The 67,912-nt window shown below is 32.6% G+C and overlaps 3 protein-coding genes, 1 non-coding gene and 2 pseudogenes across 5 annotated transcripts; 3 read left to right on the top strand and 3 right to left on the bottom strand.

The window, feature by feature from the left end:
* The first annotated feature begins 9,819 nt into the window (after positions 1–9,819).
* On the top strand, positions 9,820–16,300 carry LOC120255911 (annotated as a pseudogene).
* A 5,678-nt stretch (positions 16,301–21,978) lies between these two features.
* On the top strand, positions 21,979–25,786 carry LOC120255908 (annotated as a pseudogene).
* On the bottom strand, positions 22,252–33,058 carry LOC120255907 (origin of replication complex subunit 1-like). Its single transcript, XM_039263679.1, has 17 exons — positions 32,426–33,058; positions 32,007–32,142; positions 31,525–31,677; positions 31,280–31,420; positions 31,053–31,204; positions 30,872–30,971; positions 30,570–30,692; positions 30,338–30,499; positions 30,170–30,227; positions 29,900–30,078; positions 29,264–29,390; positions 28,915–28,985; positions 28,559–28,654; positions 28,322–28,398; positions 27,321–27,404; positions 26,994–27,110; positions 22,252–22,379 (listed from the first exon to the last, which is right to left on the bottom strand). Exons 1-16 carry the CDS (start codon positions 33,055–33,057, stop codon positions 27,047–27,049), a joined length of 2,355 nt encoding a protein of 784 aa, XP_039119613.1. The 5' UTR covers position 33,058; the 3' UTR covers positions 22,252–22,379; positions 26,994–27,046.
* LOC120255912 lies at positions 31,540–31,617 on the bottom strand. The gene has a single exon (XR_005535138.1). It is a non-coding gene; the product is annotated as a small nucleolar RNA snoR28 (small nucleolar RNA).
* Positions 33,059–42,981: 9,923 nt separating the features above from the next.
* On the top strand, positions 42,982–46,652 carry LOC120255910. Its single transcript, XM_039263683.1, has 8 exons — positions 42,982–43,214; positions 43,306–43,696; positions 44,383–44,757; positions 44,842–44,898; positions 44,997–45,035; positions 45,177–45,251; positions 45,328–45,384; positions 46,458–46,652. Exons 1-8 carry the CDS (start codon positions 42,982–42,984, stop codon positions 46,650–46,652), a joined length of 1,422 nt encoding a protein of 473 aa, XP_039119617.1.
* Positions 46,653–54,163: 7,511 nt separating this feature from the next.
* On the bottom strand, positions 54,164–59,459 carry LOC120255909 (protein FRA10AC1). Of its 2 annotated transcripts, XM_039263680.1 has the most exons (11): positions 59,331–59,457; positions 59,155–59,222; positions 57,516–57,597; positions 57,085–57,168; positions 56,645–56,684; positions 56,336–56,381; positions 55,687–55,745; positions 55,508–55,575; positions 55,223–55,306; positions 55,038–55,105; positions 54,164–54,355 (listed from the first exon to the last, which is right to left on the bottom strand). In XM_039263680.1, the coding sequence occupies exons 1-11, from the start codon at positions 59,384–59,386 to the stop codon at positions 54,270–54,272; spliced, it is 741 nt and encodes a 246-aa protein (XP_039119614.1). In that variant the 5' UTR covers positions 59,387–59,457; the 3' UTR covers positions 54,164–54,269. The 2 variants fall into 2 exon arrangements, with proteins under 2 accessions (XP_039119614.1, XP_039119615.1); XM_039263681.1 differs by lacking the exons at positions 54,164–54,355; positions 55,038–55,105 and having other exon boundaries at positions 55,238–55,298; positions 59,331–59,459.
* Between the last annotated feature and the right edge of the window lie 8,453 nt (positions 59,460–67,912).

Raw genomic sequence — 67,912 nt, 5'->3', positions numbered from 1 at the left:
ATTTGATAGGAATAAAATAGAAATGAGAATAAGGAGAAATTGATTAGAAATGGAAGAAAAACTGTGTTTGGTTGGAAGGTATGGGAAAGGAATTGATTGGGAATGAAAAAAAAGTAATAAATATATATATATATATATATATGGGAAATATCTTTTATACCCTTATTAAAAAATATTAAATAAATAAATATATTAGTTAATAATATTATTTTATTTTCAATATGTTACCTGCTATATTTTAAATCTTTTTTATTTTGTATAATTAATTTTAACCATTAATCTTCATTATTATTATAATCTTTTTAACAATTATATTATTTGTATTTTTATTATTTTATAATTAATTTGATTTTTTTATTATTATTGATTTTTTGACAATATTATTTTATTTGTATTATATTATTATTATTATTATTATTATTATTATTATTGTAATATTGTTTTATATGTAATATATTATCATTATTGTTTTTATAATGGTATCAACATTTTTTTAAAATATAAATATACATAAATATGCATTTTGTTGGTCACTTATTTTCATGCAAATCTAACAATAAAAACTTAAAATAAAAAAAGGAAAATCCAATAACAAACATGCTCTGAACTTTAAGACCTGGAGCCATAATTTACAAGCTGACAAACCACATAATTTATAAGGCTAATGTGTGAATATAAAGGCCATTGAAAAGGATTTTTTCTAAAGAAAATGCAAACACCACTTGAAGTTTACAACAATCAAATAGAAAATAAACAATCAAAGAGAACCCAAACAAACAAAAAATACAATGCATCATTCACACAAGTTTAGATGATTTCACACAAATCATTCACACAAGTTTAGATGATTTCAAACAAGAACCTGAACAAACAAAAAATACAACAAGATAGAAACAAGTTCAAAGCAAGAATGAAAGTGAGTTCCATCTATTAACTTGGTGAAACAACATTCCAAACTGGTGTAGTGAGTTCCATTTAATAACCTGGCCAAACAACATTCAATTAATCAGTCATGATCAATTTATGAAATAGGCATTGTGAGAAAAAACTTAATATGAATAATGATACCAGGTGGGGAAAACGATGATCTTGCTAGAAATACTCGACAAAAGCGCAGTTTCCTGTTGTCCGGTAAGTTGAAAAAGATTTTCATTTGTGTCTCATTATTAGGCAATTCTTGCAAGATGAACATTGCCTCATCGTTCGTCAACCCATCAATTTCAAATATAATTTCACCTAGCAATCTTATCTTTTCTTCAAGCTTTGCACGAGCAACTTTCTGGGCCTCATCGCGGGCTGCTTCACGAGCTTCTTCGCGATTTGCAGAATCAGCTATAGCTTGAAATCCTGGACCAACCATTTCTGCAAAGTTATTCAAATTGTCATTTAGTTTATCAAATGATTGATCCGTTGTTGGCACTTTCCGCTTACGACGTGTTTTTGAGGTACCAACATCAGATACCATGGGTGACTGAGTAGGAATAGGTTCTTCTGTTGACATAAAAAAAATCATTGGTGGCCATTTCAAAGAAAGCCCTGTCATCATTCAAATTAATGTTCTCATGTTGATAATGCTCTGCATCATCACCAATATCTCCTCCTGCAGTGCCATGTGCTCTATCTTTTGCAAATACTTGGACAAGGTCATTGAAAAATGGAAAAGATTTTCCATAAAGACCTGCAGCTTCTTTATGAGCCTACGTTGCAATGAAAAGTACAATTAGTAATACAAAAAATATATAAAAATAAAAATATAAATTTACCGAATAAAAATTTTCATATACCTTGACATACTCATCATACGCACTTTTATCACATTCGATAGTGCACCGTTTGTGATTCCAAACAAACCCACTTATTCCTAGTATGTCGGCAATTGCAGTGATTTTGTTCCTAAATAATTTCACTCGAGACTCGATATTGGGGACGACCTTTAGTGTTGTTTGGGGAATTTTCTCCTTCATCATCCTTTCTAATTGAATTTGGTACCGGTTCCTGAACCCATTTTCTGCCTTCCAATAAGGATTTGTAGATAACTCAACTATTGAGTCAATAAGCGCTCTATCCTCATCTACAGTCCAGAAATGCTTGTTTTGTCCCTTGCCCCTTGATTGTGATTGTGATTGTGAATCCATACTAAACCTACCACAAAAAAAAAAATCTCATATACAAGAAGACATATTGAGCAAGTAAATCATATTCAAGTGTCACAGAAAACACAAATGACATAATTATGAAGTACCGACCAAATATGTTTCATGACACATGTTGCCAAAATCCACAATGAGTACAATCTCACAAAAAATAATAACTAGAGAGAAATAAAATACATAGAAGCACACATGCACATTATGTCAATATGAAATAGTAACCGTCAACCTAAACGCCAACTGTTATACATATCGATAGCCATGTCAAGTCTAAATTGTGTCCATTCATCAGTTGGTTCAACAACTGTGATATTTTCCATATCATCTTCTTCTTGTTCCTCCAAGTTCAAATTATCAATTTCATCTTCGGCGGGGTCTTCTGCCATCTCCTTCCTAATAAAATTATGTAGTAGGCAACACGCATTGATGATACGTCGTTGAGTGATTATACTATAGAAACTTGGACTGGATAAAATTTTTCACCGATTTTTTAGAAGACCAAATGCCCTCTCGATCACATTTCTCGCACTTGCATGTTTTATATTGAAAAATTCTTAAGGTGTGCGTGGTTGATGTCCATTAGCCCAGGCACTTAAGTGATAACGTTGCCCATGAAATGGAGCAAGAAAACCAGGACAATTTGCATATCTAGCGTCCACTAAATAGTAGAAACCTAACAAATGTAAAAAAAAAAAAGCACAATTCATTTTATGGACTGTTATGTTAGTAATATTAGATAGACAAAAAAAAAAAATTTAGATGCACATCTTATTTACCATTAGGAGCTCTCAACCCATTAGGCTTCGTTATGGCATTCCTAAGAACTCGATCATCATGAGCTGAACCTTCCCAACCAGATAAGACATATGTGAATTGCATATCTTGATCACAAACATCGAGTACGTTAGTTGTTATTTCAGACTTTCTTGATCTATATCTTGGACGATCAGCTTTAGGCACATTTACATGGATGTGTGTGCCATCCAATGCTCCTAGACAACACTATGATCGAAAAAAATGTCACTTACAAAATATAAATAAAACTAAAAAGGAAAAAGTTAAGTTATTTACCTTAAACCACTTCCACCTAAAGTTAGTTGAGTTTTCGAGTACAGGATATGGTTTTTTCAATAGAACACCATGGCAAAGAATGACTGACTTCAACACAACATGGAAATGTCGGCTAACTGTTTCTCCGGATCAGACGAAATCAAATTTAATCATCCTATTCTTAACATGATGTGCTATAATGTTAAGAAACATTGCCGTCATTTCTTGGACCCCGACATTTACAGTGCCTCGCAGCCCACCAGTAGTAGTTAGTAATTGACACAAATTATGGAAACATCGTCGGTCCATACGCAACTTATCGACGCATTTTATATCGCTTTCATAAACCACGCAGTAAAGGTATTCTTGTTTTTTACGGCGCCGTGTAGATGTTGATTCAATTTTCCAGCCGAATCATTTTATTTCTATGGTTTCGTTGCTTGATTGCACATGTGGCTATCATGAGGCTTAGTACGTAGATGTAACACATAATCATTGCAGCATATCGTTGAAGTTGTTTAATATTCTTCATATCTAAATAACAATCACATGCATAAAAGTTTATTTAGTCATTGCCATTGTATTTGTGTGCATTTGTGTGGCAAGACTTCATTAAATACTAATTAAAATATTTTTCATATCTAGAATTTCATCTCTAGAACAAAGCTATTAAAAAAAAAATTATCTTTGCCAATCCTTTACTCCTTCATTTAAAGATAAAGGACAAGCCATACCTATTCCTTCATTTAAATACCATTATAACAAAGAAATGAAATTTGGTGAAGACTCTTGTTAATCAGAATCCATCCAAAGGCAGAATAAATAAATTGATTATAATTAATTATATTCACATTAAATTGGTCTTATATAGATCCACGTGCAATGCTATTGATCCCGATTTAATTCACGAGTAAGTGGAATCAAGGAAAACAAAGAAATGAACATGTAATGTCTTTTTGCTTGTTTTAGAAAGCATAAGATTTTGATGTCAGTATACCATTCTTCACCAGGTGTGAGATAACAAGATAAATCAAGATAAGTCTTACATAAAAATAATCAATTATCAATATACTAAATACATGACACCAATATACTAAATACATGACACCATAAACCATAACAAATAGGTGAAAGCCACAAAGAAATTAATAAAACTAAGATGTAGGAAGTTGGCATGCACAAGTAGCCATGGCACTAATTGAAACTGAAGTTTGACATCAAGTTAAACCTTGGATCATGCAGCAGTATTTTTATTGCTTTTTGGTAATTGAAACTTTGCCTATTGTTTACCATCAATATTTTTCATTTATTTGTCTTCTAGTGTCAGTTTGTCATGAGAGGACTAGGAAATGACACAAAAAAGTCCCACCTATCCTCAAAGAGAACTAGACAACCAAGATTTCCTTCTCACTTCATGGCTGGATTTGCCTACCACACATTATAAACAAGTTGTACAAAAAATGAAATCTTCTTCCATCCCCAAACTCTAGATAAGACAAATATATATGCATAAAGCCTAGATAAGACAAATATATAGCCAAAATATCAAACAAACTGGATCAGTTCATACGTAATCACCTATAACTAGGATAAGGCCAACTAAACCGAGATAAACACAGCAAAAACATGTGAAATAAATGTAACATAAACAACTTGAGTTCTCAAATTAACTTAGCTGATAGCTAAAATGCCACTAAGGCATTCTAAACAAAAAAAAAAGTGCAATGTTTGGAAGCAAGCTAGTCATCACAAATGCTGGATATAGAAACATAGGAACAAGAACATTAGAAGAAATGGGGAAAGCAAACAAGTAAATTCAAAGCATTAATTCTATAGTTGCAAAATAAGTCAGGATGTAGTACTGGCTATTCTAAAATAATTCTATAGTTGCAAAATAAGTCAGGATTAATTTTCTTAAAAGAATCACAAGACACAAAAAGAGGGATTTAAGAAAGGATACCAAGAGAGAGAGAGAGCAGGAGAAGAAGTGGATGGATTAGCAGCGGAGGAGAAGCTATGCACGCCTTAGCCGAGAGAGCACCGTTCAAAGTGGTGGCTTTGAAGGAGGATGACGAGTGAGGAGATCGGTGAGAGAGGAAAAGTAGGGCTAGATGGAGGCTGGTTATCTCTGATTTTGTCTCACAGACCAAAGAAAACTATTGAATTGGTTGAAAATACAATTAAAGTGAGGGGATAAGATGGTCATTTTGTGTTCCGGATTGGCCATTCCTGATGAAAATTGGATGAATCCCAATCAAGCATCTATCCTCATCTCATTCCTCACACAATCCTCCCTCAAACCTATGCCTGCCAACCAAACAAAGGATTAAAGCCCATTCCCAATCCACTCCCACTCCATTCCTTTGAACCAAACAACACCTTATAATTTAATCTTTATATAAGGTAAGGCAGCTGGTGGCACCAGAGCAAAAGAAAACTTGTTTTTCAAAGACTACATTACACTCCAAATTGCAAAAAAATAAATAAATTCTTTATATGTTTAATAATTAAATGAATATAAACTAAACTAGATAGAAGATTAAGCTTTAACAAGTATCACATTTAAATTTTAATTAAAATAAAATCAAAGAAAATTTCACCTCCAGAACAATGTACCAGACACAGAAACAGAAAAAAAATAATTGCAGTTGCACATAATACTAATAATAATTATAGTAAACTCCCAACTATGTACTATTAAAAAGTGAAATAGGTCGTTTACATGTCCACAATAATATCATTTGGATGGAATGATAGTAGAAAAGAAACAAGAAAAAAAATAAAGGGGTTTTTGGGAAATATCTGCCCGAGGAACCTAGTATTTAATAAACAAAAAGATATGTAGATCAAGAGCACACTCTAGACTCTCACCAAGAGTCTTTCGTGACAACAAGATGGCAAAGAAACCTAGGAGGATTGTACTCATCTTTTACAGCATCAAGCTGTGTCATTTGGATGGAACTTTGACCTGACCCTGGCAGAGTTAGTTGATGGCTATTCTGTCCCCTGGAGTGCCCAAGCCCCCTTGCATGTTCATTCCGTATGTTGCCACCACCTACACTTACAATCAAGAAGTTCAAAAAACAAAGATAAAACTTAGTAGAATCAAAGGCATTAGCAAATGGTCGACATGCGTTAAATGGAGTACATAGCAGAATCCTTGGTGTAGGAAGCAGTATATAGTAGGATCCTTGGACATGGTATGCGGTATGAGTGGATTATATGTAATTATGTTATACATAAACCATCATCCTAAATGTTTGAATAACCAAAAAGCATTATGACAATACTCATGGTCATGTTTGAAAGGCAGGTATAATGAATTCTAACCTGAACTAAGAGCAAGATTTACTGGGCATGATTCATCGATTGTAGCAGAAGACACAAGCTCTACAATATTGCAAGTTGAATGTGAAACATTTGCAAACATAAAAATGAGAAAATTTGGAGGAAGACAAAGTGGAAGATATTCATGGTTACAAGGCGGCAAGAAATGAAGCATCTATAATGATAGCTTCAGTAAACAACATCATTGGAACTACAACATGTAGCAGAAAGTAACATTATGTTTCTCTATGTAAAGTAAAAATGCAACTTAGACTTACCAATATCACCGTTGTGAATCATATCAAAACCCTGGTTCCAACCAGGCAGATGCTCTCTAGCACTCCCCTTCCATGCTTCATTAAAACTAGGTAGTTCGTCTGAAGATAAAAATGCATACATAATAAGTCAACATAGAATGGATTAAAAAAAGGGAAAAATAAAAGAAACCATGGCAATCTCTATCTCAACAAACCTTAATTCAAGTTATGCAAAATTTGCATTATCTCCACCCTCCCATTAGAATTAAGTTTCCTTATAACAACGTGACCCTGTAGAACCAATTAAATGAGAAGAAAAATTGATTAAATCAGCCATTTCCATAATACTCAAACATATGATTCACAAAATCTGTGGTATGCCAACACCTACATAAACTACTATTATGTATGCTTTGAATTTAAACCCAATTGACACATAATCTAGTCAAAAGGAAAGGTGAAGGAAAACTTGAGTGAAGAACAACTAGATGCCTATGGCAAGCGAGGAAGGCTTGGGCGGTTGACAGTATTAGGATTTGGGTTAATGTAAAACTATATATAGTTCATCACACCACAACCTCCCCCCCCCCTTTCCCTCCCTTAATTGATCTCAAGTGTTAATTGTTTTGATATTTTGGTGGCTAAGGTTTTGAAGGAAAGGCATTAGAGAAAAGCTGTGAACAATAACTTATCACGAAGTCCCCCTTTTCCTTCCCTTAATTGATCTCAAGTGTTAATTGTTTTGACATTTTGGTGGCTAAGGTTTTGAAGGAAAGGCATCAGAGAAAAGCTATGAACAATAACTTATCACGAAGTCCTCTAGCGAGCCTGTGACTAGCCTTACCTATGGTATCATCAGCTTCTTTGCTCTCATAAACAGTTACCTACCCAAAGCCAACCAAGAAGAAGATTAATGTCACATTCACAAAGTGAAAAGCAGAAGAACATTTTCCAAACATGCAGCTGCTTACTCCATCAGCACTAGTCCTCCTGGTTGTAGATGCAGTATAGTATCTTGAGGATTCATCACTATTTCATATTTTTTTGTGTCAGCAAAATTATCACAAATACCAATGTTTTTAGTGACAATAATTTAGCCACAAAATTTTGAGTATTTGTGGCCATATAGTTTTATCACAAATATTGAAGTTTTTAGTGACAACATAAAGAATTGGTCACTATTTCTAATAGTGACAAAAATTAATGCTTTTAGTAACGATTTTTGTTATCACTAAAAATATATTTTCTTGTAGTGGTATAAATGATTCCTATGAATAATTTCATAAATTTCATACCAAGCATGGGAATAACACAATCCCTCAATTATATTCTAGAGAATCTTAGATTAATCCTTGTACCAAACAACCCCTAAGGAGCCGTTTGGTTCTAGTATTGATATATACCATGATAATAAGGTCAAGAATATTATATGCCTAGGAATATTGTAGTAATTTGGATAACCATGTTTGGTTAACAAATTATATTACTAGTAATCTTTTATTACCATGTTTGGTTGGCTATAGGAATCAACTTGATAATGTTTCAATTCTCCCAAAATACCCTTGTATTTTAAATTGTGAGTAAATTTAAATTTAAAGTAAAATAAAATTTTAGGTGTAAATATCAAAATGTTCCCTCTATTTTCATTTTCCGCCCTTTTAGTCCCTCTAATATAAAATCCACCATTTTGATCCTTGTATTTTCACATTTTTGTCTTTTAGTTGTAAAATCTGCCCTTTTGGTCCTTGTATTTACACATTTTTATCCTTTTTGGTCTCTCTAATTCATCAACTGGAAGGACCAAAAGGGCAGATTTGTTAATTAGAGGGACCAAAAAGACAAAAATGTGAAAATATGAGGATCAAGAAGACGGATTTTATATTAGAGGGACTAAAAGGGCGGAAAACGCAAAATATATGGACCATTTTGATATTTTGACCAAAATTTTAACTACCTTTAATCAATTTGTCACATTTTCCCGAAATACCTTTGTATCTAAAATTTTCGGCAAATTTAAATTTAAAATAAGATAAAATTTTTACATGAATATTAATTAATTATAATCCACAAAAAAATTTTGAAGATATTCTCAAGATAACGCCATCCAAAAATTTAAGGTAGATTACCACCACTACAGTAATATGAATAGACACCTATTTTGGCAGTAATGTGATTATCAATTATTTGGTAATATTTTACTGTTTGTAATCTCATATTACTATTAGCATTTCCAATGCTATAGTACCAAAAGCGGTAATGTTTTTTGGATTAGCGCCTGATTCCGATAATGTTTTCATGTTACCGTGAACTAAATAGCCTCTAAATCTATAATTGCATTTATTTATTGCCAAAAAAGACCGGCCTAGTAGTGAAGGATGCCCACCACTTATATGCACACAAGGACTAAAGAGGTTCATGTTCATTACAATACCCACCGATCAAGACTGACGCCCTCACCAGTCCGGATAATTTGGGCGCCTGACCAACAGTACTTCACTCAGGCCTCATTGCATAGCCATGCCGCCTGGTCAGCACACCCATCCGAGTTGACGTGGACTAGTCCTAACCGTACCCCACACCGACTCTCAATGAAAGCACCAAGTTTATGCACACAAGTGGTGAGGAGAGCGTGTCACCAAAAGACCGGCCTAATAATGAAGGATGCCCACCATTTATATGCACACAAGGACTCCATCTCATAGCCGATGTGGGACTAAAGAGGTTCATGCTCATTACACATACCTTTATATTTCCATCACCCTCAAAATTAAGAAGAAGCTTCATCATCTCACACCTTCACTTTCTCTTTCTCTTTTGCTTTCTTTCTTAACTATCAAAACAAAATCAAATGGCTCGCTCTTTTCTCCTCAAGAACCTCTTCACCAGATATTCCATATATTTCTATATATATATATATTTTATATTATTGATGTGATTAAGTTATTAATAAATATATGTTTGATGGGGGAATATTAATTAATTTGTAGGAGAGGATACTCTGGGATAGCAAGTGAGATAGAGAGGAAAGGAAGGTGATGGGGGAGAAGGTGGTGATGATGAATAGAGAAGGAAGTATTGGAGTTGGAGCTGGATGGGGTGGTAGAGAAGAGTTGGGTGCCGGATCTAGTGACTGGGTTTTACCGGCCAACAAATAGGTTGATAGAGATGAACACCGCTGAGCTCTGTCAAATGTTTCTTATGTTGGTGTAGAGATGAAGAAATCAAGTGAAGAGTTGCAAGAGATAAAGCTTAGTTTCACAACAATGGAGTTTTTTTATCAGTGGACTGGAACCAGACAAAGCATAAGCTATTGTACTTGATATATCTAAACACATAGAATAACGTGCCTTTTTTTATAGAAGGCTCATAGTGAAAATCATGCTACTACTACTACTACGTGTAGCTCTTTTCCCCACCAACCATATTTGACCACAAAGCTAGGAAACAATAAAACTAACTTTTAACTAAGTCATATGACTTAGTTTTATTCACGTGCTTCATCAACTGGGTCTTTCATTAAAGGAGCTTCTAAACATCTTCAACATTCCCCCATGTTTTGAAGCTGTATACACCAAGTAAAGACCTGAAATAAAACGGTTTCTGTGCTGGTAGAGCTTTTGTCATCACATCTGCAATCTGAACATCAGTAGTGCAATGTATTAGTTCAATCGAACCAATAGATATCAAATTTCGTATAAAATGGAACCTAATATCTATATGCTTTGTTCTCCTATGATGGGTTGGATTTCATGTAATGGAGATGGTCAATTTATTGTCACAATATATTTAAGTTGCTCTTTTCTGTTCTTGATCAAAATCAGCTAACAATCTTTTAAGCCAAATTGCTTGATAGGCCGAGGAGGTAGCAACCACATACTCGGTTTCAGTAGTCGATAATGCAGTAATTTCTTGCTTTTTAGAACTCACCCATAAAAGTTTCCATTTTAAATACAAGTGTTTTCATTTTTAGCCATCATAAACTCTTGCTTTAAATAAAAAAAAATATTGAGATCACATAAATTAAATTTTTTAAACTTAAAAAAATTGCAATATAAATGAATAAGTTTTTCTATCAATGGCCTCACCACTGTACCAAGTAATCCAACCATACGAAATAAATTCGAATATAAATAGCTCTTCTTACGCAAACGACTTGATTAGATTTATATCATCATCAATAAGTATTACCATTGATTATTAATTAACATCTACCATAACTCAGAGTGATCTAACTCAAATTGCAAAATTTTATTCTAATTTATCCAAACTTATTCTTATTGGTATCAAATACCAAATGCCACAAACTTTTAATTTGGAAAAAGTTTTTTCTTTTTTAATAAAATGGACAAATCATGTTAGAAGCATACACAAGTGTGGAGTAATGCCTCAATGCACTTATGTCCTTATCCTTTATGAACTGAAATTTGAACTTGCCTAGTTCTTCAACAAGAATATGAACACCATACATAGAAAATCCTATACTAATAGACCAAGAGGTCATTGGTTAAATTGAAAAAAATATTTTTAAAAAATAAGAATATTTTTCCATTATATACAATTTAAATAATTTAAATTAATTAAATTAACATAATTTATTAGTCCCAAAAAGTATTAACTATTAATTAATAATAAAATTCTTAATACAATGAGGATTGAAAAGTATATATACTCAATTAAATAAATTTTTTTGGTGCGGACTTGAACCAATGTGTTAAATTAGTAAATAATTTTTTTTTAACTCTATAAAGCCCAACGAAAATATAAATTAATAATTCATTGAATATATAGAAAAACATATCATACAAAATTCAAAATGTTGGATTTTTTTAGACTACTATTTTAAAGTTTTACTCTTGTATAAAATACGCATCTAAAGTTATTTGTTTCTTCTTTGTCTATGAACTATATTAAATCTCATCCTTATTTTTTTTACAAAGTAGATACACCATACTTGGTATATTTTTCCCGTATTATATGCAACATGTAAATTTTTAAGGTTACTTTTGTTAGAAAAGCCTCTTTCAGAGAAGCATCCGGTAAACATAGCTATCATTTAGATTTTTGATTATCATCAACTAGCTTGTCCATTATCCCTTGAATAATATTTTCATCTGTAAGTGATTTCATCCCAATATCATTTTCATTATAATGGTTCAAAAGCTTGTCAATATGCATTGCATGTAATTTTAGTCTCTATATTTTCTTTTATCTTTGTTTTTCTAATTTTATAAAATATAAAAACTTTCTCTAAAGTAATAAATATTTTATTTATTAATAAATAAATAACCTCAATAAAATAATAATTCTTTTTAGTCCCAAAAATATTATTTTGTAAAGAATTTACTGTACATATTATCTGTAAGGATAGATAATAGTTTTTCATGTACATAAACACAAACTATAAATCATTTATTGCAATTTACTTCAACTTATTTTAATCACAACTAAATATTTTTATAAATATTCTTTCACTAACATAAATTTAACCCTTAAATTTTATTTATTTATTTATCTCATTTTATTTCAGCCCTAACTAAATCCTGTCTTTACATTTATTTCTTCTTAAAATCAAGCATATACGTTATCAATATGATAGTAATCCATTTACTTATAAATAAAATCACCTTTATACAAATCTATTAAACAAAATATAATTACGCATAATAAATAAAATTTTGTACACACAATATAAATACAAATTTTTAAACACTTCAATTTGTCTCAACTTACCACTATGGTGGAGTGATTAAAGTATTTGACTATATATGATACCAAAATTTGAGAGTTCAACTCTCTTTCAATGCATGATAAAAGCGTAAATAAAATATGTGTAGTGATTTGTCCACATTAATAATAACTAAAATTGACCATTACCTATACTGTAACTCTCTTTAGAATCAAATGTACAAATTATACGTTAGATAGAAATATAATACATTAGATAGAAATATAATATATAATGGTCCATTTACTTGTAAACAAAAGCCAATTTCCATCACGCAAAATATTATTGTACGTTAGAAATAAAATCTTAAATTAAATTTACAATGTGGGCAGTTATGTATTAAATAATGGTGCATTTGCTTATAAATAGAAAGCACCTCCATTGAAATCTATCACACAAAAAGTAATAGAGATCTCAATCATATACATGGGCATATCAATGATTAGTGTATCTTCACTCTCATACATAGTGTTGCTACTAATATTATGGAATGGTGTACACTATGGGAGAAGCCAGACCAATGATCAACAAGGTCAAGTGACCGTTAGGGACCTGATTCAACTTGCACTCAACTTAGAGTTTTTAGAGGCTGAGTTCTTCCTTTACGGAGCTCTAGGCCTGAGGCCTCGATGCCTTCGAGCCGGAGTTCGCGATGGGCGGTCCTCCGCCGATCGTTGCAAAAAAAGCTAAACTTGATCATCATCTTCGGGATATTATCACTCAATTTGGTTATCAAGAAATTGGTCATTTAAGGTAATTTTTATTTTTTATTCTTGCAATAAAATATTTTAATACATTATTTTCCTTCTTGGCTATTCAAAACCTCACTCTCTAGGTTGAATAGAACATTTTTTGCAACTCCTTGGTTCACTGAACTTGTGAAACTCATGGCTGTTGAGTGTAGAATTTGGGCATGACATATGGCTGCTCACTGGCTTTTGTTTTTTTGTTTTTAATTGAAACAAATCTTTTTTATTATTGTTCATTGAGATTTTTAATTTTACAAAAAGATGTTACATATAGTTTTTATTATGACAATCACTAAATAGCATAGTGGTAAGTTACTTAAAAATGAGAGTTTGACTCTAGTCCAATATATTTCCCCATCCATTACTTTTCAATGCATATTTAAATGTTTTGTAAGTGTTATTTAGGTTTCCTTTGGCCAGGACCTACATTTGGTTTATATATATATATATATATATATATATATATATATATATATATATATATATATATATATATATATATATATATATATATATTCTTTTACACCATTATCAATATAATTTTTAAAAAAATTCTTTATTTTTTTAATTAGATCAATCAAATTTCAATATTTTCAACTACCTCTTTTTGTTTTTGTTTTGATTATTTGAAAAGAAATAAATCATATATATATATATATATATATATATATATATATATATATATATATAAAGGGATTATATAAATTTTGATAAAGAAGATAAAGTTTGTTGCAATTGTTGGATTATGAAAAAAATAATAAAATTTTTTAAATGCAAAATCGGTTTGCAAAAAATAATAAAATTTATTTTTTAAAATCTTAAAAAAATAAAGAAAAGATAAAAAATATAAAAGAAAATATAATTTTTTTACGGAAAAGAGTTGGTTCAAAATTTAGTTTAGATTTTCACATATAAAAAAGGATATTAACAAATTTAGTTCTTGGCCATTGAAAACATAAATAATTGTATTGGACTAGAGCCAAACCCCTTACGATTGCAAATACCGTAAAAAAAACACTAGTAGTAATGTTCACCTCATTTAAGTCTGGTGCACCACCAAGATAATGATCCTTAATATTTCATTTTGGGCACATATGGTAGCCCATTATTGCCCCTTGTATCAAGTTATTAAACCACCATAACTGGTGCACCACCTAGTCTACCTATCCTTTTGACAATCCATGTGTGAGACAACACATTTTTATAAAAAAAAATAATTTTTTTTATTGTAAACTCTAAATTATATACGACTATTTTTTAATATCGTGGTATGCTTTAAAATATTCCTTTAAAAACTGATACACAACGTCAAACAAACTCATACCTATCTAAAAGGACTAAAATAATATTTGCATATTTGTTTTAAATATTTATATTTCATATATCCCATCCCATAAAATACTAGTATATGTATATATATATATATATATGAAGAATAGAATTTAGAACATAAGTTAAGAGGTTTGATATTTTTATGTGATGATGGTTTGATACCAGGGCTATAATATCAACAGTGAGTGGGATCCCAAGGCCATTGATAGATGTGAGTGCAAGAACATTGTGTTGGATGTGGGTCTTGCAGTTCCCAGCTGATCTCACATGTTGGTACACTCAAACCAAATTCTTCTCATTCTTTTAGTCCCACATTGTGTATTTGAGAGAGTTGTTAGGAAACTTTTGGCTATAAATATATGTCCAACTTTGAACCCAAAAACACACACTTGCTCACTTCCTTCTCTCATATTCTTCTTCTCCCGAGTGTGCTCTTTGCGTGCTTGGAAAACCCAAATATTTTAGTTCTTATTCCGTGGTTCTTTACCTGAACCTTGCGGGTGTGCTTGGGATATCTTGACGCCGAACGTGCTAGGCTACGAGAGTTCTTCTTTCCCGGGTTAGTGTATCTTGCATTTGGAGTGTGGCCGAGAAATCCTGCACGAGGGAGCCCAATTCAGCGTTAGGGCAGTGCTTACGCACACCCACCCCAGGCTAGAAATTTCTAACCATTATTTTGAATTATTGTTGTAGTTTCTGTTTGATTGCATCCTATATTTCTACAGTCTTAGTTTGTAGTATTTGCATGCTATACAGATAATATATTTCCTACACATTGGGATAATGGTGGATGATGCACTTGGTTACAAGCTCAACCCACCTTCTCACTTGCTATTTCTTGCCTACGTTGGCCTTGGGGGTTATATTGGTGTCAATCCTAACATCAATAACACTACTACCAAGAGCGTAAGCTTTTCATCTTCAATTCCTCTTCGTTTTCATCATCATTAATAATAGATAATATAACCCAAAAATAGTAGTTGTAATGCAAAATCGATCAAGGCCAACGATGTTATGGTTTATAAGTAGTTAATCTTTTACATAAAGTGTTCATGTTATTAAATAAAAAAATAAATTTGAACCTCAACTCACACAGAGTGAGAATACATATATATTGAAGTATTAACTTTATGCCTATACAAATCCGTGATGATTTGCCCATTTTATTTAAAAAAATTACAAAATTAAGGTGTTTGGCAACAGACTAGTGTCTTTACTCCACTGTTAAAATACCAATTTACCCCTTTTAGGTTGTATATGCAAAATTACCAAAATGCCACTATCAATCTAAGACACGCATATGTTGCATGCATGCATGTAGCTTTTGGCAGAGTTGATATCGGTAGAAGCAGGGCAACATGGAGTGATAAGAACTCTGCTCTATGAACAAGCAAATGAGATTGTTCATCCCTACAAATTCACCGTCTCTGAGTTCACAAGCAGGATATCGGACTTGCGAAAACCGGCTCGGAGGAGCTGGCATCAAAGATGAAGGCCTCGAAGTACCATTGAACCTTGGAGCTGAGAATAAGACCAACCACAAACAACATTATCTCTGCAAACTCTAACTCTTTAGGGTATGCAAGAAATGCAATTGATATCCTTAGGATTGTGTATGCAAGTGGAAATGAGAGCAAACCTAGCGGGTTTTTCCCTCAAGGTGCAAATGGTGCCATTGCTAAGGGTTTCCTTAATGTCTCAACAACCTGAGAGTTGACCATTTCAAGGTTTCCGGGTGTTTGGCCTACGTGTATGTTGACTCACAGGAACGGGTGAAGTTTGACTCCAAGTCAAGAGCTGGGATTTTCATTGGCTATAGCGATCAATCAAGGGCCTATAATTAAGGTCATCAATCCAGATTCTCTCCACGTACACATCAGCAGGAATGTCAGATTCTTTGAAGAAAAGGCTTAGGATTGGTCAGGAGAGGCTAACTCAGACACATCAAACTGTGAGCCAACACGTGAGCTAGGCATGACTCATACTAATGATTGTCCTGCTTGATCCACACCATTTGATCACACTGATGAACGCCCAGATGAACATCCTTTGAACAATTCATCTTCTTCAAATAAAATAAGCCTCACCGGAGAAGACGGTGGCGTGCCGACGAGGTACAGAAAACTCGCTGATATTTATAACTCATGCTCTCTCGCATTCACTGCAAGAGATCTCGTAGTTTACAAGATGCAGCAACAAATCAGGAGTGGATTGCAGTCATGAAAGAAGAGATTAATGCTATAAAAAAAAATCAAACATGGAAACTGGCCGTCTTACCGGAGGAAAAGAAATCAAATGGCCTGAAATGGGTTTTCAAGTCAAAGCTCAATCCTGACGGAACCTTGCTGAGAAGAAAAAGCTCGCATTATTTCCAAAGGATACTCACAACGAGAAGGGATAGACTTTGAAGAAATATTCGCACTAGTTGCACGAATGGAAACTGTGAGAATTTTCCTGTCCATTGCTGCTCAAAAGGAATGGATTGTGTATCAGCTTGATGTTAAATCCACTTTTCTTAATGGAGAGCTCAAGGAGGAAGTATTTGTCTCACAACCAGAGGGGTTTGTTGTCAAAGGAAAGGAGAATTTTGTGTATCGGCTTCATAAAGCACTGTATGGACTTCGCCAAGCTCCCAGAACATGGTATAGTCACATTGACACTCACTTCATTCAATTGGGATTTATTCACAGTCAAAATGAACCCACAGTTTATAGCAAGAATGAAGGTGATAACTCTTTTTTCTTATGCTATCTATACGTTGATGATATCTTCCTGTGAGAGAAAACTGAAAGAATTCAGGAATTCTATAATGAATACATTTGAGATGTCCGATCTTGGACCTATGAGATACTTTCTTGGCCTGGAAGCAGTTTAGAAGAAAGGATCAATCTTTGTATCACGACATAAATACGTAGTTGATCTTCTTCACAAAATAGGGATGTCGAATTGCAAAGAGATTGATACTCCTATGAATTCAAATGAGAAGCTTCACCTACATGACAATTCAGGGGAAACAGATCTAGTGAGGTATTGGAAGATAGTAGGTTGCCTGATCTATTTAACACACACTCGACCCGATATAACTCATGCAGTATCAATGGCATCTTGATTCATGCAGTCACCAAGTGTACATTACTTCGGTAGTGTGAAGAGAATCTTATGTTATATCAGTGGAACGATCAACTATGCGATTCATTATAATGGAAATGAAGAATTTAAATTATTCGGCTACTCTGACAGCGATTGGAGTGGTTCACAAGATGATCGGAGAAGCACCACCGGATGGGTGTTCTCACTTGGGTCAGGGCCATTGCGTAGTGTTCCAAGAAGCAAGCTATTACTGCCCTGTCTAGTACTGAAGCAAAGTACATATCTCTAACTACAGCCGCTTGCGAAGCTGTGTGGTTGAGGCGTTTACTAGAGGATCTCAGTGAAAAACAGGGTGTTTCGAGTGTCATCTTTTGTGTTTGTCGCTCATGCACTTTCCATTACGAAGAATCGGATTCTTCATGGCCGGACAAAGCATATTGACACTCGGTTCCATTTCATTCGTGACCTTATAAAGGATGAAATCATTGAGGTAAGACACTGCAAAGACAGAAGAACATATTGCAGACATATTCACCAAAGCTCTGCCCAAGTACAAGTTTGAAACACTGAGAACAAAGCTGGGTGTTTGTGATCTCTTTGATCAAAAGGGAAGGTGTTGAGGTTTAAGTGTGATCATAGGGAGTGTGCTGCTGACTCAAGGATGATGTGCAAAGCTGTGCAAACTACGACTCTGGAGGTTGTTATGCAAGATGTGAGTTTGGTTAATAAAAAGCAGTAACAAGCTCAGGAACAACACTCATTTGGATTGACAGCCTCTTGACTTGTTCCTGATGTTTTGTATTACTTTTATTATGCTTTTACTATATTTTCGGAGCATGTTTGTATTAAGTGTTTAGAAGTTATGGTTGTATGAATTGTGATGCCTTACTGGCATGTGCATCAGGTGTTTGTTTAAATTCCCAGTTTATCAATGAATGAAGTATATTGTGTTTCTAGTTGATTACATTTTTTGTTCTTCTTTCATCTTGTTAGTGTTAGCAATTCAGTGAGTCTGAGTGATTGAATTTATACCTCTTTCGATCCTATCAAACTCATCCATCCTCTCTCCTTTTGTTGACTCTCTCCTTTTACTGAAATCTCAGGCGTGACTGTCTACAAATGACTTATTCTTTATATATATTAGAATTATGGAAAAGCCATTTAAGAGAGGAGACTTGAAATCTCCACCTCATATATATTAATTTGTGGAGTGAAGCACATATAATCCTTATTAATTTTTGAAATCACTAAATTATATATATATATATATATCAATAATTAACTATAAAAAAATAATATTAATTATATACTTTAAACTTAATGGAGTTGTATTCGGATGAGGGCAAAATTTGAGCTAATTTAGGCTAAAAGAGCTAACTAGAAAACCTAAACACCAAAACAATAGGAAAAAGGATTTTTGTTTTTTTTTACTATATTTGAATAAATAAATAAAATGTTTAATAATTATTAAAATATAATTTTCTTTTATATATTATTAATCAAAATATAGTATATTTTTTAAAAAATATATGAGAAATTCATTAAATGAGTGAAACAGAATTAAGAATTATAATTTTTCAAAATTAAATATAAAATTTGATCAACTTCTTCACAGACAAATGTTGAAGACTGGAAATAAAGAGCGTGAGCTCTTTCTTAAAATATCAAATAAATGAAATGATTAATAATTACTAATATATTGTTATATATTACTAATTAAAATAATATATTTTTAAAAAAAGTTATATGAGGACGTAGTCCAACCGGAATCGTTTGTCATTGTTGTCAATTCATATTTTTTGTTTTTAATTTCATGTTTTTGAAACAAAACTGAGAAAACATGTTTGGCACTTTATTTTTATGTTTTAAAAAACTTTGGCAACAATTTTCATGTTTCTAAAAACAGAAAACAACAATTTTTAATTCCTTTTAATTTTTAATTTTTATTTTTTAAAAAAATATCAATTTTATTACAAATTGATATTAATAATTTTAAAATATATATTTTTAAGAAAAATATTTATATTTATAAAAATTTGTTATTTTGGCTTGATATTTTATATAGTATAAAAAATTATATTTTTAGAAATTATTTAAAAAAATTATTGTTTGACCCTTGATTTTTATAAACTATGATATATATAACATAATATATATATATATATATATATATTGAAAATATATTTATAAAAACCTATTGTTTGACTATGTCTCTATATTGTCCCTCCCCTCCCTTTTTTTTAAAAAAAATTGGATGGATCTAATTTTAAGATATATATTAAATTTTTTAAAGCAAACACCAAAATAATTGTTAGTTTCAAATGGTGCAATTTTTATGAGATATTTTTAACCCATACAATACCAGCCTATGTTATTAATTTTATTTAATAATACAATCAAGTAAACTAATATGAAAAATAAAGTTTTATAAAAAACTTTAAAAAATATGAATTTGAAAAAAAATGATAAAAAAAGCGTTATAATAATTTTGTGCTAACAAAACATATTTTTGTTTACATCTTTTCAAAATACGCAATAGTCAGTGTATCCAACATGTTTTTTCGTTTTCAAAAAATTAAAAATAAAACAAAAACAAAGCAAAAACAAAAGCAAAAAGAAAAAAAGAAACGATGCCAAACAACCCTTAAATGATTGATTATAGCACATAGGTATTGACTTTACTACAAAAAGATATTGATATAAGACATTTAAAAAGTTTCAAGTTCAAATCCTACTATATACAATAGTAATAGATCTTTAGGTGGGTTACGGCTTGTGGACCCAACTTTATGTTGTCAGATGATGGTGCACAAACTAGATATTCAATTCTCGACCGGTGTTCACGTCCCTAACAATGTTTGTTCTTTAAATGAAAAGGGACGCAGTTCAATATGAGTGTAAAATGAAAGAATTATACAATTTTAAAATTAAATAAAAAAAAAATTGATCCACTTCCTCACAGACAAATGTTGAACACTTGAAATAAAAATGCTGACTTACTCCTTAACTCCCCTTTTTTACCCATGAAACAAATACATGCTAATTTCAAAACTACTTGTATATAGTATGAAAGCCTCTCTCTCTCTCTCTCTCTCTCTCTCTCTCTCTCTATCTATATATATATATATATATATTGAAGAGTGTCATTTGCAATATATCTATATATATAAACTACAGGAACAAGAACAAAGAATATTAAAAGATGACAAAGAATTAAAGTAGAAGAAAAAAAACCTCCTTGACTCACAAAATCAGCATGTCAAAACTCTCACTGAATCGGGAGTTTTAAGAGATCCATTTCAAGTTGCATGCGGCTCCATAAAGTTAAGATTTTAATAGTAATAAAAACACATCACCACATCAAATAACAAAAACCATACTCTCAAAACTTAGGTTCTCTGATCTGCACTGTACATATACATAATCCTATTATATACAATGGAACAATTTGCGGGTTGGCATAATTTTTTCTACGAACTTTATTTTTGTATATAATTCTCAATTAATATTTAAAAATGATTAACTATTGATAAACTTTGATAATTATTTATAAAAATTAGTTTTAACACTAAAATATTTATTTTTTAATTAGTATTCATTAATTCAAAGTTCCATCAAACATGAACTTATAATAGGGTTGGCAATTTGTCTTGACTTTGATAGAGAACCCAATTCCCGATCAATAGTATTAGAATCAAAAAACTGGGACAGGGACAAAAGAATACTCTCATCCCTCACCCCCGAAATTATATAAGTTAATTATTTAATTAAAGTATATTAATAATATATGCATATATTGCATATCATAAATATCCAAATTAATAATTAAATAAACATTAAAAAATAAAATAAATAATAAAACCCTAGAGATGTGCTTGCAATATATAATTTTCAATTTTTTTTTGAATGGTTTATTTTAAATTATTAGTAGAGAGATTTATTGATCAAAATAAAACTGGGAACAAATGATTCTCTATTTTGTGCTTTTGGTTAAAGTTAACATTTTGATGAAACCACATTGCAGAACTTTGTGGCTAATTTTATAAAATTTATAGATTTTATTTTGTTAAAAAAGTACTTAAAAAAATAATTCAAAATTCTCATCTCTCCTCTAAGAATTCAAAGATGTTAGTTTATCTGTAAACAACTAAACATTCTTGCTTTCACTGTTACATTGAAACTGAATTCTCTTCTTGATGCTGCAAAAACTATCATAATTGTTCTAAAATTTCTTCTAAAGATATCATTTTGAGTACACTGTGATTCTTTCAATGATCTTCTAAACCATCTTGCTGCAATGCTCATTACAAAAGAATGAGTTTTCGACATCCATGGAAATGCTCAAGTCCTTCAGTAGCATTAGCCGGTTTTCTGATTCTGTTCATTTCATTGCTTCATATGTTATTTGGAATGATGTATCAGTCATCTATCGATCTCTTCGGTGCAAAAAAACAAAGGTTCTTTGTTCTGACAGCAATGTATTTAATATAAAGGGTTGTGAGCAAGTGCACTTTGGTTCAAATTCAGTGTCTGATATCGACTTGAAGGTACATTTCCCTGCTGATTCTCATGGAGCAGTGATTTTCCGGGGAGCCCCATGGAAGCCGACAATTGGGAGGTGGCTTTCACGTTGTGGTTCAATTTCTTCTACCATTGATGTCGAGAAGTATGTCTTCATTTTGTTAGATGCAAAATGTGCCTAGTTGCATTGCAAACAAATCAATTAACAAAGTTCTGAAATCAAAATAAATGCAACAAAAACAAGTGTTACTTAGGCCAATTTAACCCAAAAGCTTAAGATGATAAGATAAAAACGTGACTTATAAATATAAATATATATATATATATACCACATTCAAAACCATATTTACAAACTTAACAGGCGTAGGACAGTTTGACATCTACAATGTTCAGACAACTTGGTGCATAATTTCAGATATACAAAAGCTACGAATAATTGATACAATCAAATTTTTGTAAATGTTCTTTTTGCAGAGAATAAGGGGAAAAAGTTGTGAAGATGATTGCAATGGCCGCAGTGTATGTAATCGAGAGATAGGAGAATGCAGGTGTTTCCATGGATTTGCAGGTCAGTAATATCTGATAACAAGTAAAAGGAAAACAACATCCAATAACAGATTATAGTTGGCATTGATTAATTTAGACTGCTTGTAATCAACTTAATTCACAAACACTGTCTTCAAACACATGATTAAGTATTTGTGAAGAAGAGAGCAAGTAAAACTGTTATATTTTTTCGGGATAGCGGAGGGATGCTCGCAGAAACTCCAACTAGAATGTAATTTTTAGGGCATCCCTTGCGACCACATGGACCGTTTGTTACCTCAATTTGTGCAGGTCATTGTGACAAGACCAAAGCAAAATGTTTTTGTGGACCTGGAACAAAATATCCAGACCGACCGCTGACTGAACCATGTCAGTTTTAAGATGAAGTAAAACCATTATGCTTCATCTTAAATCAACCTTTTTTTCGTATTCTTTGTTTTGTTGATTTTATTCAAAAGAATACTTCCTTCTTTTCAGCACTTCCATTTAGAGTCTGATCGTAGTTTAGCTGCTGATTGGACAATGATCAATGAGGATGTTTTCATGGCCAATTCTAGTAAACATGGATGGTGCAATGATCCTCAAGAAGCTTACTCTTTGAACGTAGAATTCAATAAGGAATGTGCTTGTAGGCTTGATTGTTATTCAGGAAAATTCTGTGAGTTGACTTGCCTACATTATGTAGTTGTGTCAACCAGTGTTCCAGAAGGGACATTGTCGTAGTGGTTCTTGTGAGGTATGTGATGAAGATATGTTCATGCCTTGCTAATTATCATGCAGATAAGATCATCTTTTGGGATCATGCATTCACTAAAATAGCAATGTCTTCAGTGTGACAATGGATGGTATGGAATAGATTGCATGATACCATCTACTTTATCGCCTATGCAAGAATGACCTACATGGCTTCAACCAACAACAGTTGAATTTCCAAGTAGTAATTCTACTAGCATAAAAGCTGTCGTTGAGAAGAAGAGGCCACTTATTTATGGTTATGATATGCCACCAGAATTCAATAGTCAACTTCTTGAATTTATCTTCATCTTCATCAATCTTAATTTATCAGTCATTAACTTATACTAATTCTTTTTATCTAAGTCAGGGTTGGCATTTGAAATATGAATGCGTAAATAGAATCTAGATATATGTATGGATCACAGGTTATGTTTATTTTCTTCAAGCTCCAAATTGAAGAACAAATGATGCATGCCACCTAGTTAACTGTCTTCATCTCTTAGCAGATAGCACTTTATGAGAGCCTCTTGGCAAGTTCTCACCGAACATTGAATGGCGAAGAAGCAGAATATTTCTATGTTCCTTTTCTTGATTCATGCTTTATACCTCGAGCCGATGATTCGCCCCAATTAAGCTTGCGCGTATGATTTACTCTTTTAGCATTTTGTAACATTGTTCTCAATGTCAGAAACACAGAGGTTTGAGGAGCTTGCTCACTTTTGCCTACTACAATAAGGCTTATGAGCATATTTTATATCATATCCATATTGGAACCAATCTTCAGGAAGGGATCATATTTGGGTAATGCCATAATATTTAATAATCGAATTGCGGAGCCATGATATGTTGTGATTTGATGATCTTGTTTCAATATCAAGACGGTTCTTTTCATGGGATGAAGGTGCTTGTAATGCTCCAAAAGAGATTTGGAATAGCATGATGTTAGTTCATTGGGAGAACACAAACTCAAAACACAAGCATTCTACGACAGCGAACTTGCCCGACAGTTGGGACTTCATTTCACCTCGTAGAAGAGAAAATCACACATGCTTTGACCCCGACAAGGATACTACGTTAACTAATCTGGGACTATTATATGATTTCAAATATAGTATGGGCATTAGGCAAAAACTAGCTGAAGAGTTTGGTTCTACTCGTAATTTAGAAGGCAAGCTTGGAAGACAACATACTAAAAATGTAATAGTGACTACATTGCGCTCTTCTCATTATAATGAAGAGTTGGCCAAATCAATTTTCTGTGATGTTTTACCTGGGAATGGTTGGTCAGATGGAAGATAGCATTTTAAACGGCTGCATCCCTGTTATAATTCAGGAATCAATTTGTTTACTTATGTTATATTTCTTAGGCATCGTACAATGAAACACCTTGTTGTGATCATAGGATGGAATTTTCTTGCCGTATAAAAATGTACTGAATTATGACAACTTTGCTGTTCAAATCCAAGAAAATGAGATCCTGAATTTGATTCAGATTCTCCAGGTAATGGTTTCATTCAATTCTCAATGTTCTTAGAACAATCATGCTATTGCTAAGAGAAATTATGATCACTTTCCTTTGTTTCTCCTAGAGAATCAACTAGACTAAAATAGAGTTCATGTTGGCAAATGTTCAAAAGATTTGGCAGAGTTTCTTATATCGTGACTCTGTTTTACTCGAAGCTAGGCAGCAGAAGAGTTTTTTCATCAAGGATGAAGGTTGGGCTATTGAATTCTCAAAACTCAAAGAAGATGATGCATTCTCTACATTTATACAGGTAAAGATGGTGAAAAAACAAATGTGCTTATATTAAGAATCATTCATCACCTACATACCATGCCACAATTTCATAACCAAATAATTTCAAGCTTTGCATTATAATTAACTTCAAATTATGTAAATTTATATCAATAATAACTGATAATTCATATATAAAGTTAGAATCATCAACCATTTCAAGCATCATGAGGCAAAGTCAAACCGGAATAATTTCAAACTTCTCCTTCTGATTGACTTCAAATCATTTAAGATTTAAATCTATTAAGGCATCACTATGCTAATAATAACTGACATTTCATGAGGACTAACTTTTGTTACTTTTATTTTCCTTTGTTTTTCATCAATCAAAATACATTCCAAATGTCAGACAGACAAAAAAGTATGTTTCTTTTGCAAAATATCTATTCCTATACAACTATCATTTATTAGAATCAGGAATATATATATATTAATTTCTCCACTGATTTGGAACCTCAATCTAATTTATATAGGTATTGCACTATAAATTACACAACTATCCTTGGTGACACCTTCTCCCTCAAAGCAAGAATTTCTGCTTGACAGAGGCTTGTTTGAGAACAGATCAATGAAGAACTACATCAAAGTTAATCAAGTAAAAAATTTTACTTATGTTTAAGTGTATGTAATGGAAGTATTCATTTCTTTTTTAAGGACAAACACACAAATGGATAAGTCACTATGGGGCCCATAATTAAAGATTGAAACTTTTCATGGATATTAAAACTTGTATAAAAAAGAACATTCAAATCTAGATGCTCCAAATACTGTTTTACACTTTTATTTGATGAATATTTGAGAACAAATCTCGGTTTTTATGCAGTTTTTTGTTAACTTATATTTATTGGATTGCTTAGTCCAGGACAATGAACATGTGACATCTTTTCAGATTTGGAAATTGAGTGTCATAGAAGAAATTTTCACAAAATTTGAAGGTGTGTTCTTCATTAAATTGAGGGAAAAATAGAGACAAAATGACTTGTGAAATTAAATAGTAGAATCAATGTCGTTGTTGCCATTGTTTTTCATCTTCTTCATTTTTATTTTTTCTTAATTATTTATTTATTTATTTATTTATTTTTGCTGCTGCTTATTACTTACTTTTACTGTCAACACTCTTGGTGTGCTAATAAAATAAATTCTATGTCAACAATGATGCTAGCTAGTGTGGAGGACTTATTTTGAGAAAATTGATATGGTTAAATCTATTTTTGGTTAAGAAATCAATATAAATTTTAGGATATAGTTATGGGACCAAACATGCACTTCTATGGGTTTTTACCTCCCAAATGTCCAATATTTACTAATTGTTTCATATTCTTCACATATTCTCACCATTAATTTTTAGAGGTATACATAAATGGCATATGTACAAACTCAAAACTATTTACAGATGTGAAGCTCAAAGATATGAAGCTCAAAGAGCAAAGATATTTTTCTTTTAATTACTCAAATTATGCTTAAAATTCTTCCCAAGAATCTGATTCACAGCTGATAATTCTATAAATTATACTTAAAAAATAAGAACATTCTTTATAGCTAGAAGTACAACACTAGCATGAGACGCATGTGTTACAATTCCCTTGGTTAGTGCTATTGAGCAAAATTAAAACATAAACATGTTGAGACAACAGAAAAGGAGGCATCCGACTATCGACATGGAAAACTACACATTTGGGGAAAAAAATAATGATAAACAAAGTGATTGACACTCACCAAGAATACTCAATCTGACAATGGGGGTAAAACTAAACCAAGATTTCAATTGCTCATAGATACTTCGATAACCAAGGGACCTCCGGGCAATCCTTCAGTGCAAAAGCGACATCATCACTGTCATGGAACAACCATAAGGAAGATTAAACAGTGCTAAAAAGGATATCATTTTCACCCATTAACATCTTCTTGTAAAAGAAGTTAGTGGATTAGCTAGACAAATGCATCCACAATATTGAGCTTAAAATTAAGATGAACAGTTCGCTTCATAGATACAAACTTGATATTAATCGGTAAGATTGTTTCAAGATTAATAATGACAGCTACCTTGGGAAGTTTAGTTGTAGCTTCTGCAACTTGTGTTTTGTACCTTCCTCACAAAGAATAATCCTACACTCGCCAAGCTTACAACTGCAAGGAGGATCCAGCAAAACTTTTAAAATAGTAATCTATGGTTTGTGACAAAACTAGAAAATATGTTGAGAAATAATAAAAATAAATAAATAGCATGGTATTGTATCACAATTAATGCCAATTTTTAGGTGGTATAACCAATCAGGGTTTTTATTTTTCATTTTTTTAACTCAACCTTATAGAGAAACTAATGCTATGTAAATATATGCGCACATTTGGGATATTGAATAATGGCTTCACCGTTCTCTTGCACAAGCAGGTTACATCATCCTTTTCATACAAAATTATGAACAGGAATTTTTGCTCCCAATCTGTATACAAAGTAGATAGGTGGTAGTTTGCAAGCTACCTTCATGATACTTCTTAGTCCTAATTCAGTTAATTGCTAAATCGTAAAGCAAAATAAATGGATTTGATCTTGTCATAAAAATATATAAGCAATAGTCCAGTTAACTTCAAAAGAGGTTGCGTGTCATAGTTTCCTTAGCCTGTGTTTGGCGGGAAAATACAAGGTAGAATTCACTTAAGCTATTCATTGTTCCCCCAGCATTCCCAATTTTGGAAGTCAAATTAGAAATAAATTTGGCATGCACAAGGCAGAAGAAAAACAGCTAATGATCAGGGCAAGCTAAACCCAACTCACGATGTCCCCGCCCATGAGGCCAAGTTAAGGAGATAAAATCAAAAAATTAACCATGCAACCAAACTTCTAAAGCATTAATTGATAATAAATTAATGGCAATATAATAAGCAACTCTATTTTTTTGCCCATTCTTAAGAAAAGTATGCCTTCCCCTTCCACCGGAATACATAGAATTGACAAATCTGAGCTTATTACATAAGTGTAGGATTCAATAATGTAGGAGATTCCAAATATAGATCACAAATTGGAACAAGTAGATAGATCTGCTTACCCAACTTTCAACAGAGTATCCCATCCAGGTATGTCTTCCCTATTGCTTGAGCATAGAGAGGAAACAGTTGCAGCCAACTAAAAGAGAGAAAACAAGAGAAAATTAACTGAAAAATCAAAATCTGTAAAGAAATAAGTACTTAAACTAAGAATGTTGAACCATCATTCTGATTTTAGCAACAATTTAGCCAAGAATTGATGCTATCACTACAATCCACAATCAAAATAAGAGGCTTACCTTATCAAAGGTTATCTCACTCAGACCACTTTTGTAGAGTTCATGAACCATGGAAACCAAGAGAATCTTACTGAGCCTCGAACTAGTTTTCATTATCTGTGTGAATAACAAATTAAAGAGCTATAAGCTAATAAAGGAGTGTACAATACTTGTAATGATAGGATACCTATTTTTTCAAGATATTATTGATTAATAAGGTGTTTATTTTGTAATCTAGCATGCATTTCCAAAAACATTGTTTGCTGATGAGGTGATTTATTTAGCAACACATTCATGTTGATTTCACTTCTACTAAACAAAATTATAAACACAATGCAATAATGCAATATTTAGCCTTCAGCTAGAATTCAACTCACTCTTATATGTGGCGCTTGAAATACTTCCTGGATGGCAGATTCAACATCAGCCATACCAACTAAGCATTTCCCTGAAAAGAGAGTAGAAAGCAATCATTTGATTAGGAAGGTTTCTATGAAATACTGAAATGCTTATTAAGGTACAAATAAGTAATTTAAGACTAGCTTTCAAAAGATAACCCAAAAGTTTTTCACTTTCATGATGCACAAATATTTGGTGAGACTGTTGAGTTTTTAATAAAACAAATCAAAACAACAGCTCACTGTTGAAATGTAAACCTAGTATAACCTCAGGTGCAGCAACGCTCAATCCTAACCAAAAATATGATCTTAACTGTTTATTGCATACCTGCTGAACTATCAGGACTAGTCACCTTTGTACAAGATGATAATTGCTTTTGACGATAATCTGCTAAATCAGCTGCACGCCTACAGATTTCCAGGGCACGCCTGGCATCCCCTGACATTGCTGCAACCTGGTTTTACAAATATGAACAGGTAAGGAATTTAAATTGTTAGCAAATTGAAGTTCAAAGAAAAATTATGTGAGCCATTGTATAACAATGAGAAGAGAACCATTAGCAGAAGTTTAATTGTGAAATGCAGAAACATATCCTTGCTTCTTCAAAACAAAAGTACTTTTTTATTCATGTTTTGATAAAAACACATTTACAGCCAAATATTTTCCCCCTCTAATCTAATCAGCAGGAATTACTTTGTTCACAACAAACATCAAAATATTGAGATACTTGGGATACAGATATCTTATTGGGATTTCATTTTCTTTTTTTTTTCTTTTTAAATAGAATGGCGCGGCAACTCAAACATGTCTCACACAGGTGAAAAATCAAGGCTGCAACCAGTCAGACAAACTCAAATTGCAGGTACAGTTGGCCGTATGTTTTAAATATGCAATAGTCTGAGGTATTAAAAATCAATAAATCTAATAATAGATAATGAATCAATAAAATGTTGAAATTACTACCTTCCTTGAGGCAAATTCAATAGCCTGCTCTTCAAATGCATCAATACCTTCAAGGCGGGTTAAAATGATTTCTTGCAATTGCTGATAATTGTAAGGCCCGAAACATAGCCTTTGAATTCCCATACGACTTGAAATGCGAGGCAGCAATTTTTCTGGAAGATTCATAGTGTTTGCGATTCCTGTAAACATGTGAGAAATGAGAGCAATATTAGTAGACCATCAAGGGAAGAAGATGAGAGAGGTATTGGCAGGCTGTGTACTTAAAAATACCTATTATAACAAGTTTAGAATGAGGTCTTGTTGGCCAGTCAAAAACATTATACAGGACCTGAATATAAATGATCAAATCTTAAAACTTATTGCAAAGAAACAATAGGCTACAAGTTGACTATTTTAACATAATGTTCTAGAAAGGTTTCAATGGTGGGAAGTGCATACAGATTGATTCCTGGTTAAGAGGAGATCAAGCTCATCTAAGAGTAAGACACAAGGCTGGTTCTCTTGTCTGCCAACTTTAATGCCTTCTGAGAATCTTTCATTCAGATGATGAAGTGCTTTTTTCCATCCAACTCTATGGCCACTGAGAGCTTCATAAACAACCTGCAAAATTTTCACATCAGATTAAAATGCAGAGAAGAAATTATGAAAGAAAAAAGCTATTTGACCCTACCTTGTAGATGTTCTCTGGAGAGGCCAATTTAAGACCATTTATCTCTATAAAACTATATGGTCTCATAGTACCAGCTTCAACTTCAGAACTTAAATTCCTCATCACAGAAAGCACACTCATTGTCTGTAGTTTGCCATAGTAACCCCAATATTTTATACATACATAAATATATATAAAGATGTGAGTAAATAGCAACAAAGAATGAATATATAGAAGCAAAAAATGGCAAACTAAAGAGTGAAGAGTTCAGCTGGAGGAAAAACAAAGAGGGAAGAAAAATGCATCAGAAAAATATCACAGACCTTGCCAGTTCCAGGAACACCATGAATATAAAGGCATCGGCCTAAACACTGGTCGTCACAAATAGCACCTTTGACAAAAGCAGTTATTTCCTCCATTTCTCTAGAAATTGGCTCAAAACATCAATAAATAGCTATAAAAGAAGCCATCGAAACTAAGATAAACTAATAAATAAGGATATACTTGGTCCTGCAAGGCAAGGATTTTGGCAATATTGCCAAAACCAGCATTGCTTTTGCCCTTTCTAGTTCAGTCTGTTTATGACATCTAACATGCTCCGGTATTCTCTTTGCTCCTATTCTTTGAAGACCAAATATCCTTCCCCTGCGAGAATTCTAAGCAAAGCAACAACATTTAGAATTTAAGGGAAAAGAGAGGTTAAACAGGAATAAATTGCTGAAAAAGCATACTGCTGCCAATTGATGGGTTTGATATTTCCTATATGATGTGCCCTGTGCTGTATCCTCTTCTTTTTCTGAGTCTTCATCTGTCTGAGAATCTGAATCCTTTGATAATTTCCACTCATCATCATTTCCTGCTCCTTCATCACACTTAAGTGAAGTAGGCCAAATACATGAATCTTAGCCTTTATATTGCTCAAAATCCTTTCTTTCCTACAAGAAGTATCAGTAAGTAACTTGTTAAGGAAGCTTACCTCCTCAGAATTATCAATTTCTGAAATCCGCTTGAAACTATGCCAATGTACATCATACTCATATTCACAGTAAAATACATCATCTCCCTCGTCGTTAGCTTCAAAAAAATCCTTAGGATTCATAACAAAGCAATGCCTGATGACAGAATCCATCTGTGTGCATAATTAAAAATTAAAAAAGCTGTTAAAATAGCTGTGTAGCTGTAATTCTCCAGCAGTTGAATTCCTTTCAAATTTATGAAAAAATATACAATAAGATGAGGTAATGAACTGCTATCATAGACTAACATCGTGAAGTTATTTATATGATCATGTTTTCCATTAATATAAACCTGACAAGCCACTTACTCCAAAAAATATCACAATAAGTTCTTTTAAATACTCAAATTACTCCCTCCTTTAGACTTCAATGATCATCTTTTAGTTATGACGGATTGAAGTCTAAAAGAAAATATGAGCAGCAGAAGACCATTAGCAATTACCTCAATGTTTGCAGTATCGTTTGTACGGTAAAGCTCTCTCCTTAAATTGTGTGGCTGCCTTCCTGCAGCAGTCTCTTCAGGGATCATGTACCATCGACATCTTAGCCAATAAGTTCCATCAGGTTCTTTCCACAGGCTGCTCAATATTAAATAATAAAAAATAAATGAATAAATAAAAGAGTTAAAGGGAAACCAAAAAAGATATGGCTTTGAGAAAAAAAAAACATCCAATTCTAATGGTAGCAACTGATCCTGATTATCATACTAAAAGGTTCTAATTATGCAGATAAACAACATAAGCAGCTAACAGGTTGCCATTAATGCACTTTCATGAACATAATCAAATCTCCCTAATAAAACCTATTTGTTGATCAACTAGTTCATTTGGCAACTTGACAGATAAAATTCAGTTTCATTACCTTTCAATCCGTGCAGCCCACAGGTCACTAGAGAGCAGCTTCTCCTTCGCAGTCCTCTTAATTTTCTTCCATGCCGGAGGCTTCGGCAATTCAACCACCTTACCCATCTTCCTAGCCTCACAATACCCACAAATCCAGTCCCCCTCAGGCACTTTCTTCAAAGGTGGCTTCAAGCACCCCAAGTGAAAACCCCCTAAACAATCATCACACTCCACCATCACAAAATTCCCAACCTCAAAGCAAATCCGACACTCCTCCACCTCCGGTTCATCACCATCAGACTCCGCATCTTCCCTCCTCTTCACATAAACAGCATCCCCAATTTCAAATCCCACGCCATCAAACACAACTCTCTTGAAATAGATTTTTTTCTTTGATGGGTTTGAATCAGGTCCCGATCTCCTCCGTCTCTTCGATTCCGGAAGATTAGGGGTGATGGGACAAAAAGCAGGAGTCTTGAGGAGCGATCGCTTGGATTTCTTGGCCGATTTGCGGGGAGAGGACGGATCATAGCAGTGGACCGGAGTGCGAGGAGTGGAGGAGAGACGAAGGGAGCGGCGAGGGCCGGAGGCTGGCGTCTGAGGGGCGGGAGGCGAGGGCTTGACCCTGGATTTGGAGGGGGTCGCCGCCATTGATGACGGCAGGAAGAGTAGGACAAGAAAGGGATAGTGATACTTTATAGATGAAATATCCGACCGTTGCTGCTGGTGTAGGTTAACGTTGGTCTGCGGTGCATCATAACAAGAGGAGCAAATGGCGGGAAAACTGGAGACAGAGCTGACAAAGCACCAACAATAATAAATTAATAATAATAATAATAATAATAATAATAATAATAAAACAGGTGTCATTATTTATTTTAAATTTTTTTTTCTAATAATTATCAAAGAAATCACAGTATTATTGGAAATCTTAATCTCCTATTAATAATTGAAATATTTTCCTGGTTTTGATCCATTTATTATTCTGATATTAAAATTTTTATTTTTACAAATTAGTGATAAGTATTTTTTTTTTTTTTTACATTGTGTTTGAGAAGTTTCGAACTCAGAATCTTTCAAACACAAATAAGATAGAAAACCACTAAACTATGTCTTGGTTTCCTAATAATTTATTTTTTTCTAATAAAATAGTGCTTTTAATTTTTTATGAATAGATTACAAACCCCACTAATTTAAGAAATTTTCAAAAAATAAACAGGTATAGATATACATAAATTATGTGGCTTCCAAAGCTCATAAAAAAATCTTCTACCATGTAACTTTGAAAGAGTGAAGCTGATGTTTTTTTCGATAAGATACTCACACTAATATTCAATAAATAGTAATATGAGCCTAAATATAAAATACATAAATAGTAAAAAAAAATATAATATTACAGGGTTATAGATTTGAATTTTTGACTCTCCCCTTACACAGTTACACTCATGTCTAATAATATTGGGCTATCAAATTGACTTTTTTTTTAATATAATGCCAGCCAGACTGATCTTGTGGTGGTTAAGGATGACAATATTCCATACATCAGTTTATTAAATTGTTTAATAAAGAAAAAATCCAACTTGTCTCAAACCCAATAAATTGTTTAATAAAGAAAAAAATTAATCATTCATCTTTCCCAATTTAATATGTGCCTATTTTAAATAATTATCTTTATTAAATAAATTGATCTTGAAATTTTCAAAAAAATAATAATAATAAGCTAATAAAAATATATAAAATACATAAAAACTGAAATATTCACCCACAAACAAGAAGACATGTTGAATCACATAAAATAAATAAATAAATAACATAAAATAATTTTCAATTTTCTTACGGACATTTATGCAAATGCCTCTGAATACTTTTAAGTTTTGTTTTCAAGTTGTCTTATTTGAAATCCAGTTATTTTTATCACATGTGAGTCGTGTATATATATATATAAATATAAATATGTCTAATTCTTTATGATAAAATATCTCAAATATTAGTTGTGTTTTTTAATTAAAAAAATACAAATTTGACAGTCAACTCACATGGCATAAAATGCATCAATTAAATAGTTCAGAATATATAATTAACAAAAATTATAAAAAAAATTATAAATCATAAATGGTGATATAAATTATATGTAAGATTTCATTGCTCGATTCAGAACAATATCATTTTGATATTTGTGAAGAGTTCAAATGCAAATACATTATCATACAAACATATATACACAATTTTGAACTTTTTCATATATATATGAAAATAATTTTAAAAATTTATTGGAAAAAGTACTCTAAAGTGGACTTTTATTATTTTAACTAAATCAACCGAAGACCCATTTTATTAAAAAGTTCACACAAATCAAAATAAAACAGTACTTTTTAGAAATCCATTGATTTCATAAACTACCTTTATAAAACACCTACTACATACACTTGATCTAATTTTCTTGAATTCACCTCTCTAAAACAAACGCCCCCTAAATATAAAAAAAAAAAAAATTACAAGTTAACAAATTTCAAAAAATAATATAGAAACTAGGAAAAAAGAACTATTTACTTTTGTTTTATAATAGAGTAATATGGATAAATATTTTCAAATAACAGTAGTAATTAAGGAAACATTCCAATTATATACAGGCCTTTGTTAACATACAAATGTATTTAGCACTTTTACTCATATACCCCTGAAAAACCTTATAATTGCATGTATGCCCCGGGAAAATAGTGTCTGAGCTTATACCCACAGTTATATTTACCCTAATTCCCCTCTCTTTAGCAGGCGTTAAAATCTGTTAAGGATATACAAAACACTAATATTAGTAGATAACAAGAACAAGAGATTCTACAATTTCTATACTTAATAAAAATAAATCAAATTATGATCATATGTGCAATCCTAACTTCATCTACCCCAGTCACTTATTGAGTGTAGAAAGCATAAGCCTAAATCATTCCTACAAGTATGCTTGTGCAGTGATACCAACCAGAATATATACTTATATCATACCTTGCCTATCCTCCCATTACACTTAATAATACAACTCAACTACTGGAGAAACCATAAATGTTTAGCAATTACAAACTTGTGGAGAATAAAACACCTCCAAATTTAACAAGGGAGTACATAGAATTTACAATATAACAAAAATGTTAAAATTTCAATCTGTTGACTGGTTAACTTTCAGGAACAAGTTAAAAATGAGCTTCATTAAGTTTTTGTCAGCTCTTAGGAATCATTATTTTGCTTCCTTAATTGCATGGGTCAAGCAATTCCAAGAACTCAATATCTTGGAATATTTCCGGTGAACCTCACGCTATATGGCAATGACACAAACTAAATTAATTAAGAACCAGACTCAACAAGAATGTCCTGAAATGGAGGCTAAATGGCTGAAGAATCACAATGAAAGAGAAAAGAAAAATTTGAGGATCACAGAGAGCATGAGATTTCACAGATGCAGTTGAAAAATACAGAGCTCTCATCACTGAAAAGTTATTCCTTTTTCCTTTGTGACCATACCCTGAAATCCAGTACATGACACACACACATAACCCAACATAAGTAATATCTAAACTAGATTATAACACAAAACAGAGAATTTATACTATGTTGATTTCTGAAGGTCATGTTATAGTAATTTCTGCAGAGATATGTTATAATAAAGTGCATTAGCAACCAGCATTATCAGAACCTCAACAGGCAATTGCCGCATAAGAAACATTCTACAGTCCCTTAGGCCACAACACATAAGTAAGTTTTCAAAAAAAAAAATATTCCTTTTTCCTTTGTGACCATACCCTGAAATCCAGTACATGACACACACACATAACCCACCATAAGTAATATCTAAACTAGACTATAGCACAAAACAGAGAATTTATACTATGATGATTTCTGAAGGTCATGTTATAGGAATTTCTGCAGATATATGTTATAATAAAGTGCATTAGCAATCACTAAAATCAGAGGCTCAACAGGCAATTGCTGCACAAGAAACATTCTACAGTCCCTTAGACCACAACACATAAGTAAATTTTCAAAATTAAACAAGTCTGGGTCTTTCAACATCAAAGATGAAAGAGAGTGCTGAAACTACCATATACTTATCAATCCCTTTGATCTTATGACTTTAGATTTTTCAGATTTGGGTATGCTAATAGAAAAAAAGAGGCACAACAAGGAACAATATGCAAATCAAATCAGACATCCTTCCATTCCACAGAAAAAAAAAAAAATAACCTTTTTCAAACTCTTGCTTGCCAATCCACATCAAAACTCTTCTGATTTTACTCTTTAAACTCACAAGGAAGTGAAACATATCAATTTTTCTAATTTTCTCTTCTTGAACCAGCGGAATAATCATCAGTGATGGCGCAACAAAGCATTGAAATCGAAAAGAAACAAGAATCAAAGCAGTAATACAGATCAATGGAGATTAACAACAAGAAAAGAGAAGGGATTCAAAATTACTCTCCTGGACTTGGAAAATAGAGATGCAGAGAAGATCAAATTAGCAAAGACTAACCTCAACAGAGAGAATCCACACAAAAGCGTCCGAAAGCCGCGATCTTTGGACGGAGAAATCAGAGAAAGAAGGAGAGATCTCGATGGAGGGACGGGGAAAGGGAGCGAAGGCGATTGCTTTTCTAGGGCTTGAAATCTCGCGCCAAGAATTTGGCGGGACAATTGGGTGCCGTTTCTAGGGTTTAGTTTGTCCTCGTGGGCGAATCCTGACCGTATGATAAAAAAGGGTGTTGATCTCGAGATCGCTGTAGAAGGTTTTTCTTTTTATAATTTTTAAAGCTTAATAAGTCAATTACTCTAATTAGCCTAATGGTTTACTTTAAAAATATTAACAAAATATTTGAATCCAACTTGGGTGTTTTGTTTTATTTTTTATTTTTTTAAATATGGACAAATTACGTGTTAAAATTGAATACACCAAAAAGAGCTAAGCACATCTTAACCCTCTATTTACGCGAGTTGACATTTAAACCCGTCTCTTTACGCTCTATGCAAAGAAACTTGATACCAATAATTTTTTTATTTATCTATTATTTTTTTAGATAAGATTACTAAATTTTGATTTTTCTCCAAAAATTATGGTTTTATATATTTTATTGTGAGATTTGTGTATTGAAACCATTGCACTGCACTGTATACAATGTTGCAATTTGTTGTGTGAAATCAGCAATGAATAAAGTGATCAATCTTGTGTAATTTACGAACATATTTCATTGTTATTACTTTTTAAATTAATGAATATTTTGATATTCTTCAAGACCCAATTGTAGTTTCATTTGTATATGATAATAATATAATTATGACATTGCCCCAATACTGATAATTATTATTATTAGGTAAAATCACATCTCTAACATTTTTTTAAATATTTTTTTGGTTCCTTATTTTTTGAATTTGTTTCTTTTTAATCCTTATTCTTTTTTTTTTTTTAACCTTATCCCCTTCAGTAAGATTAAGGGTAATTTAATAATTTCATATGAGTTTGGGTTTAAAAGTAAATTTTTCTGTTTCAAAAGCAAGGACTTTTTAAATATATGAAACTTTAAGGATTTTTTTATGGAAATTGAAAAAATTGGAGGGATTTTTTGTTATTTCCCCTAATAATTATAGTTTTTTCATGTTTTTTTGGTTTTATTTAAAGAGCTTAAAATCTTGGTTGGTTTACTCAAATGACTTTGAGAAGCCAAAACTCAAAATAAATAAATAAAAAAATAAAATAAAATAAAATATTGCCTCAATTATTTGATAAGCTTAGTAATATTTAATTGAACACTTATTTTCCTAGCCAGCTCTCAATCCGAACACACTATATAAAAGATTGTTTTTTAAAGTTTTAAGATTTTTATAAAATAATAATTATATATTTTTTTAATAAAATATGCATGTATTATTATAAAAATAAAGTGTACTTTAAATTTATTTCATGATAGTCAAAATAAAGTTAACAAATAAGGCGTTTCACACAGAAGAACACCCTACCTTATTTTAAATTCTTTTTTAAAATAATTAAAATATATCTTATTAATAAAAACATAGTTTAAAAATATAAAATTCACGTTGGTAGGCAAATATATCATACCTTTATACTTTATATTGTATCACTAATAAATATAAAATTCATTATATTTAACAAGTTAAACTCTAGTTGAAATCAAATTGAAACCAAATTAATACTAAATCTTAATAAATTAATGATGGAAGAGACGTCAGTCAATTTTGAGATTGTGTTTGATTAATAGTAATATTTTTTCAATAATTTTTTTTTACCTTTGTGATTTTTTTAATAATAATCAGTAATTATTTCAAATTTACATGGGCTGGTTTTTATTATTATAAAAAGTTCAATTTTTTTTTTTAAAATAACTAATAAAAAGTTTATTAGATAATGCCATTTGTTATGTTGCCATCAATATACATTGATACACTTAACAATATTACCAACTTTTCATTCAAAGTTCCTTATTCTGATGACACACACCTCCAATTATTTATGCATATTATTTCCATTATAATAATTGATTATCTCTGATATCTCATTGCATAAGATTTTCTATTTATAAATTTAATTAAAATCATCTAATATATATATATATATCACTTTTTAAAGTTTTCAATCATAAATTTTGATTAGAATTATCAAAATTTGATCATTATTAAAAGTTTTCAAGCAATAAGTGCTCAATAATATTTATAGGGTACATTGTCACACAAACAAATGAAACCATATTTGAAGAACAAATAAAGTTGTGAACTAGTCATGCATTTTACTCCTTGAGGAAAAAAATAACTCATGAAAAAAAAATTATACTATTTACCAATATAAATCATGAGAATTTTAACATGATAAAATAATTTTGAGTATGACGATTAAGATTAAAATTAAAAGCATTCAAATTAAATTTAAAAAAACAAAAAGACATTGTGGACTCATTCAAAATTCATAGGATTTTTGTGAAAATAAAAGTTTGAACTAATATAAGGGTAAGAGTAAATACTAAAAGTACTGTTATAAAGCTAAATATAAAGTACTTCAATGATGGCAAGCCTCCATCCCCCAATATTAATAGATGGACTTCACTCATGCTTTGAATAATTTGTTTAAAATAACATAAACAAACCACATATATATAAAAAGACATGAAGCATAAGGGAAAGAAGAGAAACAGAGGACAAAAAGGATCATCCATAAGGACCAACACCATAACAAAGAAGAAATCAAAGGAATAGGAACAATAACATAGCAACAAAGCACACTAAAGTAATACACAGAAGAAATAGACACAAAACATACGGAAAAAATTGAGCAGTGTCACCCTAAACATGAGGAACATCTCCAATAGTATCACTAGACCGCTGATATCAAAGGTGAAAAAGGTCTAGCTGGCTCATGGACTTCTCAGGGACTCTTCTTGATGGCTCATGCATGTCGTATCCCCAAAACTTCAGAAAGTTAAGGCTCCTCTTAACAATGCTATAAAGAGACTCCTCCAGCTTCTTATATTGCTTCATTTCAAGAACTAGGACAATCAAAGAATGAACATATGAATGGTTTCGATTATAATGGTGAGTGGCGAGTGAATATTACTGTTGATCACCAAATTATAGCCAATTATTAGTTTGGGTACCACATTTTAATTTGTATCAAAATGGTTCCCCCATTTTCATTTTGTTTTCAAAAAGATACTACCCAAAAGATTCCGGTGAATTTATTCTGACGTGGACGCCGGCAATCCAACGTGGTTGCCGGATTTCCACGTCACATGTCCAGTGGCATGTCCACGTGGATTATAATGCCACATGTGCCATCTTAACACCACATCAGCCACCACGTTAGCCCCTTCTTCTTCTTCTTCTTCTTCTTCTTCTTCTTCTTCTTCTTCTTTTAGTCTCTCAAATCCGAGAATCCTGAGACTTCTTCTCCTTCTTCTTCTTTCTCATTTTCATCTCTCACGTTCAAGAATTATGAGAATATAAAGCAAGTCCGTTGAAAGATCAAAGAAGGAAAGGAAGGTACTAAACTGTGAGTGATCATTATGTCGGGAGCGGGTGTATGCTGGAAGGAAGGAAATCGCATTCGACTACCGGGGAAGATAGATAGGGAGGAAGAAAGCCCTATGGCTCCAGACTGGGAGATCAGGATCCCTGAGAAGAAAGCCCCAACATATAGTAAGTAGTGTTTGACTTATGCTCAAAGTAGGGTTTTATTTGTATATTTGGGTTTATAAAAGAAGCTTGCATTATTTTGTTTTGATTTAAGGTTTTTATTTGTATATTTGGGTTTATAAAACAAGGTTGCAATATATTGATTTGATTTAGGGTTTGAAGAAGAGGGGTTATGCTGAACACCTAGGTCGCTTTTTCTTTTACCTTTTCTTATTCATGTATTATTGTGTGTTTATGTCTAGATTTTTTTTTATCACATTGGTTATTAATTTATTGATTAGCTTTGATTGTGTATGTTGTTATTTGCTTTTCCCTTATTTAGATTTCTTTACTTTTGTTTGTTACTATCATAGTTGGCTTGTAGTCTTGTTTCATATATATATATATATATATATATATATATTCAAGGAACCCACTAATCTTGGTTATTGATAGCTTTGATTTGTTTGTTACCTCTATCCTGTTAGTTACTAAATATTTTCCTTTAGATTACTACAACAAACCCACTAATCTAAATTCCAAATTCAAGCCACCATGCCCTTATAGAATTTTGGTCACCACTCTATGGAAAAAAGAGATTCCTATCTAATTCAAATAAAAACTTGCACAGAATGTTATTGTTTGCTACTTGCTAGAATGAATAGAGTAACCAAACAACTCTATTATAGCAAAATGAACATAAGGCATTTGTTTTCTTTTCATCTCAGGCATCTTAATAGCTATTTGTAGAATGCAGATCAACATGAAAAGTTTGAATCGTTAATTTTTAATTTCAATCACTTAAATAGATTCATGTTGAAACAAATATTCCCTATGAACATAAAGGTGCACTAGATGTTGAAAACATGAGAATCCAAGAACAACAAAAAAACAACTATGTCTTAGCACAGTTAGACTAATTGACTACGCCATTAAATTAAAATAAATATACAAGGCATTTGTTTTCTTTCCATCTAAAACTTAAGATGTAGATTTTAATATTTATTCAAAAGCACATATCAACATGCATAATTTGGACTGTTAATTTGAAGAGGTGCTTGTATGTATTAATTTATTAACTTGTATTTGTTCAAGTTTCAGAGATAAATTTTTCCATACCGTGGGACTATTGCTAGGTTATCAAAGTGAAAATAACAACATTAAGAAACTTTTAATGTTTCATTAATGTTAAATTTTGCACTAGAGAATACCTGCTGATTTAAGCTAACCTGCCTTTACTTTCAACGTTTGGTTTATCTTTGTTTGGCCATCTCGAATAGGAAGAGGTTTCATTGGAATTGAAAGATATTCTTAATTTTTCCATGTGTATTTTATTAACATTGTTAAGCAATTGTATTCAATGAAATTGCTTACTTTCTTAATTGTTTACTTAATTGTTTATTGTTAAATTTTGGTAATTGCATATTGTTAGAATGGAGATAAAGCTTTCATCTAAGAGATGATAGACCACTATCAACAATTAATTAGTTTTTAAATTTGTGTGCCAGCCAAAAACTCTGAATTTTTCACTATTCGAGTGCACCATATGCTTGGTTATGATCACTCCACATTAGTAGGGTTTGTAGACTTTTGTTGCAAAGATAAGATTTCATTTGTAGAAATCTTAAACATGGCCAAACAACTGAGAATAGATGTGGAAGGATGCACATTATGGTGGTTAGATCTCAAGAGCAGCCATGAGCTTGTTGAAATTAAAACTGATTTGGATGTTTTATCGATGGCTTAATCTATAGACTTTACTAGGCTCATCTATATATTAAGGGGAGTAAGTCAGAAGATAATAATGTTATGGACAGCTCTGTTGGACCTAGTAGTAAGTCAGATGTCAAGGGTGCTTTCAAGGAAGTAAAGGTTGATTTTGAAGATGTAGAAGATGATGTACAAGAAGATATAGAAGAGGATGTGGAAGAAAATGAAGAGGCAGAAGCTGACTTGGAAGGTATTTTGAATGGAAATCAAAGTGAGAAAAAAATAGATGATGAGTTATATGATTCAGATTACACCTGTGATAGTGATGCAGAGGGTAGACATGTGGATAATTGTACAATTAATATGCCTAACAATGCATTAGGAGGGGAAATCAAAGATATGGGATGTGAGAAAGATGAAGAATCTTCTTATGCTGCATCAGAAGAGTTGCATTCTTGTTCTTCCACAGATGAAGAAGATCTGGCTCCATTAAGGCCTAATTATGCAGACTTTAATGAAGAATGTGATATGAGGAATCCCCAATTTTAAATTGGGATGAAGTTTAGGAGCTTTACCCAATTCAAGGAAGCAGTTAGAAATTATGCCATTAATAACCGTTGTGTGATTAACTTCAAACCTAACAACAAGCATAAGTGCAAAGCATTTTGCAAGAAGAAATGTCATTTTTACTTGTGGGCTGCACCTATGGTGAAGGATAAGGATACAATACAAATTAAATCAGGTAATTTGAAGCATGAATGTAGCAGAGACCATCACATTAGGCATGTTAATGCAAAGTGGATAGCAAAGAAGTACATGGACCAATTCAGATCAGATCCCTCATGGAAGATCAATGGAATCATTCAGGCTGTGAAGACTAATCAGGAGGTTCACATTAGCAGATTAATAGCTTGGAGGGCTAAGTCCATTGCACTGAAGTAGGTTTTCTTCCTGATTTTTTTATTCTAATTGTAAGTTAATGTAGTGTTGCTGACTTTTCCTTGTCCTTATGTATCTCTTTGTAAATAGGATGCTGGATGGTGATGAAAAAACTCAAATTACAAGACTATATGACTATAGATTGGAATTGATTATGACTCACCCTAGATCAACTGTGATGTTCAAACGCAATGAAGGTGTCTTCAGTGGCATGTATGTATGCTTAGCACCCCTCAAAGCTTGTTTCCTAGCAGGCTGCAGACGCATCATATCAGTGGATGGATGCTTTCTCAAGGGACTCTATGGAGGACAACTATTAACAGCAATTGGAATAGATGCTAATGATGGCATCTACCCTGTGGCATGGGCTATGGTGAGTAAGGAAAATCATGAGAATTGGATGTGGTTTTTGGAATTGCTCACAGGGGACTTGCAGATAACAGACAGTTATAAGTGGGCTTTCATGAGTGACCGACAAAAGGTACATGCTTAAACCTTTAGTATAATTAGTTTATAGTTTTATTATAATTGCTCACTGATACCACTTTCTTTTATTTACTTATTTTTTTAGGTTTTCTTCTTGATTGTTGGCTGCTAGTATATGAATAAATTAAAACATAGGGACTTATACCTGCCATTGAACAATTATTCCCTCAAAGTGAACACAGATTTTGTGTAAGACATATTCACACCAATTATAAAAAAAATCATAAAGGAAAAGCTCTTAAAGATCAACTTTGGGCTTGTGCTAGGGCTAGCTATATTCCAGCATTTAATCAAGCAATGGAAGATCTGAAAAGGATGTCTGTAGATGCATATAAGTTCTTAAAAAATATAGATCCTCATCACTGGAGTAGAGCATACTTCCAAACACAGTTCAATTACGACATGTTATTAAATAACCACTGTGAATGTTTTAATAGTAACATCTTAGAGGCAAGGATAAGGGGTGTTATAACCATGAATGAGATGATTAGGACACAACTCATGAAAAGAATCCAAAAGAAAAGAGATGCCATAAAAAAATGTGTCAGAGAACATTGTCCGAAGGCTGTAAAAAAATTAGAAAAGCTAAAGCAAACAAGCTTGTTTTATAGTACAACATGGTCTGGGGGAGATAAATACCAAGTTTTGGGTAATGATGGTCAATTTGTAGTTGATGTCAAGGAGAGAAGTTGTACTTGTAGGCGATGGCAACTAACAGGACTACCATGTGCTCATGCAATCTCATCCATATTTTATAACAAAGAGAAACCTGAGGATTATGTAGACGATTGCTATAAGGTCACCACATTCTTGCAAACATACAATCACCTCCTAAATCCAACCCAAGATAGTGTTTGTTGGCCTAAAAGTGCTGAAAACCCAATGATTCCACCTGAGCTAGCAAACAAGAAGAGAGGTAGGAAGCCCATGTTGAGGAAAGAAGCAGGTGATGAAAATGTTGGATTCTGCAATGGAAGGGTAAGCAGAAAGGGTGCACAAAAAAAATGCAGCATCTGTGGTGTCCAAGGCCATAACAAGAGATATCATGGGTTGCAGGTATGCCCACATTGGTTCCTTTGTCTCTGTTATATCTAGCGAATGTTTTGTATATTGATAATTTGTATTTCTATTAATTTTCAGGGAAACAATAGAAGGGAAACTACACAGGAGGTTGAACAAATAGTTGGAGAAGCAAATGTTAATGATATAAGTTTTATCCATTGATTAAATATAGGATCATTTTAAAATAATTACTAATCTGAACAAAACTTTGTTGGTTTTACTGTCTATGTTAGGATGACACAAATTGCCCAATGGAAGCAATTGACCCTCAGGTTCTTGGTGAACATTTTGCATATCTATGATTACTGTCTTTCTTTTTATTTTTTTAATTACAACCTCAACCTCTTCTAAAAAGCAAATGTTAATGGCTATTATTGTTGCTTGTGCTATTTATATTTAAAATTATGTTGCAGGTTGATCTTCTAAACAAGAAGATTGGAAATGAGGAACCTGTAGCTGGGAGTAATGTTTCAGAATCAGTGCCACAGGTATGTATAGTATAAGAAACAGAACAATGCACACTCATTGCTTGAACTGAACCATGTATTTTTTTAACTACTGTAGATGGTTAATATCTCTGTGCAAGCTTTTCTTGGTTTAGCACCTGAAATTCAAACTAAGGTAAAGAGGACAAAATTAGACGCTAGAGGTGGAAAAAAGGATAGACTCAATGAAAATAGGAGCAAAGATGTACATGATGCAAGAGACACAACCTCAACAAAGAGGCCCCCTCCAAATTTAATGATACTTTCCTTGTGGTCACAAATGAAGAACAAATCTGTTGAAGATAGGAGCAGGGAAGAAATTGGTGCAAAGAAGAAAAAAATATGGGTTCCACCTGGTTCTTCATATGGAAAGAACCAATGAAAATTGTTGTATTTTCTTTTTTTTAGAGACATAAAAACTAGCTTATGTGCTTGTTGTTTTGTATAGCCATGTTTTGGTCTGACTATGGCTAATTTTGTATAAATGGCTAAATTATAAGGACAAACTTATTGTAGATCTTTTGTAAATTCTTATCTGAACAATGAATTCACAATATTCAGTGAGAAAGAAATCTTTTAAACTACTACTTGTACATTGCATTGCTTTGTGGTATTTGTGTATATACATACAGATAAATTTCTTTTGTTTTTTTTATCAACACCAGGTGCTGTTAATTTTCAATCAACAATTACTCAATAATAGATATAGTTAGTGTTATTATGTATATTTGTATAGATTATTTTTTGCAGGTTTTTTATTTTGTGCTCTTAAATTTCAGTAGTTACTAAGGTTTATATGAAGACATTAATATAAATTTTAATGTCTCTGTAACAACTTCACAACATTCTCACTGAAAAAGAAATATCACACAAATAATTAGGATATTATTAGATCATTAATTGTGCTAAAAGGATATCAACTACATTGAAGTAATTTTACAGAATAAATAGACACAATGAGCAAATGTAAATGCAAAAACAATATAAATGATATATAAATGATGTTGAGACATCTTCATAACTTTGATTTGTGATTATTTGCTCGTAACTCCCACTGAATCAAAGCAAACTATGAATACATAAATCTGAAACCTAATGAAAAACCAAGCTTTGAATACAAGCTCTAGAGTATCACAAATCAGTTGCTTTCATACTCGGGATCACACCCTCATAGAGCACTCACAGTTCAACATGCTTTGGATTATCAAGATTCTCGAATGTGAGGAAGAAGAAGGAGAAGAAGGATTTGGATTCTCAGGACTCGGATTCTCAGATTTGATAGATGAAAATGAGAAAGAAGAAGAAGGAGAAGAAGTCTCAGGATTCTCGGATTTGAGAGATGAAAAGAAGAAGAAGAAGAAGAAGAAGAAGAAGGGGCTGACATGGTGGTTGATGTGGTGTTAAGATGGCACATGTGGCATTACAATCCACGTGGACATGCACTGGACAGGTGACGTGGAAATCCGGCAACCACGTTGGATTGCCGGCGTCCACGTCAGAATAAATTCACTGGAATCCTTTGGGTAGCATCTTTTTGAAACAAAATGAAAATGGGGGAATCATTTTGATACAAATTAAAATGTGGTATCCAAACTGATAATTGGCTATAATTTGGTGATCAACAGTAATATTTATTGGGTGAGTGGCATAACAGATTTGAGATTAAAAATCGGCTCACTTCTCTTAAACTAAATATTCTTAATAATGACACATGAGAGGATGTTCCAATTATCTCTAGATATGCCCTAGAGGTTAGATCTCCAAACACTCCACAAATCGTCAGAAGATGAATTGAAGGAGTAGAGCCAATACTAAAAATGATGCAGAAAAATTGGCAAATGCAAGCCTCAAAAGGATACCTAAAAAGTAGATGATCAACTAATCAATTGTTGCATGACAACACACAAGGGGGGTTGGAAGTTTCTTACATCACCTAGAAAGCTAGGTTCTCAATTGTGAGAAGCTTATTGTCTAAGGCAACCATGTAGAAATGTTAATTTTCTAGGGACTAGCTAGGGTATTTTCAAATGAGTGGGGTAACCTAGCAATGTAACCTACCATTTTTTAGGAATAGGTAGGACTTAATAATGAAGTTACCTGAGTAGTGAGATTCCATCACTTGGAGTCCCTGCTCTCTGGAGGAGACAAGGATATTTTTGAGAGCAAATCCAAAAAAAAAAATGTGTCCTCCACCGGCAAGGTAGGGAGATGGGACAAGCTTCTTAAATGAATCCAACTAGCCGGAGTAGACCCTAAAAATACCTTGGTAGATGTCCTTTGGAGCGTATCTATTATACCAATTATTAAGCCAAAACAAAGTAGATTTCCCTATCCTTAATGACAAGGGAGGTGCTAATGTTGAAGCCAAGGAGCTAGGTAACCAAGGATTCAGTTTCAAAAGTTCTAAATAATTCTTATATGGTATATTTAACTATTGAAATTGAATACTTTTACAAATAAGAATAGCTAAATTATATGAATACTAAATATAGATAATCGCACACTCAACATAAATAACCACGTAATATTAAATGAAGTTAGGTAGTTAGATTGTAGTTAGATTAAGGGTGTATATATCTAATTTAATTTTTAAGGTTGTTTATGAATAGAGAAACTTCACTAATACACAATTATTTCAAGTATTCACATAGAACGTGTAAATTACTTTAAAATTAAATGTTATCGGATTAGTTTTTGCACCCAATATAACAATTTTTTATCGAATATAATTTTTTAAAAATCTAATAACATTATTTTCTATTAAAAGTTAAAACTAGCTACATTTTCACTATTCTAGATACATTTGTTTAAATAAACAACAAAGTTTCAAAATCCACATATTCAGATGCAGTGAGTCACATATATCAAGTCACTGATGGAAAACGACTGGGCTTTCCCGCTGTTGGACGATGAGGATGATGAGGATGAAGATAACGATGATTGGACTACACAGCAGTCATGGTTAAAACACCCGACTATTGTTCACCGCCGATATATGGAGGCCGTCTACAAGTCTATAGAGTTCCAATCATGCCAGAATGTTAAAGGGAATAGCGGTTGGAACACCAAAGCGAAGCCTTTGCCATCCCTGTTACCATAAGGTCAAAGCGCCTGCAGGGGTGAGCCGGCCAACCCATCGTTTGAAAGTTCCATGAAGCTTTGCACTACATACCATTTAGCTTCCAAAGCCTCCTCTTGGGTAGGAGATGTTATTGCGTTTTGTCTGACAGTCCAACGTATAACAGTGACGTCGTCAGATGCCAATATGGTATAGGGACTTAACTCATGTGCATCGTCCCTCGTTCACCGATTTACTCACGAGATCCTTGTAAAGATTAAAGGAGAAACAAAGGTAACAGAGGAGTCATTACTTCACAAGAATGATACCTATACGCACACTCTCCCTCCGGTGAGGACCGCACTGGTTATCCAGAACATCTCAGAAGATGACATTCATATACAGCGATAACCCCTAAGAGATTTGGGAAGCTGCACCATCAAGGTTAAGGAGATTAACTCTCGAACACAATGCAAGCATAAAAAGAAGTCATAATTGGATGGTCGTTCTCCTGCACAACTATTATAACTAGCTTTACTGTAGCTAAAACAAGTCTATTACTGCAATTTTTTCAGCACAGTACTGTAGCAAATGGTACTATAACAACCCGAGTTTATATTTCTTTCTTTTTTCTTTCTTTCTTTCTTCTTCTTTATTTCTTTTTTTCTCTTGGTCGGGCGAACCTTTATTATCCCTTGGAGTTTTTCCGGCAGCTTGTTTCCGGTGAACCAAGGTAGAAACTTCTTCCTCCCATTCTTGAGAGTATCCTAAGAGCTTTTTCTAAGTTTTTATTCCATATTTTACTCATATTTCACCTTTTTTGAATTTTTTGGAACCTAGGATTTGAGCATGATGTGTGGATGATTGTAGGCTCAAATTGAAACCCTTGTCTTTGTTATTCATTTGTAAAGAAATTTTTTGTTTAGATGATGTAAATCGGGAGAAAACCTTTATGTTATGGCCGGGTTTACTATAGCAGTAGTGTAGCACCGATAAGCTTTAGTTGTTTCTCTGGTTTTTTTGGATTAGAGTGAAGCTCCGACCCTTAGGAATTCATTGGTAACTTTTAGACCTAGTTTTGAACTAACCCTAGGATTGATTTAGAGTTGTTTGTTAGAGAAACTTAGGGTTTGATTTATTTTTGTGCTAATTTTTGTTGGTGTTTTGTTGTACTTTGGCAAGGAGGTGAAGCTTTGCCTTGAGGCAATGAACTAGCAGAGGATTAGCGTTTGATGAAGTGAAATCACCAAAGTTATGAGTGGGATTGTTTATGCATAATTCTACTAGGAGAATACCTATAGTTATATTTTATTATTTGAGCTAAGTTTTATTGACTTCTATACTTAAATTGAGGTTTTGATTGACTTAAAATGAGTTTATTTATTTATGTTTCATACTTGAAAATGTTGTTGTACAAGGAAAGGGATTTTAGTATGATACTTACTTTGTAAGTTGTGAATTGTTTGGCTTTGCAAAACTTTGGTTATGCTCCGCATTAATCATTTCCGTGGGAAAATGGTAAAAATTTTGATTATTGATTATTGTCATGGTTATGGACTCCTCATTGTGAGATGCATGCTTTGTATTGCTTGGTTGGTGACATCGCACTACAGTAGACGATTTCCACGGCCAGCCTGTTAAGGTGGCATGGAAGACCGGCAGACTTATTGATCCGGTTTAGATGGGAGTGTAGAGCCTTGATTAGATATTCATCAGGAAGCTCGGGGTCACCACACGGTAGACCGATGGGTCAACGCTCAAAGGGCATAAGTACCTTAACCGCTGCGAACCTAACCCAGGTCACAATGAAGGTTTAGAGAGGTTTCTTAATTATATGGCATTCTTTTGTAGTGTCATTTTTAAATTTGTGGTGATGGGGCGTAGCCCTGCTATCGCTCTCAAGAAGGTAGTCTCCCCACAAATTTGATTTGGCGGTGAGTATTGTGTTCTATGGATTTTGAAACTCGTATTATATAGTTTGTTATATTTATATTTATATTGAGTTGTTCTAATCTATTTGTATTATTGTAGAAGCTTAGCTTGATTTTAACTTATTTTATAGTATAAACCCTGTGTTTGGTATTTCGTGGATTTGTTGTGGTAAAACCCTAGTTAGGGTACTAAAAAGGCTTTCCTAACACTATCTTTTGTTATATTGTATCGATGATTACTGTTATGTGTATTTATGTTCTAAACTATTTGTATTATTAATAAACATTATTTTGGTGAATTATATAGTGTATTTTGGGTGTATTCTTGTACTGTTATATTAACCCATTCATTGAGTGACTTAGGTTGCTCACCCCTTTTTTTTTCCCCTAGGTTGTTACAGGCAGTAGTGAGATAGTGAAATCGTTGTGTTGGGCATCCACTGTTTGTTTTCATTCAGTACTAAGTTCATGTATATGTTATCCTTGAGCTTTGTATATGCTGTATTAGAGCATGGATCTATTAGTGTGTTTGAAACTCTAAAGGCATGGTTTGTATGTTTGTCTAATTTATTAGAAACTTTGTTGTTCTTGTGATTAGTACAGTTCTTGAACTCTTCTATTAGGTCATATTGCCAATGCTTCCCTTGCGTACCTTTGAATTTTCTGTTTTGTATACTCTGTTTAAGGTTGTTAATTTCAGGTATTTTTGTCAGACTTGCGGCAACTCGAGGGTTGAGTGGTGCGGTATCCCTCCGTGGGGTTATCGCTTCCCGGGACCCGCGGGTCGGGGCGTGATAACGACCGACAACCAAAACCTGGAGGGTGGTTGAGGGCATTAACTCCCACCAAACTTCGATAATCGCTGCGTCACTAGTCGCCTTTCCAATAGTGCTTGGAAAACCGGCGGATTTGCTATTGCCTCCAGTCGTCAGACCATTGGGCAAAGGCATGGTGCATTGAGGGAAGCAATCCGACATTCTAGGACGCCATAAAAAGTTGTCCAGCTCTCATTGGTGAACTATATCAAGGAAAAGCACGCAATTTCCACACAATTAAATGCCAAGTTGCCACATGTCGTCGATCTAACGTCTCACACACACATTGATTGTGGCTTAGTAGTAGATACCACCTCTCACATGGCTGGCCTCAGTCATGCAACTAAGTTGCCATGTGTCATTGATCCAACAACTCATATGCACAGTGATGGTGGGTTAGTGGTGGGTGCTCTCTCTCAAGTGGCTGGTCACAATCATGCATCAAAACCCAAACCGGCTCGGGTTGTGCACAATTCAACCCAATATCCAATAGGTGGGTCACAACCCACTCACAATCAACCTCTTGTTATTTCAAAGTCCTTCCAAGTGGCTCTTATCCAACTTTCTCCAAAGCTGGGTTGGGAAGACAAGGTCTTTGGAAAAAAATAGGATGAAAATTTTGCAAAATCTTTTAGACATGTCACTGCTATCCTGAAACTCAAATGGCCACAAACCCCAAGGATATTGACAAAAGGACTGCGGAGCATTCGAAGTTAGATCCTGTAGAAAGGATCAAATGTATCTTCCCATACTTAAGTAACATTGTTAACTCTATCATTCCGGCTAACCAAACTCCCATTGCAAACGACATTACGAGAGTATGAGGCTGATAAAACCATCCTCCAGATAGACAGAGCAAGCATGTTATGTGGCATTGCCCCCGCACTCTGTGAAGAAGGGTATAGGCATGGGCAACCAATCTCCAACAGATGTGAAGAAGGAGAAATTGCAGAACTCCATCGTTACAACAAAACATAGTTGGAGTTCCTTGGCAAGTTCCCAAACCCCTACTGCCCAACAAGCGAAGTTTGAGGAGCATACGTCGACACTTCGCCATAGTTTAGTGTTCCCGAGACATCGTGTCGATTCCACTGATGGAGCTGCTCTAGGTGATAGGGTCTCTGATAAGGACATGGGCTAGTTGTTCTGGAGATGATCGGTTGGCTGCCGAGGTGGGTTGGTCTGCTTAGTTTTTGTTGTTTCTTTTGTGCCCACATCCAGTGAGTCTGTTGTTTTAGTTGTTGGTCTTGTCCGTTCGTGTTGGCATGTTGTTACCCTTCTCTTTGAGTAATAAATGTGGTTTTTCCACCTTTTCAAAAAATCCACAAATTCATTAAAAAAATACCAAAACAACCCCATCAAATCTTCATGTTCATTAACAAACAAGCAAAGTGTGTTCTGTCGACACTTCGCCACAGTTTAGTGTTCCTGAGACATCGTATTGATTCCACTGATGGAGCTGCTCTAGGTGATGGGGTCTCTGATCAGGACATGGGCTAGTTGTTTGGGAGGTGATCGGTTGGCCGCCTGGTGGGTGGGTCTGTTTAGTTTTTTGTTGTTTCTAAAATTTTAGCAAAAAAAAAAAAAAGGAGAGTGAATTAAAAATAAAGCCATGCATTCTTCTAAATAATATTAAACTTAAACAACAAAGATTGAAAATCCACAAATGCATTGAAACAGACAACAAGAAAATCCATTCAATCTTCATGCTCATGCACATACAAAGAAAGACACATAAGAGTTACAAATTACAATTATATATGACAATATATAGTCATTCAAGAACACAGAAATACATGGTCTCTCATTTGTGGCAAATTTTAGCAGTTGGCATGGTGACACAAATGGGAGCATAGGCCTTCTTTGCGTCCGGAGTCCCCGGCTTGGGTTCATCAGCCATGGCGGCCGGGACGAGATCCCTGCAGCACAAATGGCGGCTGCGGCGGCGGCAAACATCACAGCTCTGCGTCCGTTGTTGTTGTGGTCATTGATGTTGTTGTCATCTCCATTGTCATTGGTAGTCTTCTTAGTAGAGTCTTGGATTTGAGCTTTTGGGACGGTGAGGCTCCGGCGGTGGTTGTTCCACGGCCGCTTGACGGCGGTGACGCCACCGACGAAGGATGCCATCATGGTCAGTGATGCCATTTCTTGATGATGATGATGAGGTTGTGAGTTTGGTGAAGAGAAGGGGAAGGAGAGCTGTGGATGAGGTGAGTGTGAAGGAGGTGGTTGATGGATGTTAAAAGGTGGCATTTAGTTATCTTATCTGTTCGGAATGGATGGCCAATTGGAGGACTCCACGTGGAGGTTTATCATGGAGGGAAGGAGTTTTATTGGATGTTGGGTTTGAGTTTTGTGGTGAAGAGGGGACTAATAGGAGATTGACATGTGGATTTTGATGGAATTAGTTTATTTATTTTTGTGCTGAAATTGTACTGTTTAGTAGTGTATGGCTTAAGTCAAAGCTAGAGGGAAAAAAATATATGAAAGGCCAATTGAAATTTCAAAATTATAATGTTAAATCACAGAGCATGTTCAGCTAGGATTGAGAATTTTCCGTATATATTGCAAATATTATTTATTATGATAATTAATTAAACTCAACCAAAGTGTTTCTAGCCTAGCGACACTAATCGAGTCAAGCAATATTATTTTTTATAATGCCTAGGCAATATTATTTATTATGATGACTAACTAGATGCAATCAAAAGATTTTCAACCTAAATGATCCCGAGTTCAAGTTTCACTAGACGCATATGATGGTGATGGCTTCTGGGTTCAAATATAAATTTGCAAGTATAGATTTGCAGCCCAAAACCCTACATCACTGGGTGCATCTAAAAATAACAGGTAAAGACGCACAAGCTAGATAATAATTTCTCAATCCATATGTACAACCCTCATCAATTACGCTTGTCGCATTTATCAAAAATAAATAAATAAATAAATCATACAGGAAATAACACTTCCTTCACAGGTTATGGAATATTTTTTCCATAACCTGCAAATGAACTATAAAACTGGAGCACAAATGTCACATTTATAAGAGACATAATTTATTATAGCCTTTGATTAATTTCTAGTTGGATGCTTGTATAAAGACAATGTGCATCAGATCAAACATTACTAACGTTTCATTGCAATCTATGACAATAATTTACATGAAAATACAAATAACTCATGACTGATAACAGTTAAAGGAACACAAGAAGTCAAATTATAGAAACATTCCCTCAAGAAACTCATCAAAGTCTTCTTCGTCCCTTCTCTTTTTGCTGGTTGCTGAAGATGAGGTTATTTTCCCTGAGCACACAACAAATAGCAGCTTACTGAATATATCGGTTTGTTCACAATACAAAAGCACAGTATCATTGAAAAAGCATAAGGACTTAGGGCCGCACTTTGGACGGACGAGGACATAACTCATTCGACCAGCATAGGAAAGAGAGAAAGCTCAAGCAAAACATCTACTTTTTGTAGGCATTCATATGAATAGGATAAGCAAACTGTTTAAAGAAAAACTAGTGATAGTAATTATTTCTTTATATCAGCATTATTTTAAAGCTGATCAAAGTTGAACATAGATGAGTTTCCAAGTCTTGAGTAACATTTGTCAAAAATCAGACAAAAGCAAGTGATTCAATCCATGTTTACTTTTTATCAGTTCGGCACTCCTATTGAAACTTAAGTTAATGACATTATTGTTGGTAAGATTTTTGTAAAGCTCAATGCCATCTACTCTGGTTCTTCCGTTCTTACAAAAATTTTTAAAATTTAGGAAGTGAGAATAATCAAGAGCTGGAAAACAGGGACATAGAAGCCAAAAAATCACCCTCCTTTGTTCATAGACCAAGAAGCACAATGAATTGTCAACAGACTAATTGATGAACAAGATATTGATAAAACACCTGGTGTGTGCACCATGCACCAATAACATATAAGAAGCGCAGGTAAGATGTAAAAAGGAGTAGGAGGAGATAAGTACCCTTTTTCCTTTTATCAGGATTACTGCTGTATCCATCTTCCGAGCTTTCATCATGCCTTGTCCTTTCTCTATTATTGAAAAAGAAAAAAAAACACCCCATGTCAATTACTCATAGAAGTTAAAAATTCAAAAAGTGCTCTTTTCACAGCCCACATGATATTAACAGAAGAGAATCTAGTTACAACCTCTTCCTTTTCTCCTTGTCTTTTGCTTGTGCTTCTGATCTCTCCTTTTCTTTCTGCCTCTTATAGACAAGCTTTTCTGCACATCTTGACAAAAAAAGATCCAATCAAGATGGTGTGGTCCTCTTATGTATCAAAAAGTTTAGTCTCATACTAAGAAGTTACAGAACAATAGTTTCTGTGAACTATCATGAATTTCAATTTCACAGCAACCAAATATATCTAGAGAAAATAATGAATACATCACAGCCGCACAAAATCCACTAGAGATGTTAAAAAACAGCTAACCTCTTGCAAGCAACCAATTTCACAAGTGCTTGTTTATTTTCACCTGCTTCTAAGTAAGAAAAGTTTACCTGTAAATACAATAGACAAATTAAATGTATGAAATTCAGAGTTGCAAGTTTATTCAAGCCATGTTTAATACAAGTTAAACGATGTCCAACAAACAAAAACAGACAACATACCTCGTAACTTCCTAAGCCATCTTTCTCATCACAATGCTTATTGCCACACACAAACTGGCCTGTCGAACAAAATGACACAGTAGCATTAGCATTTCTAAGTTCAATGACAGGGCTGTGAAAAAGTAATTATAGAAGTATACCATACCTTACGACAATCTCAACAAGGAAACACATCCACTTAAGAGAAAAAGAAGAAAACCAAACGAGTAGCATATGTAGTCTTCATACAAACATGACAAATATAAACATTTTTTATTTAGAGACCACTCCAGCATTAGGGACTCAAAATCTTTCCAAGCAGGCCCTTCAGTATTTTATGGATATTAGCACATTAGTACACCTAAAGCTTGCAGGAGCAGGCACCTCAACTTCTTTCAGAGCCCATCCTTATGCAACCATAAATTCTTCTCTCACTTAGAAACAAATTTTTACCAAATTCCACTCTTATAAAGAACTAACACAAGCCACACCTTCCACAACTGTGATGGAATTGCCATTTAATGGTGGTGGCCCAATGTCAACACCAAGAACACAATTTTAGGTGAGGTACCATTCATGATCAGATAATTGCATTAAATTTAAGTTTCACACTCATGGAAAAAGAACAGGTAAAAGCCATTGCAAGAGAGGTTTTTGTATTGTAGGTCACCTTTTCCAGATACAACTTCTTTTTCAGTTCTCCACCTTAGGCCAATCTGTAAAGAAGAATACCATCATTAAGAAATAATCACGTTCTAGTAAAAACTGCACTATGAAATCAAGGAAAAGTTTTGCAAAATTCAAAAGGATGGGCTAAACATTGATTCTTTGACCTGAACCTGAAGCATATTTTCTTTTGGGATAAGATGAGAACAGAAATAAGTGAAAAAATATCATTTGCAATAGTCACACAAAAGAACTTCAATTAAGATGTTTAAAGACAGAAGAAATAAATAATAATTTACTAAATGAGGCATACCTTGCCTTTTTTGTAGTGAGACATGTCTGCAATGCAATATCTTTCACAAGTTAAGGCTTCTTAGTATATGTAGCTAGCAAAGCTCATCAATGGTGAATGCTTATAAACTATATGAAGCAAGGAGTTCAAAAAAAAAATGAACGACTTAAATTTTTTAGAGAAAAAGTTGAACTTCAACTTCAAGTAGATGAACCAGAACATTGATATTCATCTTTTGAACACTTTATACAGATGTAAATCAGAGCTAACAATACCAGATCAGTACACAACTTAAGATTGATCATCAAATTTCACTGGTTATCATTACTTTACTTCAGGATCGTACTTACTAAGAGATCAAGCATAAATTGAAGTTTTGAATCATGAATGGTAGCAGTATGACCTAGAAGAAAGAAGATAGATGGCAGAGGCAGGCAGTTTGGCAAAAGAATGAAGGATACTCTTTAAAAAGTTTGTCATAGTATCGCTTGACAAGCCTTTTCTCCCAAGTTGAGTCCATATCATCTTCTTCATTAACAATGAATCTACATATGTTAACAAAAATAGACACATCAGTTTCCATAGACATGCAAATTGTTAGTACACTGGTTAAAAAACAAGCATATAGTAAGAAAAGGATCACTTAAATGCATATGCTAAAAAAAACCATTAAACATGGCCCATGGTGCCAAAAGATTGATTAATGCTGCAACAACCCACATGGATAAGTATAATGATACTCACTTTGTACAAAATCATCTGACTAATTACAGGACATACAGATACACAATTTACTTGTAATTATTATCAATTAGCATGGTGATCTGTCATATTATCCATAAAAACATTAATTACATGAGTTCTATTTAAAAATTAAATAAAAGAACTGTACCTGTAGTTTTCTCTGATAGTATCTTGGTCAGTTTTGATAGGCAAATTGTCATGTGTATTCTTTGAATTTCCATAAAATCGAACTGCACAAAAAATACAACTTATTAGAACAGGAATTTAAAACTCTCTAAGTTCAACAAAAGATAATTGGAGAAGGCTAGGGTTATTTACTTCTGCATTGGCTCTTTCATTGTGAGTTTAGCAAATACTTGGATAACTGAAGAATAAAAGCACATTGGGACCTTTGCTAGCCATCAAAAATAGGTAGATTTCTGCATATAGCCGTAAAAATGACATAGCTTCTTCTATAACCCTATAAACCTACATTTCAAAAATCTCTTTATTTCACCATACAGAATCCTAATAATGTTCACCCTTACTAGAACACCTACCAGAACTACAAGGCATCTGGTTTTCACAAATTGAACATCCCTTTCCTTAGTTGACTTTTACAGAGACATACATGCAGAAGTTAAGTTAGGGATACATTTGAAATATCATTCATTCAACAATAGACTTTAAATAATAAACTTAAAGACATGGTGTGCAGATAATAAATTGATGTTGTTGGCACAAGGGCACAAAAACATCATTTCTATAACATAATTTCACATAAAGAATTTTTGGTAAAGAAAAAAGAGGAAAGATAAGGGAAATGAGAGCAAGAGGCTTTAGTTAATTGTATGGAAAGAAGAGAGGAAATAAAGATATAAGAGAGGCATAGAAAGAAAGAAAATGCAACAAGATAAGAACCACAACTTGGTTAAATTTAATAGTTTAAATGTACAGATGCATGTAGCCCCCCACCTCTTTCTTTCATGAAGGGGACTGTTCATCACCTGCTTGATATAGGACACTAGTATACAGCAAATAACCATCTCATTATTTGCGTTTATTTCATAGTATCCAAGTGGTTGGGTGCTTACAGTGCAATATTTGTCTCTGATTTTGAGCTACTTAGCGAAATTCTGATTGTATTACAAGAAGAACTAGTTTAACATGGACAATCCTGGATTTTCAATACAAAAGAAACATGCTATAGGTGGAAAGATGAAAGAGGGAAGAAAATCAACAACATTGTTAAAAAGTAAACATCACATAGTTAACACTAACCAGTCATTCAGGCAAAAATAAACCATGTGTCTTAAATAACAAATGAGTCCCAATCTAAATCCTTGAAAAAGCATTTTTAAACATGGACAGAAACACATGAATATTTGCATGTATGAATGCAAATATATGATTAATGAGCATATGTACATCTCAGAGTTGATTTACTATTAACTATCAGTGAATTCTAATAAGCTCAATCCCGAGCTTGCAATTCTTGTAAATATCTAAATTCCCAAGAAAACTGATAGACAAGCTTCCATCTTCAACTGAAAGCTATTTTTTATAAAACTTTTATAAATCACTACATCACTAACAATTGATAATTTCCAAAAAAACATGATGTGTGATGAACTAAAAAACCCACATCAAGCAAATTTGCAGGTCATCTACACCAATAATCTGAACTACTTGCAAAATAACTTTAGAAATTACAAAAACCACTAATTTGATTTTTAAAAAAAAGCTTTTTGAAGGAACTGTTGATTGAATCACTGGGAGAAAATCAAACAGGAAAATAACACCAATACCATAATCATTGATGAACTTCTTGTGCCGATCGTAAGCATTGAGACCTCTGATGTGGGATTGGTATTGCCTGCATCGACGGGCAAAGATTAATCTCTTTAATAGATCAGAATGCATAAAAAATACTTCAATTTTCCATAGAAAAAGGAGAGAAATTAGAAGGAAAGGAGATTCTCACAGCTTCTTCTCTTCCTTGTCGAAGATCGCGGATTTGAGAGAACCCAAAGACGCCATCTCCCTCTCGAGCGCAATTGCTCCAATGATTGTGCTCTTGCTTATTAGGGCATAATTTCTCTTCAAGAGGTTGATTTTGCCCCAAAAAATAAAAAAAGTTTCATTATTTGCTTGGATACCCCTGCATATATTCGTTATTACGTTGGTACCCTGGCAAAGTTGAAATTAGAATTTTTTTTCTCTTATATTAAACGTGTTATTTTGTTTTCTTTATTAATTATTTATTGTCCTAATCAACTATTAACAAAAGAAAATTATTTTAAGATAAACATGTTATTTAAATTTTGTTAGGGTGTGTTTCATCCATGCAAAAAAAATCAAGGGACAACATGATACAATCTTTGCTTTGTTTGATTTGTAGATGGAGTGTGAGTATAGAACAAGAGTTGTGACGGCCATCATAATTTGATGGTTTTTTGTATTGCCATAACCATGGTACAAGAATTCAAGTGAGAGACAGAACAACTAATGACATTATTGCCCTCAAGTAAAATAAAAAAAATTACAGTAATGTTCTGGTTACCATCCATCTTTGCTAACCACTATCCTCTGCAGTCAACTGGCCATCGGCGATCGCTATCAACAGGCCATTGACTACGGTGATCGTCTCAGGTTGGACACTGGCATTGTCTAACCATCGTCACCGCTGAGGAACTAACCACCATCAATCATCACAGCGAGCCACCAACATCATCCCACCACCAACATCAGCCGATAACTGACCACCTCCACAAGCGAGCCATTCGAATAGTGCAAAAGGTATTATGGAAATTTATCTTTTTTTTTGTCCAGTATTATTTTGTGTTGTTTATTAAACAATACAAATACTTATGTTGTACATCACCCATTTTTATTGTGCTATACTGCTTATACTATATCCATGTGCGAATCAAATGGTTTACGGGTTCATTTCACTCATGGTCGCAAATGTCTGAACTATATAACGCTTTAACCATAATTTTTTTTTTCAAACACAAAAGCCACTTAACTTTTCTCCGATTGCATGTGAGCCCATAAATGACCTGTTTAAGGAGGTTTCCGGCGCCATGTCAATGCCACCTCAGCACACTAGCCAGAAATTGTCTTAAAAACAAGCCATTATGGCCACAAGTGCATTTGGAGAAAAGTTTAGTGGTTTTTGTGTTACAAAAAAAAAAAAAATTGGTCACAACGATATAAATTACAAACATTTGTGGCTATGAGTGAAATAAACTAAATAATTTACACATGCAAAACTGGTATTTGCTTAAGTATGCACCAAACGGGGCGAAAGGGGAGGGTCCATGGAAAGGGGGCTATGGCCCCCTAACATTTTACAAAATCCTCTTTATATTGTATAAAAATTATATAATAGTTATATAGATTAAAAAAAAAAAATCTAATGTTATCTCCAATAAAATCCTTAAATAATAAGGATTATAGTTAAAAAGTAAAATTAATTATTTTTAATAAAAATCTAAATAAAATAATAAAATAATTTAAAATAAAATAGGTATTGATTATCCAAAGTGCCATTTGGATGGTTGATTTTTTGCTATAAAATTTAACTAAAATCTAATGGTCATTGAATTGTCTGGACATCCTCAAGCTTGCTGTTAAATTTTTTTTATTTGTTTAAATACAAAAAATTATTTTATCATTTTATATTTATTTTTTAATTTGGAACAGTAATTGAAAGCATTTGATTTTTTTATTTGCATTATTTAAAAAAATATATTTTCTATTCACAAATTATTAATAGGTCTAAAAGATCGACTATTGATTCACAAAAAAATAATAAAAAAACTATTAAAGGTGAATTATCATCCATCACTAAAGTTTAAACTCCTTTCTCTAAACTTGAAACTTCATTATCTAATTTAGTTATAATTCAATTTTAAATGTTTGAGAGAGAGAGAGAGAGTAAAGCCCAACTTCAATTAATTAAATTAGTTTGTGTGAAAATTAAATATTATTCTTTTATTTGGCCCCTCTAAAAATATTTTATGGCTCCACCCATGACACCAAATATATATATATATATATATATATATATTGGAAATGGAAACCATCCTCTTGTATATTTGGAAAATTTGCATGTATACCATCAAATAATATGAAATTGTATAAAATCATAATTACACATATATTCTCATAAATCACAAAATTTTACATACACATATTTTTACTATCAAAATTAAAATAATTTTATTTTAAAAATATCTTATAAAACTGGAATAATAGAAAATTAGTTTACAGATTTAATAATAACAGATGTCACACATGAGAAGTTGCTCCAGATATCTTGAATGAAAAGATTATGAAGTAGAATTAGGGGGTGTTTAGATTGACTTTTTTAAAGCTCAGAAGTGCTTTTTCATAAGTTAAGCACTTCTAGGTTTTAAAAAACATGTTTGTTTGGGATTTTGGGTAGAAGTAGAAGCTGTGAAAAAAAGTTGAAATTCAGCTTTTTTTCATAAGCTGCCCCAGATGTGCTTCTCAGAATAGCACTTCAGAAAAGCTGTTTTGGGGGTTGCCAAATTACTAAAGTAACCCTCACAAACAATCAATTTTCCGCAATTCTTCTCTACAATCCCTGATTTCCAAAAACGAAAAAAACATCAAACCTTCAAACAAGAGCGAGAGCAAAATTGAAGGTAGGGACTTTCGGGGGCTAGATCGAAGGAAATCATCAAGTGTGCTTCTTTTTCTTGTGATTTTTTTTGGGAAAATTTCGGTTTTTAGCGGTTCGTTTTGGTGATCTTCGCCGTATTGTTATTTCTGCAGGTAAGAAGATGTAGCTTGTTGAGTTTCCAAGAAAAAGAGAGAAGAGGAGTCGCATCCGAGTGTCTCGTTATGGACTCATCTCCTGCAAGTATCGCCTCTAGATTTCTCATTAAATTTCTATGTTTTTGTTCAATTTTATTGTAAATAATTGCATCTAGTTCCATTGGACTTTTTTGCTAGATCTCTATTTCTTGTTAATTTAATAGATCTTTGGTTTTGGAGTTTGATTTGTGAATCTTTGACTTGTGTTTCGTATATGATCTTTTTTAATGGATCAATGTGAGAATTTTAGCTTTTGTTATATTTGATTGCGTTGACCTTAGTTTTTGTTATCTGAAAATTTGACTTGTGTTTGGTACGCTCTTATCATTTAAGATGTGTTTGATAGAGGATTCTCATTGGACTAAAGTTCATAGGGAATCATTGAAATCTCACTAAATACCAAAAACTAGAAAAAGCCTGAAATTGTTCAAAGATCGAATATGAGTAAATTCTCTCATTGTATTATGTTTTCTTTCCTACATTATGCTTGTATGTTTGTAATCTTTGTGAACAATATATTATTTGCACAGATTCTGATTCCATAGTTTTACTCGAAGTCAAATTGAGAACAATAACTCACTGTTTAATTACATGATTCAAAGCCTGAAGTTTGCTTTGCCTTAAATGCTATGCTATGATTCATAAAGAATTATGACAATTGTTTTTTTTCATGAGGATGGCACATGTAGTCCGTTTTATGAAAGTTGAAGTACATGTTGGTAATGTTATTGGAAAACAATAAAGAACAATGAATTATTGAACTTAATGGAAAGAGCTGATGGAAATACTTACTTTTTATTCTCTAATGCTTGATTGATGCCTTGAAAGAAATTTAGGAGCTTAACAAACAATGACATGAATTTGTTGTTTGGTTGTTGGTGTGGATGAGTTTGATTTTCAGCTTTGTCATGTGATGAGGAAGATAATGTGGTTACTAATTTGTTTTTTTTTTTTTAAATTTTTTTTAGATCTAGCATGCATTTTAATACAATTATTGGCAGATAGGTGAGGATTGATTAATCATTCTCTCTATAATGAACATGGTAATTATGAAGTGGAAGTCGTTTGTTATTTGACACTATTTGATGGTAATATTTGTTCATTAAATTTTTGTAGTTTCTCTCTCTATGCAATGGATGCCACTTCTCATTATTTTAAATTTGATATGAGTCTTTTTGTTTTAATGTAATGGGATTGCTGAAATTTAATAAAATAATCATTTATAGTTGTTCCTTTTCACTCTTCTATATTATTGTTATTTTTTTTTCTGATTTAATTACCCAAAATCACTTTAGTTATGTGGTTGCAAGTTTTGCCTGCCAGTTTATCTAGAAGGACTGTTTATTGCGGTAACATTGACAGGATGGTAAATGATTTATTCTTGCCTTTTTATTGATCTTCAAAAGAATTAATGTTTAAATGGTGTATGACTTAGTTGTGGTGAACTGTTATAGCCTTTATTGAATTTGCTGGTGTAAATTTATGTAAAACTTGAATTTAATGGATAGCACAAATGCTGCTCTGTAGGTTACTGGATCCTATATCGGAGTTTTTCCAGTCAGGTGATAAACTATAATTTCCTTCTACGTTTGATCACATTGAATGAAACAACAATGAATCTATACTCCTTCAAATCTATAATGGATTGTGTATACCTATGTTCATTTTATTGAAAACTTGATATAAATTACCAGCACTGCATTGCATATGATTGTATTGGTTTGACAGAAAACTGGTGTAAATTTGCAGCAATGCAAAGCATATAACTGTATTATTTTCTTAGAAAACTAGTGTAAATTATCCGCAACATATTTATTGTATATAATTGTGTTAGCTTTATAGAATACTCAAATGATTGGTTTGGTAACATGTTTATTTCCGCAGAGCTAGTGCAATTCCAATTTCCCTTTTTCCCCAATCTAATTTGATGCTGGTTTCCTTGATGTAAATAATTCATCATCCTAATTTAAAGTATTGACGTTGGAGAAAAGTACATGTGAAAGTTAATACATATGCATATAGGTAGAGTGGTTTAACCCCCATATTCAGGTTAATGATAACGATAATAATAATAATTATATAATCAATATTAATATTAATATTATAATTATAATTATAATTGTAATTATTTATACATCTATACATATATTTAAAGTAAATGTATAATCTGGCTTGAGAGCATTTCAAGAAATAATTATGATTTTTAAATATTATTGCACTTAAAATTTGTTTGCATTAATTATAAAATACTTAATATAAAGGTTTAATTACTTTTATTAATTTTGCATTAAATACTCCATTAAACCTTTTAAAACCAATTATAGTGATTGAAAAATATTTTATTTTGTGATAAATGTATGCCTATAAGGAGTTATCAAATCATAATTTTTTTAGTCAATTTGTGAGTCATAATTGAAAACGGCCATTTAGCTTATATTATATCTAAACAAATTAGAAAAAATTAAAGATATCAAAATATAGAATATTAGAGCATTTCAAGGAATAATTATGATCTTTTTAAATATTATTGCACTTAAATATTTGTTTGCATTAATTATAAAATAAGTAATATAAAGGTTTAATTACTTTCATTAATTTTGCATTAAATACTCCATTAAACCTTTTAAAACCAATTATAGTGATTGAAAAATATTTTATTTTGTGATAAATGTATGCCTATAGAGAGTTATCAAATCATAATTTTTTTAGTCAATTTGCGAGTCATAATTGAAAACGGCCATTTATCTTATATTATATCTAAATAAATTTAAAAAAATTGAAGATATCAAAATATAGAATATTAAAGGATGAAAGATATTGAAATTTCATAAACTAGATGTATTTCTAAAATATGATCCTTAATTTTAATTTTTTCAATGAGCTGTAAAAGAGGTTGTGATATTTATTATTGTGCAATTAAATGTTCTTTACCCTTTAATTTATATTCTATTTCTTTATTTTTTTTAATACTTGTTATCCTGGGTATTGTTCCAATTGGATTTGCTTTATTTATTTTCTCTTAAAAACTTTGTGTATGATGTTATAATCTCATTAATTTAAGTATTTTATTTCAAATTATGTCTATGGGTCTAATTGGATAGGCCAAAATTATGGCATAATTTTAATATTTTCTAAGAATTATGCCATATTGGCTGTTTGGGTACTTATTTTAGAGTATAAAATTATGACATAATATATGTATTATGACATAAAAAAATATTTCACTTAGAGTAAAAAAATTTTCTCATTGTAAAAAGTCTCTCTCTCCTTTTTGATCCAACTACTAGTCATATTGCCTTATAACCATAATAATAATAATAATAATAATAATAATAATAATAATAAACAAAAGCGAACAAGGGAATTGTAAAAAAAAACTAAAGTAGATGTATAATCTGTTCCCAAGTGTTTCAAGGAGCAAATTTAAATATTTTTTTTATTATATTTAAGTTTTTATTTATATTATTTATGATATTTATAATTAAAAACTTTAATTGCATTTATTTATTTATTTATGCATTAAATATCTATAAAACCTTTGAAATCCAAGGTATACAAGAGTTTCCATTGTAGGAGTTGTTTAATTATATCAATTACACACACACACACACACACACACACACACACACACACACACACACACACATATATATATATATATATGATATTACCTCAAAAACCCCTCACAAAATTTTAAAAACTCCGATGCGAAGCTGAGGAAAATGCCTAGTAATTATAATACATTAAGTTATTATTATTATTATCATAACAGTAGTCATTATCATTATTAATATCAATATATATTAATAATTGAATGAAAAGTCAATGAATGCCCATTTTAGTAATTTGCCACCTCCAAAAGTGCTTTTTACAAATCCACATCCAAACAACTTCACACATATAAAAGCATTGTTGCATTAACATATTCAAACATAAAATACAAAAAAACACTTAATTTACTCTGAAAAACACTTTTTTTAAAAAGTGCTTCTACAGAACTTAAAAAAAGCACTTCTGTTAAAAGCCAATCCAAACAAATGTTTGTGTAGTTACTTTTCTTGCCCTTTATTTTATTTATTTATTTTGATGCTTATAACTTATTTTTATTAGCATTGTTACTATGAATACTTGATACAGTTGTTGAATTTTTGGTTAAGAGATCAAAACAAATTTCATGATATAATTATGGAATCAAACATGTACTTTTACTGATCAATACTACCCAAGTTTACAAAATATATTAATTGTTTCACAATTTCACATACTCTCACCATTAGTTTTAAGGGGTCATTTGATTTACAGTAATGATATATTGCCACATAATAAAATTATCATAGTAATGAGATCAGAAATGTTGAATAGTATTGATAACCATGTTTGGTTAACAACTCATAGTACATAATAATCAACTTAGTAATGTTCCAAAATTTTTAAAATACCCTTATATCTACAATTTTGAACAAATTTAAATTTAAATTCAAATAAAATGGGATCAAAATGGCTTTGGCATTCCTAGCTCCATTGTAGTCTTTAGGCCTAGATACATCAACTTTTGAGGACGCCGAAATTGTAGCTAGAATAGCAACACTTCCTCCTTTGGCAATTGCCCCCTTACAAAGTACAAGCTCCTCCTGAATTTCATTTAATTCAGCAATCACCCTTGTGAGTGTTGGAAATAATCAAAGCTGTAGTTGCTGATGTGGAAAGATTGCTGATGTGGAAGATAAGAAAAGCCACGTGAAGAAAAATAAGACTGGGTCATATTTAGTTTTTGGATATTTTGATATTTAAATATTGGTTGTGATATGCTTATCTATTAGATAAGTCTCTATTATCATCTATAAATAATGAGAAGAGTTGTATTAATTTTTTAAGTCATTTTGAATAAACAATCTTTTGCAAAATGATCCTTACCTCTTTTTATTATTTTTTATCCCCTTTCTTTTCCTTAAAACCCAACAGTGAGTTCTTTAAGAAGAATGACTTCTCGATGGAGAGTCTTTCCAAGCTCTTAACATGATCGAGAAACTTTGAGGCGGCAATGTTAAGCGCACATTGCATCTCCTCTCGGAACTCTTCACACCCATTCTCAAGTCCCTTGATCCAATAGTCAAACTCGCTGAATCGCTCTTGTCCTTCGGCCATGACAAGCTCCATCCTTGAGGGTTTGTTTGATATGCAAGATTTCAAGGGACACCACAGGACAACTTCTATTGTTATGTGTTTGATTTACAAATGGGGTGGGAGTACATCACAAATCATCAAATTGATACAACACGACTTCTTAATTTTTTTTTTTGTACTACCAATACCACAGTATAAAAATTTTAGTGAAGTACATGACAACGTAATGACAAAATTGTCCCTATTTAAAGTTAAAAATACACTACTGCATTACAAAGGTGATACCTTCATTGATTGATTTATTTCATTTTATTTATTTATTTATCTATTTATGCAATTATTTATCTATCTATTTATTTCTTTTTATAGAAATAAGATTTTAATGAAAGGTTATTTGTTGTGGATTAAATGTTTTTAAAATTATGTTGATTTTTTAACTTGTTGCTATGTTGTTGGGCGTTGTAGAATTTGATAAGATTTTCATAAATTATTATAGTATTTTTTTATTATAAAACAAATATAGAATAGTAAAAAGATATTATTGTAATTTATTATTTTGTGTTCCGTACTTATGCAAATCAAGCACTAAACAAC

The sequence above is a fragment of the Dioscorea cayenensis genome, unplaced genomic scaffold (genome assembly GCF_009730915.1).
Source record: "Dioscorea cayenensis subsp. rotundata cultivar TDr96_F1 unplaced genomic scaffold, TDr96_F1_v2_PseudoChromosome.rev07_lg8_w22 25.fasta BLBR01001238.1, whole genome shotgun sequence".
Taxonomy (NCBI): domain Eukaryota; kingdom Viridiplantae; phylum Streptophyta; class Magnoliopsida; order Dioscoreales; family Dioscoreaceae; genus Dioscorea; species Dioscorea cayenensis.
Note: the sequence above shows the minus strand (reverse complement) of the source record. Positions and strands in the feature narration are given on the sequence as shown.

Coding starts and splice junctions, on each gene's coding strand:
- LOC120255910 (XM_039263683.1), top strand. CDS start 42,982: ATGGTGAAGGATAAGGATACAATACAAATTAAATCAGGTAATTTGAAG. Junction 44,758..44,841: donor AGAGATATCATGGGTTGCAG/GTATGCCCACAT, acceptor ATTAATTTTCAG/GGAAACAATAGAAGGGAAAC. Junction 45,252..45,327: donor TTTCAGAATCAGTGCCACAG/GTATGTATAGTA, acceptor TAACTACTGTAG/ATGGTTAATATCTCTGTGCA.
- LOC120255909 (XM_039263680.1), bottom strand. CDS start 59,386: ATGGCGTCTTTGGGTTCTCTCAAATCCGCGATCTTCGACAAGGAAGAG. Junction 57,169..57,515: donor ACTATCAGAGAAAACTACAG/GTACAGTTCTTT, acceptor TAACATATGTAG/ATTCATTGTTAATGAAGAAG. Junction 55,576..55,686: donor ATGGCTTAGGAAGTTACGAG/GTATGTTGTCTG, acceptor TTGTATTTACAG/GTAAACTTTTCTTACTTAGA.
- LOC120255907 (XM_039263679.1), bottom strand. CDS start 33,057: ATGGCGGCGACCCCCTCCAAATCCAGGGTCAAGCCCTCGCCTCCCGCC. Junction 30,228..30,337: donor TCTTAACCAGGAATCAATCT/GTATGCACTTCC, acceptor ATTTATATTCAG/GTCCTGTATAATGTTTTTGA. Junction 28,986..29,263: donor TAGTCCTGATAGTTCAGCAG/GTATGCAATAAA, acceptor CTCTCTTTTCAG/GGAAATGCTTAGTTGGTATG.